The sequence below is a fragment of the Pantherophis guttatus genome, chromosome 10 (genome assembly GCF_059756535.1).
Source record: "Pantherophis guttatus breed Tessera chromosome 10, ASM5975653v1, whole genome shotgun sequence".
NCBI classification, from domain to species: Eukaryota; Metazoa; Chordata; class Lepidosauria; order Squamata; family Colubridae; genus Pantherophis; species Pantherophis guttatus.
The window spans coordinates 16,524,802-16,596,890 of NC_142072.1; the positions used below are offsets into that span (position 1 = coordinate 16,524,802).

At 41.5% G+C, this 72,089-nt stretch overlaps 1 protein-coding gene across 1 annotated transcript; it reads left to right on the forward strand.

Annotated features, from left to right (window-relative positions):
* The first annotated feature begins 37,793 nt into the window (after positions 1–37,793).
* Positions 37,794–54,563, forward strand: TENT5B (terminal nucleotidyltransferase 5B). The gene is made up of 2 exons (XM_034413587.3): positions 37,794–38,366; positions 49,711–54,563. The coding sequence occupies exons 1-2, from the start codon at positions 38,157–38,159 to the stop codon at positions 50,728–50,730; spliced, it is 1,230 nt and encodes a 409-aa protein (XP_034269478.1). The 5' UTR covers positions 37,794–38,156; the 3' UTR covers positions 50,731–54,563.
* Positions 54,564–72,089: the final 17,526 nt, after the last annotated feature.

The following is a 72,089-nucleotide window of genomic DNA, read 5'->3' on the forward strand; positions in this document are numbered from 1 at the left end:
CTGATGGTGTCCTTTGCATTGTTTGTATTTTTGTACGTCTCCATACAAATCATGCTTTCACGCAGGCAGTAAAGCTGAAAGCCTAGTTAAGGAATCCAGAGTGATTTGGTCTGGAAATTATGAAATCTGGTACCCCCGCTTGAAAACACCATCTTTCAAACCATCTGGTTTTGACTTCCACCCAATCTCCGATCTTGTCTTTCTGGAGAAAACATTTAATGGAATGGCTGAATTTCCGCTACAGAGGATTTAAAGTCAGAGCTCAAACACAGGCACAGATGCTGGATTGCATTGGGCACGTGCCAGGATCTGGATGGAGAGATGTTGTTCACTTTTTTTGGCAGCATGTAATGCTTTCAATCATGGCATTCCGGCTGTCTGAGAGGTTTGGAGCAGAGGTGGGATTCGTATAACTTACCTACCGGTTCACCCAGCACCGAAAATGTGAGAGCATGTGCCAGGGGTTGGTTTTACTTACCTTTACTACCCATTCGCAACGGGATCGCGCTGCACATGCCCAGAAGCTTCTGTGCATTAGCAGATCGCCGATGACGATATCCAGGGCGGTAGGCGGAGCCTCCCGCTGGTTTTACTACCGGTTCTTGCGAACCGGTCCGAACAGGGGGCAACGCACCACTGGTGTGTGCATGCGCCCAGCCTTCTGTGCATGTGCTTTGCTTGCACACACCCCTTCCGCGCATGCACTTGGCCTCAAAAACATGCCTAAATAGGACAGCATAGAGCCGGGGCAGGGGGGCAGGGGGGCAGGGGGGCAGGCGGGTGAAACCCACCACTGATTTGGTGGTCATTCTGCTTGATTTTTATAAAAGCCTAGAATGATTAAGTCTGACAGACTTATGGGCTGCCATTTTTTTTTTTCAGGATTTTCACCCTGATTATGTTTTTATGTTAAAGATCTGATGGGATGTAGCGGTGAAGGTGCTGGAGTTGGAGGAGAGAGACCCAGTTTCTAATCCTCTCTTAGGCATGGAAACTGGCTGGGTGGTTTGGGGCCGGTCGGTCCCCCTCCTTTCAGCCCAAATCAGCATCTGTCTCTGAGACAAGCTGACTGAAAACCAAACACCCTTTTCTCACTTTGGTACGTGAACTGCAGCGAATGCAATTTGAAATAAGCAATCCTTGTAACTAAGCAGAACAAATGCTGGGAACAACAACATGTGTTTTTAAGTTAATGGGATTTTTGTGGATTGGGGTGTGTGTGAAGAATGTTTAGATGTTTATGCTTGTTGCATTTCATTGTCATCAACTCCCTTGAGTCTCTGTGATTGGGTGGTATTCAAAAGCTTGGTAGTATTATTTCTTCTTCTTCTTCTTCTTCTTCTTCTTCTTCTTCTTCTTCTTCTTCTTCTTCTTCTTCTTCTTCTTCTTCTCCTCCTCCTCCTCCTCCTCCTCCTCCTCCTCCTCTTCTTCTTCTCCTCCTCTTCTTCTTTTCTCCTTCTGCTTCTCCTCCTCTTCCTTCTTCTTCTCCTCCTCCTCCTCCTCCTCCTCTTTTTTTCTCCTCCTCCTCCTCCCCCTCTTCTTTTCTTCTTCTTCTCCTTCTCCTCCTCCTCCTCTTCTTCTTCTTTTCTTCTTCTTCTCCTTCTCCTCCTCCTCCTCCTCCTGCTCCTCCTCCTCCTCCTCCTCCCTGACATGGATTTTTTTAAAACAAGAAATCCATTACTGTACCCTTATTGCCTTTATAAGAATACTAATATTCTTATAATTTTTTGCTACTAATACAGCCATTGTTACTATTATAGCCATCAGGCGATCTCCAATTTGTAGTTGGAAGTGATAAAAAATATCCTTTACTACTCTACCATCGGCCATGGAGCGCTTTTACCAACCAGCAGTCCTTTTTAAAAAAAATACATTTTATTAATTTTCTATTAATTACATCCCTTAGTGCTTAATAAACACCGTGTGTTGTCTGGGTATTTAATTTGCTTAACAATACAAATGCCATTCTTACTCTCCCCCCTTTTTTCCCCAACCACTGGTAAAATAAATTCCAAGTTTGATAATAATCTGTGTCTTCCTTCTGTTCTATTTTCGATGTAAGTCTATCCATTTCTAATGGATACCAGTTTAATATCTTCTTAATTATCACTTCATCTTGAGGTGTTTCTTCCTCTTTCCAATATTGTGCGAAGATAATCCTCACTGCTGTTAAAACATGTAATGCTGAAAACATACTTCTCTTATCAATTTTTTTCTGATATCATACCTAATAAAAACAGTTCAGGTTTAAAATCTACACGTTTCCCTATTACATAGATCAGGAGTGGGTTCTACTTACCTTTACTACCGGTTTGCAACAGGGCCGTGAGCACATGCTTGCTTCGCTCACGCACACGTGCGCTCTTCTGTGCATGCGCAGACGCTTTTTGATGATGTCAGGATGGGTGGGTGGAGCCTCCCTCTGGTTTTACTACCAGTTCTACAGAACCAGTCCGAACCGGGGGCAACCCACCACTGACATAGATGGCCAGCAGTCTTAAACTTTTTATCCTTTTGCAGATGGATATTAGAGTGTCAGTGTCCTCACCATTGCCTTCATATGCACAATCCTGAGAATAGTTTAAATATAACCCACTGTAGCCCTGCTTCCCAACCTTGGCAACCATGCCTGCTGGGGAATATTGGGAGATGAAGTCCACATTGCCAAGGTTGAGAAATACTGCACTACGATGTCCTCCATTTATTCAAACCTTTATCAATTCAATTCAAACCTTTATTGTCAGAGTATATGATGTGTACAGTGAGATTGGCGGAGCTTCCCTTTGTACACTGCCCCCCAACCCAATACAACTCACAGTGAAAGACAGTAAAAGAAAAAAAATCCCTAACCCGGTGAATTCTACTAACAAACACACAATCCAGAGGTGGGTTTCATCAGGTTCTGACCAGTTCTGGAGAACCGGTAGCAAAAATTTTGAGTAGTTCAGAGAACCGGTAGTAAAAATTCTGACTGGCCTCATGCCATCTATTCTCTGCCTCCCAAGTCCCAGCTGATCAGGAGGAAATGGGGATTTTGCAGTAACCTTCCCCTGGAGTGGGGTGGGAATGGAGATTTTATAGTATCCTTCCCCTGCCACGCTCACCAAGCCACGCCCACCAAGCCATGCCACACCCACCAAGCCACGCCCACAGAACCAGTATTAAAAAATTTTGAAACCCACCACTGACACAATCCTTAATCTTTGTCGAAGACAGTAATCTTTGGGTTACTGGAGGGCTTATTTCATATTTTTTTTGTTGAGTGAGGGTTTAGAGTATGTACTATATCTGAAGCACTGATGGACGGAGGCACCGATGGAGTGAACAATGTGTTCATATCATTTACATGTCCTTTGTATCAATGGAACCCAGATTTGGGGATATTCTACCTCTGGTTTAGAGAATTCTTTCATTTAAAATATTTGCATCCTGCTTTTCTACTTAACAACAGAGCAGATTTTAAAGTGCAGTATTCAAAGCAACACATAAGCCTTTCTTTGACTTATACTACTGTTTTTACAGCTTCCAGATCTGATGATAGAGTTAAAAGGATCCAGTTTGGGAGCTTACAAGAAAAATAATAAAATATTGTTTTAAGAAGTATAACTCTTCTACTACATAATAGTAGATATATACAATATAGATCTGTGAAGTATACTTGAAATTTTCATACCCAGGAGCAGTTATTTAGATTTACCTTACTACATGTAAATAATATTTGACTTAGCAGTAAGAAGATGAAGAATTAGCTTATTTTGGGTTTGCTGGTCCAATTCAGCATTACAGGATAATTGTAAGCTAAGTGATATTTTTCTGTCCCACCTTCCTCCCCGAATGTCTGGAAATTCACTCCCATGCAGGGGTGAAATCCAGCAGCTTCTGACAGGTTCTGGAGAACCGGTAGCGGAAATTTTGAGTACTTCGGAGAACCGACAAATGCCACCTCTGGCTGGCCCCAGAATGGGGTGGGAATGAAGATTTTGCAGTATCCTTCCCCTGCCACGCCCACCAAATCACGCCCACAGAACCGGTAGTAAAAAAAATTGGATTTCACCACTGCTCCCATGCATTGGTTAAACAATACAAGGCAATCTGCAGGAGAATCAAAAAAGTTAGGATAGTCATCCCAACCTGAAGATCAAACTCCCATCCACTTTAAGGTGTGTCCCATGTAAGAATAGGCAGGGCTTTGATAGCATCTTGACCCACAAATGCTCCTGCTGAAGTATGTGGAAAACCTACACGTCTCCAAACAGATGTGAGATTACCTTCCATTCTGAAACCAAGCCGGTTCCTATTGTACATTTCTCTATGTGGGACACATTCTCCCCATCTAGTTCTGCCTTATACAGTGATGCAACTCCAAATCTTTCTAGTCCAGAGGTTAGCAACCCGTGGCTCTGGAGCCGCATGTGGCTCTTTCATCCCTCTGCTGCAGCTCCCTGTGGCTGGTCAGCTCCACAATTGATAAGGCTTTCGGTTAGGCCAGGAAGAGGAAAAAGGATGCAGCGCTAGGAGGAGACTCTATGGTGGGGGAACCGGACTTCTGGTTGGCTCCAGAATTGAACGGGGGCTTCCGGTTAGGACCTTTGTGGCTCTTTGAGTGTTTAAGGTTGCCAACCCTGCTCTAGTCCATCCTCAGATCTCACCAGCAGACTTGCTCTGTGAGTCAACTCATGTGCCTTATCATGTCCAGAATCCCACCTATTCCCCATTTTTTGTCCAAGAGCCAACCTGTCCAGACAGTGCTGAGAATACCATTCTGCCTGGACCAGATGATCAGGAAGCTTCCCATTTATGGTTTATGAGATATCTCCCCACACTTTCAAGACTGACTGTACATTATTGGTGTCTTTATCTCTTCTGTGTGGAGATGAGGAGAGGGGGTGGGCAGAAAAGGCATACAGCTGTTCTTAGCTCTGATTGCTTAAACAGAATAAATAAATAACAGTCATAGAGTTGGAAGGGACCTTAGAGGTCTTCTAGTCCAACCCCCTGCTCAGGCAGGAGACCCCATACCATTTCAGACATTTCTGGCCACTAAGGAGATGCTATCTGGATCCAGCCAGTATGTTTGGAGACCAACTGGATTTCTTTGCTATTTGTCAGTGAATAGACTCTTATCTTGGTTTGGTAACTGTGAGGTCGCCTCCCTCACAGAAAGAGACAGGGAAGTCCAAGTGGAAGATGAATCGGAGAGGGTAAAGCTTTGCATGGAAATTTACCATGCAAAGGGTACAATCTGGGGTACAATTTACCCCATGGAATTGAGGAATGGAGGCCTGAAGAATCTGCTGACTCAGCTCTTCTTGTCCTGGGTTTTCTTTTGCTTGCATTTCATAGGTCTGTCTGCTGGTGGAGCCTTTAAGAAAAAGTGGCAGTCCCCTTATTCAGCTAGCCCATATACAACAGGTTGGGAACCCATTAGTGCAGGTGTCTCCAATCTTGGCCACTTTAAGACTTGTGGACTTCAACTCCCACAATTCCTCAGCCAGCAAAGTTGAAGTCCACAAGTCTTAAAGTGGCCAAGATTGGAGACACCTGCATTAGTGGATTCGCCGTGCCTTAAAAGTCCCACTTTACAAGTTGGACCCCAGCCTCTGTGAAAAAAAGAAATCTCTGTTTTCGTTTGGAAAAAAATGAAGTTCAGAAATTGTTCCAACCCGAAGCAAGGCAAATGCGTACGAACGAACGCTTCCATTCCCACCCCACCCTTTGCCATGATCTTTTCATTCTTCTTTGTTTCATTCTAGGGTGGAGGCCGGCTGACAGACTCATTCCCAGCAGGTGTCACTGTGGGTTGTGTTAAACAGCTCACACCGAGGCATTCAGTGTTGTTCTACCAGGTTATATCATTTGCCTACATTTCTTAATGACAGCCTGCCCGGCTCCAGCCCCTTTCATCTTGGGATTGTAAAGCATGTTACAAGGTCTCATTAAGTCTCACTACACCCCGTGTGAGGTAGGTGTTAAGTATTATTAATTGCATTGTACAGCAGAGCAAAACTGAAGCATGAAGCCGTCAGACAACTTGCCTCTAGTTACAGAGGAAGTCTGTGACAAAGCCATTCCAAGAATCCAAGCAATGGCTCACCACTCCTTTTTAGCTTTTACCATTCCAATAACTACCGGCACATCAAAGCAACTATCTAGTTATCTTTGGTGATGCATTGTTGTTTGCTTAAGCCTCTTCTTCTTCTGTCTAATGTAGGGACATGCTACACCAGCTTAGCTCGCCATCCAACTTTCTACAGCAGAATTTGGCATTTGATATAAGCCTAGAGCAGGGTTTCTCAACCTTAACAACTTTAAGATATTTGTTTGTTTGTTTGTTTGTTTGTTTATCAACAGGTACAAGGAAACAAGTAACAGTATAGGCATAGACATGGACACATGAAAAAACTTGGCACAAATAAAAGGATGTAAATAGGCAAAACATAGCCATAAACACAGAATGATTACATATCAATGGGGACAGTAGGACAGGGACGGTAGGCACGCTGGTGCGCTTATGCACGCCCCCTTAGGGACCTCTTAAGAAACATGAAAGGTCCACGGTAGACAGTTTAAGGTAAAAGGTATGGGGATTAGGAAGACTAACAACAAGATCAGGTAGAGTGTTCCAGACATTTATTGCAGAAGTCATATTTCCTACAATCAAGATTAGAGCGAATTACATTGAGTTTGAATCTATTGATAGGCCTTGTGTTATTACGGTTGAAATTAAAGTATTCATTTACAGGTAGGACTTTTTGGTAAATAATCTTATGAACTAAACATTAGCATATATGTGGACTTCAACTCCCAGAATTCTCTAGCTAGCCATTCTAGGAACAGAAGTCCAGATATCATTAAAGCTCCTAAGTTATTTATTTATTAGTCCAATTTATATGCCGCCCTTCTCTGTAGACTCAGGGCGGCTTACAATGCATTATAGCAATAGCCTGCATACTTTTTTGTGTATACCAGCTTATTAGGGCTTTCGCCCCCGCCCCCCCCAAGCGGTGTTGTTTTATACAAAGTTGGCTTATTGCCCCCACAATCCGGGTTGTTGGAGAAACATTGGCCTAGAGTTTAGATGTTCTGCTTCTAAGGTGTTCTTTTTAGGATGCAATCAATGCATCTGGAATTCTAGCCTAGTTGAAGGGTTCAAATTTAGTGGCTAGCTTTCTGATGAACAAAATGTTTAAGCAGAATCAGAGGCTTAATATCACACATGACATTAAGTCAAAATGGGGTTCGCTTATTTGTGGCTCAGTGTGGCATATGGCTGAGGAAAACTACTTACGCAAGTTAGTTAAACAAGTGAGGACAATGTGTGACTCAAACTTTGATTTGACACATTGCTGAACCAGGATTTTAATCCCTGGTTTGTTGAATAATCCATCATGGTCTGGCTTGAATATACGAGGAAGCTGTAATTGGATGTGCTCGTGCTAACCCCAAATCACACAGATCAGGTTATGGTTCAGCATAATGTTTGAATCCAATTACTCAAATCAGATCTTTATTATGGTCATAGTAGACCAGCATAAGGAGAATGGGGGAACAGTCAATACATCCAATTGTTGGTTGCATTGGTTTTTCATTACAAGCACTGGCTTGTCTCCTCTTCTGGTGTTGACATGTCACACTTCCATGTTTGCTTTCAACGAACCAGTTTCAGTTAAATGCTATCTTTGAAACTTGAAACTCTCATTAATTTTAACCACAGGTAATAGAAACAATATCCTTTTGTAAGCCACAGAAAGGTGTTGCTTTGCTTCATTAACATTATATAGCTAAACTGTCACATCTTTGGTGAGGTGATTAAAACAAAAAACGGTGGACATTTCCAATCTCTTTTTTGTGGCCATGTTAAAAGACAAAATGGAAGGAAAAAATGGGCTGCATCAGGAAATGATTCTGTGTCATGCAGCATTTTTGGTCTCACCCTTCTGAGAAGCTAAGAAAAGAAGATTAACCTGCACAAATTTGCCAAGATACCTGGCATTCAGAAGGAGACGGCTACAAAAGCTGTTAGCCTTAGACCACCATTGCAATTATTAAGCACAAAGAGCCATGTTTTTTCCCAAATGATGCCTTTAAGCATTTCTCTTTGCCAACAATCCCTACATCTTCTCTAGTAAGTTTCACGATTTAGGTAAGCACTGTGTTATTCTATCCTATTCAATAGAATAAATCTGAAAAGAAATTGAAAGAAAGTATATACTATTAGAATACAGGAGTTGTTAACAAGGAGAATATTCCACAGCAAAGAAGATAGAAAGGAGAGAGGAGTAGCGGGTAGGAAGAGGAGAGAGAGGGAGAGGAATGGAAGAAAGGGAAAAGGAGAGGAAGGAAGGGTAGGGGATAGGAGTAGGAGAGAAGGTGAGTAGGGGGAAAGAAGAGAGGAGCGGGGGAAAGAAAGGGGAAGTAGGATGAGGTAGGAGAGGAGGGAAGAGAAAGGAGAGGAGAGGAGGGAGGGAAGGGAAGGAAAAGAGGAGAAGAAGAAGAGTTGTTGCGAAATGAGGGAAGAAAGGATAGAAGAGCAACTCCGAATGTAATTAAAATGCCTTATTTTAATGCTTTCTTTAAGGAAAACATGTATATGTAGGATTAATTATGTATAAGAAAATGCACATTTTATATTATCTGTATAAGAAATAAAACTGAAAAACTTTTCAAAAAAAAAGCACTGTGTGAATAAATACTTCTTGTTGCCTCTTGATGCAGTCAGAATCCTGGGATAACTGGTTATAGTATTTTAAAAAGAGGGCGAAGAGAAAAGAAATCCATTTTTTTGGTCATTTTTTCCACAGAATGTATTGTTTTGTTTTGTTTTATGTTTTGTGTTTTGTTTTGTCTTATTTTATTATTTCATTTTATATTTTATATTTTATATTTTATATTTTATATTTTATATTTTATATTTTATATTTTATATTTTATATTTTATATTTTATATTTATTTTATATTTTATATTATTTTATATTATTTTATATTTTATATTTTATTTATTTTTTACTTTTATTTTATTATTTTATTTTATTTATTTGCCACCCATCTTGCTGTGGAGCTACTCTGGGTGGCTCACAACAATAAAATGAGGAAAATGATAATGTAAAAATGACAACAGTAAAGGCATCATATAATAAAAATAAAAAGGGAAACTTTTATTTCACTTAGTGTCATCTTTTACATCACAGGCATGATTGGATGTAACGGAGGCTTTTTTATGTATTAAAAAGTCTAGTTTATTGTTCCATTCAAATTTAGTCATTAGATAAATGTCTAATTGCTAACAATTAGCCAAATTGTTGATTGCCTCAATCGATTTAAAGATACTTACAATTCCATTCTGTTTCAGTGACAACAGAGCCTCCAATATCTTCATTTGAACTTAAAACACAGTTACCAATGTTAAATTGCAAATGGCACTTATTTATTTACTGAATGGTGGACAAATTTTCTGTGGTAATCAGCTCCATGGGAGTTTACAGTGACTAGAAAACAAACATTACCCACAATATGAAAGAACACAAAAGAAAACCAACAAAGGTGTCAGAAACAAAATAAAACAATTGCTGGGGGAAAAAAATATTAAGAAAGAGCCTCAAATTCCCTGGAAGCCAGAAACAATTTTATCTGGTGTCTAAATATAACAAAGACATCATCAGGCGAATGCATCTTGGGAGAAAGTTCCAGAATTTGGACAACAAAATAAAGAGAAGCTTCTATTTCAGATTTGACCTTTTTTTCCTTTTATGTAAATATTAAGAGCTTAGTTTTGGCATCTGATCCAAACTACAGTGACATGGCATATTTGACATGGGAATTATGTCAGATATAATTCCCACCCACCCCCATATGATTGTCTATAATCATAGGGGGTGTATGTCACAATGATATTACATGTTTCATAACTTCGTTGTCCAGATGGCACCAATTATGGAATTGGTGTCAGTTGCATGACTGACCTCATGACTAGATGTTAATTCTTCCTTTCCATGAAGAGACCCATGGAATATTTCAACTCTGTCAATTAATTCTACTGCTGTTCACAACCATGTTCGACCACCCTTGTGTTTGAAAGAACATAGAACACAGAATCATGGTGCTGGAAGGGCCCTTGGAGATCTTCTAGTCCAACCCTCAGCTCAAGGGAGGAGACCTTATACTGTCCCGATCAAATGGCTTTCCAGTCTAATTTTGAAAACCTCCAGTGAGGGAGAACCCACAACCCTGGGAGGCAAGCAGTTCCATTGATCAGTTGTTCTTACTGTCAGGAATTTTTTCCTTAGTTCTAGGTTAGAGCTCTCTTTAACAAGCTTCCATCCATCACTTCTTGTCTTGCCCTCTGGTGCTTTGGAGAATAAGTCAATCTCCTCTTCTCTGGGACAGCCCTTCAAATACCGGAACACAGTTTTGATCATTTTGATTAATTCAAATCAGTGCTTTTGAAGGGAGAAAAACACCTTGGTTTCAAAAATTTGCTCAATTCACTTGCCAACATATAGCTCCTCACAACAGCTGAAGGCAGAATAGCAGTCTTTATCGGCTCATTAAGCCACCATCGTGCAACCTTCTAGATAAGGTTAAAATGGAGAGGATGGTTGGTTGGTCAATGTATTGTGAGATATGAAGCCACTGTTTTTGTATGTATTTGAATCAGACCATTATCCTATGCCCTTTCATGGATCACTGCCTTGTCGTGGCGAAGGGACTTGCACAGTGCAATGAAGCTATGAGCTATGCCGTGCAGGGCCACCCAAGATGGACAGTTCATAACAGAGAGCTCTGACTAAACGTGATCCACTGGAGAAGGAAATGGCAACCCACTCCAGTATCTTTGCCATGAAAAGACTTGGGGACTGCAGCCAAGAAATTAAATGATGCTTGCTCCTGGGGAGGAAAGCTATGGCAAATCTAGACAGCGTACTAAAAAGCAGAGACATCACCCTGCCAACAAAAGTGTGTCTAGTCAAGGCTATGGTTTTCCCAGTTGCAATGTATGGCTGTGAAAGTTGGACCATAAGGAAGGCTAAGCGCCAAAGAATTGAGGCCTTTGAACTATGTTGCTGGAGGAGACTCCTGCGAGTCCCTTGGACTGCAAGGCGATCAAATTAGTCAGTCCTAGAGGAGATCAACCCTGACTGCTCTTTAGAAGGCCAGATCCTGAAGATGAAACTCAAATACTTTGACCACCTAATGAGAAGGGAGGACTCACTGGAGAAGAGCCTAATGCTGGGAAAGACTGAGGGCAAAAGAAGAAGGGGACGGCAGAGAACGAGGTGGCTGAATGGAGTCACTGAAGCAGTCGGCGTGAGCTTAAATGGTCTCCGGGGGATGATAGAGGACAGGAAGGCCTGGAGGAAAGTTGTCCATGGGGTTGCAATGGGTCGGACATGACTTCACAACTAACAACAATTATCCTATGACCGTGATGGTGAACCTATGGTACATGTGCCAGAGGTGGCACACAGCGCCCTTTCTGTGGGCATGCGAGCCCTAGTTCAGCTCTGCCACGCATGCCTGCACACCTCTCACCGGCCAGCTGGTCTTCAGGTCTCTGCCATGCATGCACAGGGGGGGGCACTGCGGGGGGGAGCGCACATGCATGCATGGGGGCAGGACGCGTTCAGGGGGCAGGGGGCACATGGGGGCACGTGTGCATGCACAGGAGGTGGGCACATGCAAGGGCCATATGCGCATGCACAGGGACAGGGTGCATGCACATGGCCTGCACACGAATTGTATTTTGGGGAATCAGGTGCACACGCATGCACGCACTTCATGCACTCGGTCCAGAAAAGGTTAGCCATCACTGTCCTATGCCATAATATGATTTATTTGTTGGAGAACTAAAGTGTCATGTGAATTCAACCACTATATTTTGTTAACAGGGCTGGGTTTTGCATGCCATGAGAACACCCTGCTTTCAATCAATCCATAAAATACTATTTGAACACGTTTAATTGCAGTTCCAGGAAGCATATATGCTGCCCAGATCAGGCAATTCCAAAGATCAGCTTTGCAAAAGCTGGAATCTGGTTCATTTTAAACCCTAGTAAATGGTCCTTGATCACAGTTTAGCAAGATATTTTAGGCCCTGGTGGGAGCTACATTTTCAGCACTGCTGGACACGACATTCCTTAAGAGTTCATTGTCCAAAATTAGAAACGGGATTTCAAATAGGTTCTCTGAGGACAGGATGACCTTAGATAGAATGGCAGGTGGTATTTCCTAGCTCCACAGTCTGTTCCCAGCTTTGCCTTTTTGTAGTTCTTGTCCTGTTCACTCAGCAAAGTTTCCAATCTGATCTCGGATATAAATGCTAACTTCTCTCCCCTGGTGCCAGAAAATACAGGCAGCAGAATTACATTGCAGGATAAGATGCTATTATTTTATTGTGCCAATAATGAACACTATAGAGAGCGTGGACACCATTTTTGGTCATCCACATTTTAAAATCCCTGTAAGAGGAGAAGTAGATTACCGGGAATAACAATGTCTTTTCTTAAAGTTTTTTTTTAAAAAAAATATGTTCAGGTATTTAACTGTGTATTTACACACTGGTTCCATAGAACAGGATTAGCTCTGCTCATTTCTTGGCACCTCCTGTTAAGAGCAGGAAGCAGGATCCTCAGCTTCATTCCTAGAGAGTTGCCACTGAACAAAATGAATGATTCGCAGATGGAAGGACAGGGATGCAGATCAAGCCAATGTCAAAATGACCACCAAATGTTGTCAGAATGGCCATCAGCATTGGGTGATGCTACTATTCTGACACAAAAAAAAAAGACATGGAAGCAATAATATAAACCCTAGAAATAGGCATCAAATGTCTATGGAAATAAATAATCACTCCCTACTTTCTCACAGGGAATCAATGTATCTCCATGCACAAAATGCCCTTGCCCTCTCTGAAGTAGCGCTGTCTGGATTGTGCCCTCTTTGCACCAATTCAGAAATATTCAGTGCAGCCCTAGCCTGAGAGAGAAAGAGAGATGGAGAGAGAGGGGGGGGGAGGGAGGGAGGGAGAGATATGAAGAGACAGATGGAGAAAGATGAAGAGAGAGGGGGGGGGAGAGAGAGATGAAGAGACAGATGGAGAGAGAGATGGAGAGAGATGGAGAGAGATGAGAGAGAGAGGTGAAGAGAGAGAAATGGGGAGAGAGAGAGGGAGGGAGAGAGAGATGGAGAGAGATGGAGAGAGAGAGAGAGAGATGCCAAAAGTTTCGCTATCACTGGCCTAGGTCTAGTACCAGTAGCTATATATATGGATTGTGGTGATTAACTATTTGTACAGGTAATCCTTGACTTACACTCATTCATTCAGTGATCATTCGAAGTTACAAAGATGCTGAAAAAAGTAAGTTACAACCGGTCCTCGCACTTATGATTCTCGCAGCATCTCCGTGGTTATATGATCGAAATTCTGGCACTTGGCAACTGGGATGTATTTATGATGGTTGGACTGTTTCAGGATCATGTGATGACCATTTGGGACTTTCCTAGTCAATGGGGAAAGCCAGATTTGCTTAACAACTGTGTGATTCAGTTAATAACCACAGCAAAAAAAAAAAGTCATAAAATTGGGCATGAATTACTGAACAATCGCCTCGCTTAGTGACAGGACGTTCGGTTCCAATTGGGATCATAAGCTGAGGACTACCTATATTTGACCACATAGAAAGTGGTCAAATCAGTTAGGGGAAATGTAAGCATGTAAGCAAGAGAGCTTCCATGCCATTGTGGGAAAGGCTTGGAATGAACCATACAGGTAGATCTTGACATACAACCATTCATTTAGTGACCACTCAAAGTTAAAGGCACTGAAAAAAAATGACTTATGACTGTTTTTCACCTTCTGACAAGCAGTCAATGGGAAGCCAGATTCACTTGATGACCATGTTACTAACTTAATAACTGCAGTGATTCACTTAACAACTGTGGCTAGAAAGGTTGTAAAATGGGACAAAATTCACTTAACAATTGTCTTGCTTAGTAATATTGGGCTACATTGTGGTTGTAAGTCAAGGACTGCCTATACATATATGATCAAAGCAGGCAATGTTCTCATGCATAGTGGACAAGATTTTCAGGAATTTATCAGGTAATTCAGGATACACTTGTATTGAATGATTAGACAATCATACAAGATGAAAGTTTAGCAAGGAGTGCAGAATTATTAAGTATCAAGGAAGTTCCTTCCTTCCTTCCTTCCTTGGAAGTATTGGTGAAATACAGTACTAGCCTAAATGTCTGATATCCATGAGAAGAAGTAATCAGAAATTTATAGCACGTCTTTAACAGCTTAAAGTAGCTAGGAAAAAAAGTTATTCAAGATGAAGCAAAGATTTGACATATTTTATTCAACTGCATACTTCAGTATTTATTGTCACTTACAAAATTTCACTTACAAAAATGTTATTCTGCCTTTATCTTCACCCTCTTACCTGATAGGAATATATATACATACATACATATATATTTAACTTTTGCAGAATGAACGAAAGTAAGTTATATCCATTCTTATATCCATATGTATATATTATACGGATATATCCATCCATCCATCCATCCATCCATCCATCCATCCATCTATCTATCGCAGGGGTGTCAAACTCGATTTCATTGAGGGCCGCATCAGGGTTGTGTTTGACTTCGGGGCGGGGGGGGCATGGCCAGCTCGACGTCACTCATGTCGGGGATGCCTGTGGTGGCCCAAGTGCTCTGCCGGTGAAAATAGGCTCCCATGGTCCGTTTTCTGCTGTGAAGGCCTCCTACAACCCTCTGCCGGCGAAAGTTCTAGGAGGCCAGAGGCCATCACAGCAGAAAACGGAGCTTGGGAGCCCATTTTCGGTGGCAGAGGCACCGCAAGCCAGTTCTTCACTGTTTCCAGGGTGGCCTCATGGGCCAGATTGAAGTACCCTGCAGGCCGGATCTTGCCCCAGGGCCTCAAGTTTGACACCCCTGATCTAATGGTATACACACACACACACACACACACACACACACACACACACCAAACATACGAATACAAGAATGGATATATTCATATAATATACAGTATATATGGATAGAAGAATGGATATCATATAACTTATTTTAGTTCATCCCGTAAACATTTCAGCAAGTTATAATCATTCTTTATATGCATGATTGATGTTGAGGCTGGACCACATTCTTTGCATTATGAATAGCAAATAACTTTTTTTTTAAAAAAAGTTTTCGACCTTCATCGTGAAGACGTTTGCACTGATCTGATTCTTTCTCTGCCACTTTCTCTCTCTTTTTTTACACCCTCACTGCCCTTGGCTGTTTCTGCTCTCACTGTCACTTAATCCAATCATCTGTGGTGACTTATGCAATTTTTGATGGTGAGGTGACAGATGCCCATTAACCAAATCACGTGGGCTGCCACAGTCCATCGCATGAAGGGCAAAGTAACCAACTGAGGTTGGAACAGGAAAAGCAGAATAAAATGTAGGAACCCGAGGGAAACTGTCAGGATTAGATTCATAAATACTTTAGGAGCTGCATCACTTTAGATTCAGTCTCAAAGCACCATATTTTTCGGAGTATAAGACGGACTTTTCTCCCTCCTAAAAGAGGCTGAAAATTTGGGTGCGTCTTATACTCTATTGTAACGCTCTCTACATGGGGCTCCCCTTGAGGTGCACTCGGAGGCTCCAACTGGCGCAGAGTGCGGCCGCGCGGGTAGTTATGGGAGCGACGTGGAGTTCCCATGTAACACCTCTCCTGCGCGAGCTGCACTGGCTCCCGGTGGTCTTCCGGGTGCGCTTCAAGGTTTTGGTTATCACCTTTAAAGAGCTCCATGGTTTAGGACCTGGTTATCTACGGGACCGCCTGCTACCACCAATAGCCTCCCACCGGCCAGTACGCTCCCATAGAGAGGGGCTTCTCCAGGTGCCGTTGGCCAAACAATGTCGACTGGTGGCCCCTAGGATCTGGAATGAGCTCCCCCCAGAGATACGGAGGATCCCGGATCTGCGCACCTTCTGTCGCGCGCTCAAGACTTTCTTATTTCATCAAGCTGGCCTGGCCTAAACCTTCTCCCCTTTTAAATGTAAATTTTAATTTGTTTTTAAATTATTGGATATTTTAAATTTGTCTCAGCCAAATTATTTAATTTGTTTTTATTCTATTTTAAATTTTGTATCTATGTGTTTTATTCTGTGGCTGTTCACCGCCCTGAGTCCTTCGGGAGTAGGGCGGTATAGAAATCCAATAAAATAAAATAAATAAAATAAATACTCCGAATGTAGCTTTTTCTAAGCTTTTTTTCAGCCCTAACGAGGCCCTAGCGAGTGAAGTGATCTCCATGGTTTGCCTGCTTTTCTCATTGCTTCTCTCTCAAAAGATCAATTGTGCTTTAGAAGCTGGTTTTTTATCTCCAAGCAGGGGATAAAAACCAGCAAACTAATGTGCTGAAGCTCACCAGTCTAAGGACGCTAGCCAGATGAATACCTGGTAGGCAGATTCCCCCCCCCCCCATTTTCCTCCCCAAAAACTAAGCTGCGTCTTATACTCCATTGCATCCTATACTCCGAAAAATGTGGTATTTCAGAGACCATGGAAGCTTGAATAAAGCATTGGTATGACACTCTTTAAAGCAGAGCCGAAGGGCACAATCTCTGGAAAAGGCACAAGCTTAAAGGCAGGAGTCTCCAAGCTTGGCAACTTGAAGACTTATGGACTTCAACAAATTGAATCAAAGCTGGCTGAAGAATTCTGAAAGTTGAAGTCCACAAGTCTTCAAGTTGCCAAGATTGAAGACCCCTGCATTAAGGAGTTATAAACAAGTAAATGTACTCCTTGACTTACAACCACAATTGAGCCCCAAATTTCTGTCGCTAAGCGAGACAATTGTTAAGTGACTTTTATTTTATGACCTTTCTGGCCAGTGTTGTTAAGTGAATCACTGCAGTTGTTAAGTTAGCAACATGGTTTTAAGAGTGAACCTGGCTACCCCACTGACTTTGCTTTTCAGAAGGTCACAAAAGGTGATCGATCACATGACCTGGGGACACTGCAACCATCCTAAATACATACGTCCATATTTCGATCAAATGACCATGGGCATGTTGCAAAGGTCGTAAGAGTGAAAAAGGGTCATAATTTTTTTTTCAATGCTGTTGTAGCTTCAGTCACTAAATGAATGGTTGTAAGTTGAGGTCTACCCGTACTACCTTTACTCTCAGAAGTATCTTCTGGACACCATCCTAAACTGTTGCATCGTTGTGATCCTAAACTTAATTGCAACAACCTGAATTCTTGACAATGTATAAATAGTGAGTTTCTTCTGAATTGCGGACAGATGCAATTAATTTAAATTTCGGTTTCATTCTTTAAACACTGTTAATATTTGAATGAATTAAATATATTAATTCAGAATATATAATCTAGACCTAATTAAAAGTCAGTTTGTTGAAAGCCTTAACCAAGGGTGAAAGGCTCCCGGTTTGGACCGGATCGCCTGATCTGGTAACGATGACAGTGGTTGGTTCGGAGAACCGGTAGCAAAAATCCCTGCCCACCCCCCATGCCCAGCTGGGCCACACGATCATCAGAGGCTTTTTTTTTTTTACTTTTAAAAGCATTTTTTCTTCGGCCGAAGAAAAAAATGCTTTTAAAAGTAAAAAAAAAAAGTTGGCCACACCCACCCAATCACATTAACCCCCCCCCCACCAAGCCACACCCACAAACCGGTAGTAACAAATTTTACATTTCACCACTGGCCTAAACTCTATTTCTCCCAGTTCAACATGACTTGCCTTGTGCTAAAAAAACCAATAAACTATAAAGCTGAGCATTACATATGGTTATCCAGAAGTGTCCCACTGTATTCAGCTTTAGTTGCTTTTGAATAAACATGCACAGAGTGGCTAGATTTACATATTATATTGGTACCATTTCTCACAATGAGAGGTTACTGAATAAGGCATAATGGCTTCTTTACATATTCTGCTTAAATCAAAATCAAACAATCAATTGGGGCAGAGGTGGGTTCTTACTTACTTTTACTACCGGTTCGCAACGGGAGCGCGCACGAATGCGCAGATCACCCATGATGACGTCGTGGCTGGTGGGCGGAGCCTCCCGCCGGTTTTACTACCGGTTCTATCATTGGCATCCTTCAGTCTCAAGGATGAAGAGAGACTATGGTATCGTGCTCTGGAAAGAGGTCCTAAAACAGCATCTAGTGTGACTAAAAAGGCCAATTCGAGAGTGGCCATCCCTTCCACACTGAGGGCAGATACATTCGGTCCCCTGCCCAACCCCCAGACTTCCCTGGTTCCAGGACTGCCTCTTTGCCTCAGCCTGCCGAACAACTGTCTCTTCGAATTGGAGAAGGCCATGCTTTAGCCTCCAAGCTGAACGATCGGAGGTCAAGGTTTCCCAGTTGTTAATGTCCATTCCCAGGGCCTTTAGGTCCCTCTTGCAGATATCCTTATATCGTAGCTGTGGTCTCCCTCTGAGGCGCTTTCCCTGCACTAATTCTCCATACAGGAGATCTTTCGGAATCCGACCATCAGCCATTCTCACGACATGCCCCAGTCAGTGTAGACGTCGCTGTTTCAATAGTGTATACATGCTAGAAATTCCAGCACTCCAAGACTGCGCTATTTGGAACTTTGGAACCGGTTCTATAGAACCAGACCAAACTGGGAGCAACCCACCACTGAATTGGAGTCAATTGGCTGGAAGCATATCACAGTAGCAGTGATATGAGCCCATCATATTTCTCAACCTTGGCCATTTTACATTTTTAGCATGCTGGCTGGGGAAATCGGGGAACTAAAGTCCATATGACATAAAACGTCCCAGGTTGAGAATATGATGGGCTCAAGGTCACCCAGCCGCTTTCCGTACCGAAGGCAGGACTAGAACTCACAGTCTCCTGGTTTCTAGGCTAGTCTCTTAACCATTGCACCAAACTGTCTGACTCCCTTGCAATTAGTAATTGTGATGAATCGATGTTGGCGTGTCCTGATGCTGCTGCTATCATTGATACATTTAAATAATGACCTTCAATAAATATTAATCACTGGCTTGGTTTCTATAGAACAAGCTTTCTTCCTGAAGCTGGTAACAACCTATATCTTATGCAAGACCCAAACATTTCCCAAGGAATTTGTTGTAAACCTTATTTCTCCATTCAATTTACTGTCCTTGCTCCTGGGTGCCTCTAGTCTAAGGGTCTCCAACCTTGGCAACTTTAAGACTTGTGGACTTCAACTCCCTTGTGCAACTTCAGCTTGTGATCAAACTACAGGCTGCCTTTGCATCACAAGCTGATGTTAGTTACTTTTAACAGGTTTTCTTCATGCCTTAATGTGATCTGTGATTCCCATTCAGGTTATGTAGGGTCCTATCTTATTTTGATCACATCATGGGATCCAATTCCTTCAAAACATCTATTCTGCTAGGAATGGCTGGGGGTTGAAGCTGCCAAAGGGCACACGGGACTGATGCCATCAAGAAAGAGAAGCGTTTTAAACCCGAAAGCATTCAGTGATGCAGTGAAACCCTTGGAAAGAATGAAGAGAGCTAATCTACGAAGGGGCTGAAAGTCAGCTGTGACTAGACAAGACTAAAGCAGGGGTCTCCAACCTCGGCAACTTTAAGACTTGTGGACTTCAACTCCCAGAATTCCTCAGCCAGCCATGCTTCTTGGCCTCTTGGTTGGCCATTTATTCAGAAACTGGTCTGAGGCAAACCAATAGTTTCTCATTGATACTTGAGGAGCTGCCACAGAGAGGAGGAGATCAAGCTATTTTCCAAGGCACCTGAAGGCCAGACAGGGAATAATGGATGGAAACTGACCAAGGAGAGATTCAACCTAGAAATAAGGAGAACATTTCTGACAGTGAGAGCAATCAACCAATGGAACAGAAGTTGCCTTCGGAAGTTGTGGGAGCTTCATCACTGGAGGCTTTCAAGAAGAGATTGGACTGCCTTCTGTCAGAAATGGTGTAGGGTCTCCTGCTTGGGCAGGGAGTTGGACTAGATGATATACAAGATCCATTCCCACTCTGTTAATCTGTTAATATGGTTCACCCAAAAGCTTAAGCCACAAACCAGGTTCATATCTCACATTGACCCCAAATAAGATTCGCTACTTTCTGGCTTAGTTTATGGTATGTACCTATGTGACTGAGACCCTATACAAACCAGTAGTGGGTTCCACTGACCTTCGCTACTGGTTTGGAATTGTGAGCGCACACGTGTGCGCTTCTGCGCATGCACAGAGCGTCCATGTTGACATCCGGGCATATGGGTGGAGCCTCCCACCACTGCCACTACCGGTTCGCCCGAACCGGGATGAACCGGTAGAAACCCACCGACACAAACCCAGCCAGTGGGATTTATTCAAATGATGGCTTCTTTGTTTTGTGTGAAGCCAGTCATAACATGCTTTATTTAGCTCAGCTTAGTCAGTGATATGAATCACGTCACTGTGGTTCTACAGATCAGAGCACCCAGCCCTTCTGACTCAATGAATAAAAAAGGCCTGGATTGGATATGAGATATGATTTCAGAGTCATATAAATAGATGGGGTTTGCCCATTGCATTACGTTATAATATTTCTTTGGTTTGGGCCTTCACAGGTTCTATGAACTCAGACATTGTAAACCATGGCTTAAAATGTAGGAGCTCTGCCAACTGTGGTTTTCCTAATAAACCATACAACCCTACCCCTCTCCTCCCACTGACCTTCTCATCTCCAGGCTACATTTAATCTAGTCCAGGGGTCTGCCAGCTTAAACACTCAAAGAGCCATTTGGACCCGTTTCCCACAGAAAACACCGGGAGCCACAAAACCTCAGTGGGCATGGCCAACTCGACGTCACTCACTTTCACCAGTCACATGAGCCCCCCCTAGCCACGCCTACCCAGCTGGTCATTAGGGCAGAGAACTGGTTGTTAAAAAACAACGGGAACCAGAAAACCCTTTTGACATCTCTTTCTCTCTCCCTCTCTCCCCCGTCCCTCTCTTTCCCCCTCTCTGCCTCTGCCCCGGCCACTTCTCCATCCCCCGCCATCACCCTTACCTTCTCAGGCCAGGTGAGGAGTGACTGGGAGGGGAGGGCAAGGAGTGGGGCCAGCCAGTGGTGGGATCATCCAACAGGGAGCCACAGCAGAGGGTGCAAAGAACCGCATGTGGCTCCGGAGCCGCAGGTTGCAGACACCTGATCTAGTCCAAATATTCGTCAAAGGGTCCCATTCACAGGACCTTTAGGTCTTCTGTTTCAAGCCCCTTTTAGGACAGTGAACCTGGGAGCCAAATGTTTACTTCAGTTCTCGAAATGATTTGTTTTCTTTTATTGTTTCCTATCTTTTGAAATAAATGCCTCAGGAAGTGGGAGTTTTCTAGAGAAACCCAAAAGTTCTGAAAAAGCGTTTTAAGATTTCCCTGTAATTAATGAGGTTAACTATCAATCCTTGTGATTGTTTAAATTGCTAAACTCTCCTTTGGATGGGGATTCCTTGGGTGTACGAAGCAAACACAACTATTCCCATTGCCCAAATCTACCACTAGATATGCGCCAGTTTGTTCACACTTTTTAAAAAATATTTGCACAATGCACTAATCTAGAGATAGCAATATCTGTGAGGTTGGGAATCCACAACTCAACCTCCCAACCACCTGGAGAACTGTAGGAGACCATCTATTGAGGGTTTGATATCAGAAGAAGGGATACAATAATTATTTTCAAATCAGTGGGAAAGGGAACAATAGTCCTCCCAACCCCAACCTTAATAGCAATAGCACTTAGATTTATATACCGCTTTACAATGCTTTACAATCTTCTCTAAGTGGTTTTACAGAGTCAGCCTATTGCCCTCAACAATCTGGCTCCTCATTTTACCGACCTTGGAAGGATGGAAGGCTGAGGAGTCAACCTTAATCTTGTTCCCCAAGCAGCCTGAAATCGTGTTGTCATACTCAGCTTTTTTGTTGCTGAATTTTGGTAGTATAATCCAATCACATTGTCCCGGAGTGGAACAGTGACCAATAAAGTCTTACCGTTTCATATAGCTTTAGTACAGATACCGGTACTCCATGACTTATAACCATTCATTTAGTGAGCGTTCAAAGTTGCAACAGCAATGAAAACTTATGACTCTGTTTTTTTACACTCATCACCATTGAAGCATCCCCAAGGTCACATGATCAAAATTCAATGCTTGGAACTGGTATGTATTTATGACAGTTGCAGAGTCCCGGGATCATGTGATCACCGCTTTGTAACCTTCCCCAGCTGGCTTCTGACAAACAAAGTCAACGGGGAAATATTTGAATAGGATGATTTAGAGTTAAGGTTAACTATTAGAAAAATGATTGATTTTAAATTTAAGGGTTTTAACTTGGAGAAGGTAAGGGAAAACTTAAATTTGATTAAGATTAGGGCGAATGGTAGTATTGGTTATTAGAAGAAACAAGGAAAAGAAAATAAAAATTAGAGAGAAAGATTATCATGGCAAAAAGTGAAATATATAAAGTGTGTTGGAGATGGCTAAAAATTGTATAAATTTGTGACTCGGCCAATACTCTGTTCAGAAACAATGCATTATTTGTTTGTGTAAAAAATAAAAAATAAACTTTTACAAAAAGAAAAAGAAACAAAGTCAATGGCAGAAACCAGATTGGCTTCATGATCGCACGATCCACTTAACTGCAGTGATTCGCTTAACAACTGTCGCAAAAAAAAGGTCATAAAAGGAAACGCAACTCACATAACTAATGTCTTGCTTAGCAACAGAAATTTTGGGCTCCATTGTGGTCGTAAATCAAGGGCTACCTGTACCTATCACTTGTACAACTCAGCACTTGCTTACTTCAGCTTTCTAAGAACCGAAGTTGTGCTACACCCCAAAGACCTATTCCTTAACGTGGATGAAACTGCAGCACGTACACATCTGGGAATTTTTGACTGCATACTCTACAAGGCTGGAAGCGTGACTTCTTTGTCTTGCCACACGAACAAATTTTATTGCAGAAGGCAACGAGTAGCTGGGTATTGTTGTAGTCTGCTTTCAAATACCGATTGTATAAATGGCGTGTGTTTCTGGATGAAGCTAATTAAGGGTTCTGTGTAGCAAGAAGCTCCTTGTGCAAGTCTGATGTTGACTGTCAGGTTTTGATGCTATCTCAAAATAAATGAACTTCCAAATTGCCAATCTTTAAGGAAATTTTCTCTTTATTCGAGCACAGCAACCAGATCCTGGCTCTTCACGGTCAATACTGACCTTTGCCCCCCAATCCCTCCCTTTCCGATCCCCAATTCTCTGCTTCTCATTGGCTATCTTCCAAGTCACTCTCCTGATTCCTTTTCCCGTCAGTTCACAGGAATGTTCCCCCCCCATCTCCAAAGAGACCGAATCTTCAAAGGGATTTAGCAGGCAAAAGTTCAGGCTTCATCCTCCCTTTTCTATGTCAGCGCTCTCGACATTGGTAGGATCAGTGCATCCTGCTCATCCTTCTCTCAAATGAAGAGAAGATGTGGGTTTTATGAGGAGATCCACTGAACCAGTGAAAGATCACCGAGCCAGTGGAAGCACCGCAATGTTTAGAGTAGGACAGGGGTCAGCAACCTGCGGCTCTGGAGCCGCATGTGGCTCTTTCACCCCTCTGCTGTGGCTCCCTGTCACTCAAAATATGCGTCACAACCACCAATATGCAACACCCACTGGCATACGATTTATTGAGCTTTTCAACCCCCGGTAGGCCAACCATAGATAAACCCAAGAAAAGAAAAGTTTCAGAAGAAAACGGAACGTTTAATTCAACTACATATGCCAGTTTTGTGGCCGCTCAAGAAATAGTCAGGCACGGGAAGGTTTTTGTGGCTCCTGGTGTTTTCTTTTCTGTGGGAAATGGGTCCAAATGGCTCTTTGAGTGTTTAAGGTTGCAGACCCCTGGAGTAGGAACAAAATCTGGGGACCTCTTCATACTTGAGACTTTAACTCCCAGCATGAAACTGACAAAGAATTGTCCAAAATATCTGGAGGTTGCCAGGTTCAATATAGTTGGATTAGTATGTGGGGACTGGATTGGAAAGGTAAGGATTATAAATCACGCATAGTCACAAAGCTTATTGAAAAGCTGAAAACCAACAATGTTCTCCTCGCGTAATCACCCTCAGATGGCTGTGGTGAGGATAATATGGTTGGGAGCAGAATTAATAACATATTGCATGTTGGGTGTAGTTGGTGTGTACAAATGCAATAAGAGAAATTCAAGAGTGTGACTTCCCTGTTCACACAATACACAAAAGCACCAATTTGCCTAACCCTGGTTTATTAAATAAAACAAAATTGGGTGGATTTTGCGCTAAATGGCTTAAACCAAGCATTCTGTTTTTCAAACCATAATGGCATTTTGGCTTAATGTGTTATGTGAAGCTACCTTATGCCTTATTATTTTGTTTTAAACCAAAAAAGGTTAAGTCTTTGGCAGCTGCACTACCTGCAACATTCATTACTGCTAAGGAGCACCTTATGTAAGTTGATGAGGCTGGATTTTTCCATTTTATTCAGAGTGTGTGCATTTTGTAGGGAATTTTCACCCCCACCCCCCTTTTGTTCCTAACTCTATAGCTTTCATGGTTTCCAGTCTCAAAATGGCAGGAAACTGTACCATCCAGTATTAAGAATCACCTTGCCAAAGTCAACAGCAAAGTTGAACTCAACATTAAAAGTAGAGGTAAAGGTAAAGGTAAAGGTTCCCCTCGCACATATGTGCTAGTCGTTCCCGACTCTAGGGGCCGGTGCTCATCTCCCTTTCAAAGCCGAAGAGCCAGAGCTGTCCAAAGACATCTCCGTGGTCATGTGGCCGGCATGACTCAACGCCAAAGGTGCATGGAACACTGTTATCTTCCCACCAAAGATGGTCCCTATTTTTCTACTTGCATTTTTTACGTGCTTTCGAACTGCTAGGTTGGCAGAATCTGGGACAAGTCATGGGAGCTCACCCTGTTACGCGGCACTAGGAATTTGAACCACTGAACTGCCAACCTTTCGATCGACCTTTCGATCGACAAGCTCAGCATCTTAGCCACTGAGCCACCACGTCCCTACTGAACTCAACATTAGACCTCTCAATAAAAGAATGAAGATCTGGATAGGATCTTCAAGTTACAAGTTGTTACAAGTTGTTGTAAGGCTACAAGTCGTTCATCCCTATTTCATGCTAAGATTTTTCAACATGAGTAAACAAAGTATTACAGAATACAAAATAACAAGAGTTGGAAGGGACCTTGGAGGTCTTCTATTCCAACCCCTTGCCCAAGGAGGAGATCCTAAACCATTCTGGACAAATGGCTAACCAATCTCTTCATAAAATCCTCCAGTGATGGAGCACCCACAACTTCTCAAGGAAAGCCGTTCCACAGATTAATTGTTCTCAGTGTCAGGATGAATGTCTGTATTGGCTGGGGATGATGGGCATTGTCTTAGAATGTGGGAATATAAAAGAGAGCATTCCTTGGTTATCCAGAATGTGTCACTGACAAGATTGAGATGGGCTCAGAAGTGGGTTTCAGCAGGTTCTGACCAGTTCTGGAGAACCGGTAGCGGAAATTTTGAGTAGTTCGGAGAACCGGTAAATACCACCTCTGACTGGCTCTGCCCCCATCTATTCTCTGCCTCCCGAGTCCCAGCTGATCGGGAGGAAATGGGGATTTTGCAGTAACCTTCCTCTGGAGTGGGTAGGGAATGGAGATTTTACAATATCCTTCCCCTGCCACGCCCACCAAGCCATGCCATGCCCACCCACAGAACCAGTAGTAAAAAATTTTGAATCCCACCAAGATGGGCTGCTTAAGGCGACTGGCACTTTTTCTCCGGAACATCTCCTGCTTTGTGGCGTCTACCTTATTCTGATCTTCCCTTTTTCAGTTAATTATAGTATGTGATTAGGGTGTCTCTTAATTGGCTTCTCTTTGAGTAGCCTCATAGCTGGAAATCCTACTGTATGCTTCCAGATGTCACATGTCCCCAGAAGCTTTCTTTGATGTCACCAGATTTCTAGTGATTTAAACAGCCATATGAGTTCAAGCTAATCATACACATGTGTCATAATCTCCATTCTCCTTATGCTGTTGGATCCTGCTTATAGCTCCCACTTTGAGAGAGGAGAGCACTATTGCAAGCACAATGGAGGAATAACGAATCCTGCTGTGACTTGCCCCAAGAGCTGTGGTGACGCAGTGGTTAGAATGCAGTATTGCAGGCTAATTCAGCTCACTGCCAGGAGTTCGATCCTCACAGGCTCAAGGTTGACTCAGCCTTCCATCCTTCCAAGGTCGGTAAAATGAGAAGCCAGATTGTTGGGGGCAAGAGGCTGACTCGGTTACCTGCTTAGAGTGTGCTGTAAAGGGACTATGAAGCAGTATATAAGTCTAAGTCAGTGTTTCTCAACCTTGGTAGCTGGGGGATTCTGGGAGTTGAAGTCCACCCATCTTCAAGCTTCCAAGGTTGAGAAACACTGGTCTAAATGCTATTGCTATTGCTTTTGCTATCTATCAGGCATAAGGAATCAGGACCATTCATTAGACTGCAGCATAGAAGATTTATTCAAGTCTATACACAAAAATCTACTCATCTAAAGTTCAACACCGAATTGGCATCAGAGAAGGCTCAGCGGAATTCAGGAGGGGTTGAGCTTGAACTGTTTGTAGGAACGTAATGATTCTGAGCTGATGACATGCTTAACTCTGCCCTCCCAACCTCTGCCTCTCTTCTCCTACAACATTGTTGCTATGCTGTGGAAATGACTGCTGAGGTTATGCTCCAGAAGCCAAAAGCTGAAGAGAAGGAATAGATCACTGCAACTGATTATCCTCATGCATTTTGTAAAAGACAAAAGGAGCAAAGAGGGTACATACGGATATGTATGTACCCTCAACTTAATTGATAGGCCAAGCAATCTATCAAAGAGCATTGTAGAAACAGCATATGTAAATCAGCGGTCCCCAGCCTTTCTGGCCTGGTGGCCCAGCAGGGGTGGAGATGGGATTGTGAGTGATAGGTGGCGTGCGCACGAGCATACACAGCTCCATTTGTGTGAGTGGGGGGTGCATGAATGCGCTGCTCACGCAAAGAGAGCTTCGTACGTGAGCAAAAGCCACTGCTGGTTACGCGAGGGAAGCTTCACACGCAAGATGGCCACCACTTGAGCAAGGGGAGCTTTCCACGTGAGGGCAAGCGGCTGCCATTTTTGCGAGGGAAGTTTCACGTGCAAGCGCAAGACAGTAGCCACTCGCATGAGGGGAGTTTCACGCACATTTTAATCCACCACCTGCACGGCCTGGCTCCAAACTGGTTGTGGCCTGATAGTAGGCTGCAGTCCAGGGGTTGTGGACCCCTAATGTAAATGGTTTCAACATACTTGTCTGTTTGTTCATTTTTCTTTTCTGTTTGCTCAGTCCACTCTTAAATAGAGAAGCAGCTCAGGAGGAAATGAAAGATCAGAAGATAATCAGAATAGTTCCTGAATGGCTTGGTAGTACGAGCCTTGGTAGTACAGTGGTCTAAGGCACCCTGTTATTAAGCTGGTTATTAAGACCAGCTGCCTGCAATTACTGCAGGGTTCGAATCTCGCCAAGGCTCAAGGTTGACTCAGCCTTCCATCCTTTCTAAGGTGGGTAAATTGAGGACCCAGTTTGTGGGGCAATAAGCTGACTTTGTATAAATATACAAAAGGATGAAGGCTATTGCTGAGCACATTGTAAGCCGCCCTGAGTCTTCGGAGAAGGGCGGCATATAAATCAAATTTAAAAAAAAAATGGCTAAACCTTTCACAGGCTAAACTCATCTGACACTTTTTGATTCGGTGTGTTCTATAAACCTAGCCATTTTGCCCAGTATACACTGACCTATAATATTATCAAATTGCAGGGGTGGGCTGCTGGGGGTTGGCAGGGGTTCTGGAGAACCTCTAGCTAAGATTCTGTGCAGTTCGGAGAACCCCCCAAATCCCACTCCTGGTTGGCCCTGCCCACCCCTGCCCACCCCTCCCAGCAGTGGTGGGATTCAGCCAGTTCGCACCACTTCGGGGGAACCGGTTGTTAACTTTCTGAACAGTTTGGCAAACTGGTTGTTGGAAGAAATCATTAGGGCAGAGAACCAGTTGTTAAATTACTTGAATCCCGCCACTGCCTCCCAGGAGTCCCCACGCAGCCTGTTTTGGATGCAGGTAAGTGCAGGGCACACGTGGAGGCTCGGGGAGGGTGAAAAACGGGCCTATCTCCCGGAGGCTCGAGGAAAGCCTCTGGAGCCCAGGGAGGGCAAAAACGCCCCTGTCCCCCACCGTGGTTCAGGAGGCCAACTAGGCCACCGGGTAGAGAACCCTTTGCTAAAAAATTTTTTTGTTTTCATGTTTCGTATCATTTGTATAACACCCAGAATCGTTGTAAGCATATAAATTTAACAAATAATAATAATCCCTTAGTGATACACTACCTTGACTAACCCCTGCCAAATTGCCTGGATCCATTCCACTACCTGCCAAGTCACAAAACCAACCCCACAAAGATTAAAACTAACCAAGTTTAGCATGTAGAGCAAATGCACTTGTAAAATGTGTAACTCATGTAGTTAAGGAACATTGAATAAACAGAACTATCGTAGATTTCAGAGTATAAGACGCACCTTTTTCCCCTTTAGCCTCTTTTAGAGGCTAAAAATTTGGGTGCATCTTATACTCCGAATGTAGCTTTTTCAAAGCTTTTTTTCAGCCCTAATGAGACACTAACCAGGCACTAGCGAGTGAAGCAATCTTCCCAGCTTTGCCTGCTCCCTGGATTCCCCGCTGTGCTTTAACGCGGCGCTAGAGAGTGAAGCGATCGCCATACTTTGCTCTGACTCTCAGCTATTCTTTAGAAGCTTTTTTTCAGCCCTAACTAGGTGCTAGCCGAGTGAAGCTATCCCCCCCTGCTTTGGCTGCTTTTCTCATTGCTGCTTCCTCTCAGCTGTGCCTTAAAGCTGTTTTTTATCCCCAAGCAGGGGATAAAAAACCAGCAAACTAATGTGCTGAAGCTGACCAGACTAAGGCTAGCCATATAAATATCTGGTAATTTTTTTTTCCTATTTTCCTCCCCAAAGACTAAGCTGCGTCTTATACTCCAGTGCATCTTATACTCCAAAAAATACGGTATTTATACAAATAAGAAAGTTGTGATCACATTTAAAATAAAATAGATTGCCACTAGATCATTGTTTGTTTAATCTTGGTTTAGTAGACAAAATGTGGTTATAGAAAGCAAATTTAGTTAAAATAAATGCAAACGTACTACTAACCCAGGTTGAACTAAGAGTACCATATGATGTAAATGGACTATTAGATTTGTAAACTCACCTGATAAGGTATATTATGTGAACTCAAGTCCAGGAATGGATGTTTTTATGGTAGGCAGATTTTGAATGAAGGATGCAAGTTGGTTGAAGCTTAGAATTCAGCTGTTAACTCTGGGAGATCTAACCCACGATTTGTAGGTGCACTTGAGTTGACGAAAGCTGCTTTCCAAAATGTTTTGCTTGTATATTTAATTATAAAGCCAGAGTAGCAAAGGCACAATCAGTCCAAATTAGCCTCACATCTCAAAGAAATATTGCTTTGTAATTTTGCCTTTCCTTTTCCATTTGGGAGAAATGAGGAACATATTACAGAAAAGTTTGGGTTTGTACTAAGCCATGGGTGTTTCTGCCCTAGTTTGCTAGATAAAACTTAAAACGTGCTAAAACCTACCATAAAGGCAAGGTTCACAAAACACATGAAACCAAAACCAAATTACAATATGGCTTAACTCTGTCTAAACCCCAGGAGCTCCTCTCAAATCAAGGGAAGTTTTTATCTTTACCATATTCTGCGCCATTTTCTGCCCCAACTCAGAAAGCTCAAACTGCCCAAGGAGCTGCTGATCCAGTTCTACAAAGGAATTATTGAGTCTGTCATCTGCATCTCTATAACTGTCTGGTTTGGACAAGAAAGACACAGACTTCAGAGGATAATTAGAACTGCAGAAAAAAACAATTACTACCAACCTGCCTTCTATTGAGGACCTGTATACTACACGAGTCAAAAAGAGGGCTGTGAAAATATTTACAGACCCCTCGCATCCTGGACATAAACTGTTTCAACTCCTACCCTCAAAACGATGCTATAGAGCACTGCACATCAGGACAACTAGACACAAGGACAGTTTTTCCCCGAACGCCATAACTCTGCTAAACAAATAATTCCCTCAACACTGTCAAACTATTTCCTAAGTCTGCACTACTATTAATATTCTCATCGTTCCTATCACTCATCTCCTCCCACTTGTGACTGTATGACTGTAATCTTGTTGCTGGTATCCTTACGATTTATATTGATATTGTTTCCTGGTTGCTTATTTGTAACCAATGACTATCATTAAGTGTTGTACCCAGTGGTGGGATTCAGCCGGTTCGCACCACTTCGGGAGAACCGGTTGTTAACTTTCTGAGCAGTTTGGCAAACTGGTTGTTGGAAGAAGTCATTAGGGCAGAGAACCGGTTGTTAAATTACTTGAATCCCACCACTGGTTATACCTTATGATTCTTGATGAACGTATGTTTTCTTTTATGTACACTGAGAGTGTATGCACCAAGACAAATTCCTTGTGTGTCCAATCACACTTTGCGAATAAAATTCTATTCTATTCAATATTGTTTTTATTGTGCAATTATTGTGTATGAATACCGATAAAGCTAGACAATCAGATAGAGTTGACTACTCTAGCCAGAAAAGAGAATATAGGTACAGGTAGTCCTCAACTTACAAGAGTTTGCTTAGTGACTGTTCAAAGTTACTTACAACAGCAATGAAAAAAGTGACTTATGACCGTTTTTCACCCTTACAACCATTGCAGCATTCCCATGGTCACATGATTTACATTCAGATACTTGACAACTGACTCACATTTATGACAATTGCTTTATCCCAGGGTCATACGATCAAGCAAAGTCAATGGGAAAACCAGATTCACTTAACAACCATGTCACTAATTTAACAACTGCAGTAGTTCACTTAACAAATGTGGCACAAAAAGTTGTAAAATAGGGCAAAACTCACTTAACAAATTTCTCATTTAGCAACATTTAGCAGAAATGTTGGGCTCAATTGTGGTCGGAAGTTGAGGCATACCTGTAGTCCTCGACTTACAATTATTTATTTAGTGATTATTCAATTGGGAAAAAGTGACTTATGACCAGTTTTCACACTTTGATCATTGTAGCATCCCCACGATCACATGATCAATATTCAGGCACTTGGCAACTGGCATGTACCTATGACAGTTGCACTGTCCCAGGGTCATGTGATCACCATTTGTAACCGTTTCCCAGCTGGCTTCCGATAAGCAAAGTCAATGTGGGAAATCAGATTTGCCTAACAACCACATGATTCACTTAACAGCTGCAGCGATTCGCTTAACCACTGTGGCAAAAAGGTCATAAAATGGGGTGCAACTCACTTAACAACTGTCTTGCTTAGCAACACAAAGGTTGGGCTTAATTGTGGTCATATGTCGGGGACTATCTATGTGCATAAAAGGTAAAGGTTCCCCTCGCACATATATGCTAATCGTTCCTGACTCTAGGGGGCGGTGCTCATCTCCATTTCAAAGCCGAAGAGCCAGCGCTGTCCGAAGACGTCTCCGTGGTCATGTGGTGGGCATGACTAAATGGTGAAGGCGCACAGAGCACTGTTACCTTCCCACCAAAGGTGGTCCTTATTTTTCTACTTGCATTTTTTACGTGCTTTCGAACTGCTAGGTTGGCAGAAGCTGGGACAAGTAACGGGAGCTCACCCTGTTATGCGGCACTAGGGATTTGAACCGCTGAACTGCCAACCTTTCGATTGACAAGCTCAGCATCTTAGCCACTGAGCCACCGCGTCCTGTACCTATGTGCATATTAGGGGGCAAAGAAGAGGATAAAAGGAGGAAGAGATCAGGGTAAAATTGGTGGCTGGTAATTTATACAGACAGATCCAGATTTAAAATTAGAAAGATGCTCTCACCTTAATGGGGAAAGCTGTGCCAGGAAAGCTGTGGAACTACGTTGCCTATCATCCAGGTATTCATTGTGAGCACTCACTACCAAAGGCAGTGCTGTTCTCCCCGAGGGATATTTTTCTTTAACAGGGACACGGACTGGACAGTTTTTCAAAGACAGAGCTGTTCTTTGCGAAGTAAGACATGCAGCTATCCTAAAATAGGAAGAAATATACAGAGAGAAATGTAAACCATTGTGAAGTACTTCGACATTACGCAGCAAGCAGCTGTGGTAAACAGCCAGCACAATGTATTTAAATCACTCCACAAAAATGCAACATATCATTATGACATCCCTGGAAGCCACAGGTTTAAAAAAAGGAACTTCCTGGGTTGCTAGCTATTTACAGTCAAGGAACAAACGATCAAGGTTTTGCTATGTTCTTCTACAAACACATCACTATAAAAACCTGCCTACACAAGTTTTTCTGCAGAATTAGCAAACCTCTCCACACCATATCCTATTCACACCCCTCCAATGCTAAGTAATTAACTACGGCGGACATTTCTTTGTTCTTCTCTTTTTGTTCCATTATTCTCAAGCCTAGGTTAGTCTGGTTTTTTTCTCACACTGCGGTTAAGTGAGTCTGGAATCTCACACTTGGGCTGCAACTTCATCGGTACACCTAGGAAGTGCACATTCCTAGATTACACCTAGCAATCTGCACAAAAAAGTTTAATAAAACTAACGCAGCGTCGTCAGATCAGCTAAAACGCATCCACATGTCTCCCGCTATCTTCAATATATAGTAAAATCAAGAGGCATTTTATATCAAAGATGGGGCATACAAAGAATGTTCTGAGATCATGATGTCATCATCACTGGCTGTTTTAACTGAAGCTTTAGGGCAGAGGTATCAAACTCAAGGCCTGGGGGGGGGCGGATCTGGCCCACGGGGTGCTTAGATCTGGCACATGGGGCCACCCTGGAAACAGTGAAGGACCGGCCCATGGTGCCACTGCCAGCGAAAACAGAGCTCAGGAGGGCTGCGTGCAGGAGGCAGGAGGCCATCACAGCCAAAACACGGAACTCGGAAGCCCGTATGCCCAGGCCACTACAAGCGCCCCCAACACGAGTAATGTCAAGCTGGCCACACCCACGCTACCGCCCCCCCTCCCCCAAGGTCAAACACAACTATGATGCGGCCCCAATGAAATCGAGTTTGCTCATCCCTGCTTTAGGGAGTTAGATTTCCTAATCACTGTTATAAGTCAACAGTTAATTAGTCCAATTGTGCTACCTATTCTCTGAAGATTCCACTCCATCTCCACTTTCACAACAAAAAGGTGTAGTCTCTTACTTCCATTCACCAAACTTCAGTCAACGTGGAAAATCCAAGGTAGGAATTGCGTTCATTATCTTCCATTAATTACACTAGTAGACATGAGTGATCTGATGGGCTGTGCCTCAGAAGGACTGGTTCACACAGCATACTAAACCAGGGATCTCCGATCTTGGCAACTTTAAAACTTGTGGACTTCAACTCCCAGCGTTCCTCAAAGCAAAGCTAGCTGAGGAACGCTGGGAGTTGAAGTCCACAAGTCTTAAAGTTGCCAAGGTTGGAGACCCCTGTACTAAACTATATGATGGGCTGGTAGAAGAAAGCAAATATCATTCCCCCCCCCCAAGGGCTACTGTGGCCTGATGCGAAAAGCTTATAGAGGGGAGTAATGTTTTCAGACACTTCTTGGCTTTTCAGACCTTTACAGATTGTAATGCTTGTACTTTGTGTTTTTGGAGGGATCTAAAACCAGGAAAAATCATACAAAGGAAAATTGGCAGTTTTCTCACCAAATCTTGGCAGTCTAGTGTGAGAATGCTCTAGAAACTTTACAAATGAGGCTATGACTGCATGTTGTTTAGCTTTTGAGTATTTTTCTGAAACATGGACTTGGAGCTTTCAGGTTGTCGAGACCCACTAACTGGGGAATTACAAGCACTTAATGTTGACAGTTCAGCAAACAACAACAGTTCAACAGGAGTTCAACAACTCTGTTCAGAGCAGCAGGTTGATTGCCACAATACCACTGAATCCAAGAAAAACGAAGTAGAGCTCAACAATAAGACGTATAAAGAGTCTTGGCAAACACATAACAAAAATAGAAGCAGCAGAAGCAAGGAAGTCAAAGGATAGGGGAGAAATGCACCATGCCCGTGATGGCGAACCAATGGCACATGTCACACGTGCCAGAGGTGGCACGCAGAGCGCTCTCTGCTGGCATGAGCACCGTCGCCCCAGGTCAGATCTCCTTGGTGTTTCTCTCATGAGCTTCTGTTTCCCTGCAAACAACGAAACAGAAGCTCACGAAAGAGAAAGATCTTACCTCTTACCGTGCTGCCGGTGTTGGGATGCCCCACCTCCTGCCAGCCAACTGGTCTTTGGGTCTCTGCTGTGCATGCGCGCATGTCTGCACATGTCTGTGTGCATGTCCACGCATATGCAGATTCACGCATGTCTGTGCATGCGCATGCCTACGCATGTTCGCAAGTGCATACATTCGCGCACAAGCACACAACTTTCAGTTTGGGCATGCACGCATGCATTTAGGGCATTCGGTGTCTAAAAGGATCACCATCACTGCACCATGCCATTGCCAATTAAGTTGAGTTCATGTCAACGTAGCACATTCAACTATAATTCTTAAAGAATGGACATGAACAGATATGAAAGAGCAATGGCTCTTCTCAGAAAAGTCAGATATAAACACATATTTTTATGCATTACCCAAAATTTACAATGTTGTTTGGTTTGACATAGCGTGCTGTATGAAACCAGTCCTTGTGGAGTTACTAACCACTACTCGTGGCTTTGAATGTTGTGTGAATTCTACCGTACCAGTTGTGATTTATTTGATAATGACCAAACAACCCATACCTTAGTGTTATATGTTGTACAGCACTCCCAATCAATGAATGATTCAAAAGCTTTAAATTGTATGTACAATGGCAATTGTATCGGCACAATTGAATTCATCGTTTCAATGGTCTCATAGTATTTACTCATTGAGTACTTGGTTTCAATAATTTTTTAAAAAATCATTTAGTTTCATACTTGAGAATTTTAGTAGGCCCTCCTACTCATAATTTATATCTCTTAGCAGCATGTATCAATAAACATCAAGAACACTCCAAATTGAACAAAAAAATTAAAAAGCTAATAGGTAAAGGTTCCCCTCAATCAGTAACAGTAACAGAGTTGGAGGGGACCTTGGAGGTCATAATTCTAGTCCAACCCCCTGCTCATGCAGGAGACCTGTACTAGGGATTCGAACCACTGAACTGCTGACCTTTCTGATCGACAAGCTCAGTGTCTTAGCCACTGAGCCACCTACTCGTACATACGTGCTAGTCGTTCCTGACTCTAGGGGGCAGTGCTCAACTCCGTTTCAAAGCCGAAGAGCCAGCGCTGTCCGAAGACATCTCCATGGCCATGTGACTGGTATGATTAAACACCAAAGGCGCACAGCTGTTACCTTCCCACCAAAGGTGGTCCCTATTTTTCTACTTGCATTTTTTACATGCTTTCGAACTGCTAGGTTGGCAGAAACTGGGACAAGTAACAGGAGCTCATCCCGTTTCGCGGCACTAGGGATTCAAACTGCGGAACTGCCGACCTTTCGATCAATAATCTCAATGTCTTAGCTACTGAGCCACCACGTCCCTCTTAAAAAAAAAAAAAAAAAACTAATGTAACAGGCTAAAGTTATATCCTGTAAGGTACACATAGCCAATCCTGGGCATAACAAGCTCTTATTTTCCCAACAGAATGGGCACAATTATTGTCCTGGCCCAGTGCCTGGAAGAAAAGCCAGGTTTTCATGATTCCACGAAAGCCTAATAGGGTCAGGGCCACCCAAACCTCCAGTGGGGTGGAGGACTTGTTCTAAAGTACAGGTGCAACAACTTCTTTCAAAGGCACATTGAGGTCTCATTAGATAATGCTGCTTGGGGGACTGAGCATGCTCACTCTGTACAATCTAATGGAATGGACTGAAATAACCAGAGATAGGCAGTCTCCCAAATAACGCCCTGAGTCCTTCGGGAGTAGGGCGGTATACAAATTCAATAAATAAATAAATAAATGCAGGTCTGTGCCATGCAAGCATTATAAGTGATAAATACTTTTTTTTTTAATTTGATTTATATGCCACCCTTCTCCAGAGGCTCAGGGTGGCTTACAATGCCTTCATACTTTTGTATATTTATACAAAGTCAGCTTATTGCCCCCACAAACTGGGTCCTCAATTTACCTACCTTAGAAAGGATGGAAGGCTGAGTCAACCTTGAGCCTGGTGAGATTTGAACTTACAGTAATTGCAGACAGCTGGTGTTAATCACAATGCTATCAGTCTGCTGAGCCACCAGGCCCCACCAGGCCCCACTTTCAAGCCACTTTGACTTGCATCTGGAAGTCTATACGGAGCCAGTAAGAGCTTATGGAATAGTGGTGTTACATAGATGTACTGATGTTTGCCCGTTACTGCTCAATGTGACTGAACCAGTTGCAGCATCTGGATCATCTTCAAGGGCACTTCCATGTACAGCATACTACAGAATCAAAATGAAAGCTAACCAAGATGTGAGTGATGATGAGCAGGACCTCTTCATCCAGAAAGAGATGCAAGATGGAGCCTTGTACTGCCTCCCAATCAAGTAAGCTCAGGTGGACCTCCATATTATCTGCAGCTCTGAATGGGCGAGTGAGTTTTTAAATACAGTAAATCTTCAGATGTGGCCCAGCTGCTTGGTCTTCCTAGGATTAGGCATTAAATCTACTGAAATTAACCAGCTCAACTAGGTTTACCTTTAGCTCAGATTATGTCTGGTAAGTACAAGAAAAAGATACAGAATTATTAATATAGTTTCAATTCATCAGAATTGATTTAAGAAATCACGATTATATTGTATGGTTTCTCTTACAGATTCACCAGCACAATACTAGCTGTAACAAGGAGCTGCAGCATTCCCTCACATTTCATATTGCATCTGCAGTATATCCATACATCTTTAATTTACACAATTAGTGGGGTGGGGTTCCCCCCCCTGTTTACAATAAGCTGCATAAAATTTCAGGAAAAGTATCCATGTCTCAGCAATTATCTCATCCAATCTGCCCAAAAGACCAATCTGATTTAAAATCATGGCTTGTTTCCCATATTACATTTTCAATACTTGATTGAATTCTGAAAAAAAAAAATTAAGACAAGAGTTCCTTTAAACGTATGTCCAGTATTGTCCCATGCTTTGATCCACTCCCATCTTTTTACATATAAATAAAGCATTACACAAAGATAATATATATATATTACAAGGCCATCTCACGCCTCATCACTCTAGCACAGCGGAGAAGAATCAATCAAAATCGCCTTGCCTTTTAGGCAAGGCTGCCTTTCGCAGGCTCCAAATCCCTGCTAGCCAATCGCGGCCAGGATTCCCTTTGACGTCTGAGCTGCCAAACGCCTTCTCCCGTCACCTCCCCTTCATTCCAACCCCAACTCCTCCTCTTCCCCGCCCATCCCCAGTCTAATAATCCAAGGGGGCGGGTCGCCGTCCCGAACTCCGCGCCGCGCCCTCCTCTCGCACCCAATGGCGACCACCCCGAACTTCTAAAGCTCGTCAAAGATTGGTCGTCCGACCCGAGCCAATCGCGCCGCGTCGCCGCCGTAGTATATAAATCAATGCTGGGGCTGAGCTCCCCGCAGTGCTCAAGCGTTGCGGGCGCGGAGTGAGGAGGGGACGGGTGGAAGGAAGGGAACTTGGCTCTTGCACGCGCCGAGGTTACGCCTTCCCTTTCCCCGCCCCCTCCGGTTCCCTCAGACCGATTTCTTTCCACGGGTGGTTTTGGTTTTTTTTTTTTTCTTTTTCCCGCCCTTTCTTCTCCTTCTGGAATTTTCCTCTGTTTTTGAGGGGGTGAAGCGGTTTCCTCAGCCGCTCGAGCCGTCTGGGTTTTTATCTCGGTTTGTGTAACCGCCTTTCTCCGGCGCTTCTCTGCTTCCCCACACCCACCCACCCACCCTTTCTTGTCTCCCTCGGGAAAGAGCCCCACCACTCCTCCTCACGATGCGCGCCACGGGGACCGGGACGGCTGGCACGGCCGCCGCGAGCTCGGGGAAAGCGCCGCCGACCACGCCGGCTGACGGGGATGAGCGCTTCAGCGTCCTGAGCTGGGAGCAGGTGCAGCGGCTGGACCACATCCTGGAGGAAGCCGTCCCCATCCACGGCCGCGGCAACTTCCCCACCTTGTCGGTGCGGCCCCGCAGAATCGTGCAGGTGCGTGAGGGAACCCCGAGGCCGACGCGGAGGACCCGCCCCGCAGCAGCCCGCTTTGGGGATCCCGGGTGGGGAGGAGGAGGAGGAAGATTTACCTCAGGAATGCAGCCTGCTTTTTCGGGGGTGACTGACTGACACGGGGTGGGACGGGACGCTTTCCGTGTGGAGGAAGGTGTCCCTCTGTCCTTCGGGGCCGGGGATGTGGGATCGTTGGGTGGGTGGATGGATGGCGGGGAGGGCCAAGCTGGCGGAAAAACGTGTCATTCGTTCGGAATGCGCATACATACCAGGGCTTCCTAAAATTAATAGTCGGTTCTCGGGCTTCCTCGGGAATTAAAGGGCCGCCTGCTGCCCGGCAGGATCTGCAGCTGGATCAGTCACTGCACGTATTTTAGCGGAGGAGCCGCCACCTTTTATTGAGAGGATGCTTAAGGTCAGGGTGGTAATTGCTCAAAGCTTTCTGCCTATTGTGTGGGTTAAAAGCACCGAAGCTTCCCTCTTGCCTATGGGGGCGGGGGAAGAGAAGCATGGAGAGTCAAATCGAATAGGACCCTGTTAAATTGATTTTTTTTTAAAAAAAGGGGGAGAATAGAATAGAATAGAATAGAATAGAATAGAATAGAATTCTTAATTGGCCAAGTGTGATTGGACACACAAGGAATTTGTCTTTGGGGCATATGTGCTCTTGGTGTTCATAAAAAGACAAAAGACAAGATACGTTTGTCAAGAATCATAAGGTACAACACTTAATGATAGTCATAGGGAACCAATGAGCAATCAAATCCTATTAGGAAACATTATAAGGAGAGGAGGGGATTGCATCTCCCTGGAAGCTTCCCCAGAGCTGCAGTCTCATCAGCGGAATACATATTTGTCCCTGAGTTTATTTGGAATTATTGAGCTATTTTAGGATATCCTAAACCCAGGTAGACTCCAGAGTTATATAGTGTCAAGAGGAGAGATGTAGGTTAATTGTTCTCACAATTTTTGGGGGGGGGCGGTTTTTTTTTTCCTTTAAAAAAATGTTTTCCACTCTGCCAGCTTCTTTTATTATTTTAATAGTATTTTTTAAAAAGTTATTAAGTGCCAGATTATTTTATTTTAATAGTATTTTTAAAATTTTATTCAGATAACTGTAGTGAAAGTTTAAAAATATAGTAAAGAAGCCACCAGGGTAGCTACAGGGCACTTAAAGCAACATTTTGGCCACTATCTACCCTATTCCACCCCCCATAGAATTTGACATAGTGTACATTCTTAGAAGGTCAGTCTTTTTTTTTAATGGTCTTGATAAAGCTTCCTATAATGCTCTATTAATTAAGTTAGCATTAATTCTACGCCCTCATTCCTATGAACTTTAATCATCTGTGGGTAAATTTAGGTGCACTTTTTGCTGAACGAATAGCTCAGTTGTAGCTTAACTAGATTATCTGTAGATGGCAGACTATAGTTTAATGCTCAGTAACTCTTCATATGCATATCTAGGTCAGAGATTACTTATTTCTGGCTAATAAATTTTGTGCATCCAAACTCTTGGATTAATTTTTGGTTTATTATACTGTGGAAATGCAGAAAATGGTAACCATAATGACTATGTTGTGTTTAGCAATAATATGAGGTGATCCAATAACAGACTTTCAATTATGTTACAGCAGTGTGATACTTTTTTTTTTCTGAACTGCAGTTTTCAAGTTCTTGAGATGCAGCTAAAAGTTAAACTATTCATTAGTTTAAGCATTATTTTGTCTAGGAAGGGGTAAAGCTGTATGAAATATTAGTATAAAAATAAACTGCCCACTGGATGGCTGCTGTAATGGCTGCATTATGAAGTGAAAAAGGTTGTAATCCCAAGAAAAATAGGATTTGGAGGAAGGTATCTTTGAGATTTATTCTGGGGTGCAGTGGGGTAATCACTTAGGTCTTCTGTGTCAAAAGAAAGTTTTATGTTATTTTCTTAGATCATTTTGTGAAGTTGCCTGTAGTTCAGGACAGTTTATGCTATAATATTTGTTGGCTTTTAAGATGCCACAAGGCTTTTCAATGCATTGGTTTATAACAATGACATTAAGAGAAATTAGTTTCCAGGTAATGTTTTCACACATAAGATTACTAGGCCATCAGACCTTTGGAGCAGAGTGGTGTGTTGATTTGTGAGGAATGTAATGAAGCAGTAGGACTGCAACTCCTGATAATCAAAGATCCTTAAGAAGAAAGATATATGACTGCAATTAGTTTGGGAGGAGGGCAAAAAGTAATTTCTATTATGCAGTATAGGTATTCATAGAAATGATTTAATACACAGTTTCCATTCACTTTGAGGGGTAGAAATAACTAGTATCTTTATGTGCCCTATTTAGAAGACAGTCCTGACCTAAACAGAGCTGTACAGCATTTAAAATGGGTGGAGTTAAATATATGCAGGTTCCAATAATTGGTGTCCAGATGCAATGAGAATTCTTAGATGAAGCCTTGGGCTTGTGAACTTTGGTATAAATAGGTTATACATGAAGGACTGAACATTTTGGAGAATGGACCCTTTAGTTCCTTGGTTCCAAGCCTTTCATAAGTGGCTAGAGTTAACTTAGGTATACAGACAATTCCTGGATTAAAAACTTCTGACCCATACTTACGAATAGGTTCCCTATTACTAAAAATGGCAGATGGTATTCTCTTTCCTTAAGCTGACAAACCACTGAAGCTGCCTGTTTTTAATATACAAGCTCTTTTCAGCGGTTCATAAAAACACAGCACATCTTCAGCAGTTTATCATCTCTAGGAAGGAGAAAGCTGTCCACCATTTTTTGTAATAGGCAGCCCATTTGTAAGTATGAGTTCTGATTTACATACAAATTCATGTTAAAGACAGGTGAAACTTGTTCTTAACGTTGTTGACAATCTAAGGCTACACATGCTTTGAAGTTTCATAGTTTCTTGACATTAACTGTATTGGTGAGAGTTTACACTCAGAACATTTTGAAGATGTAGGTTGCTAACCTTTGCTCCAACTCTATTAGTGCCTAGGAATTTTCAGTCTCAGAATTGAATTTGGGGAAATGCTACAAGGGAAGCATATGATGCTAAGCAAATCAGTGTATCCCTTTGCTATGACTATGTCTGCTGGAATCTGTGGTTGGTAGGTCACAGCTTCCCCCACTGGTTATATGCCGATTCTAAACTACATACAACTTTTGGGTCAATGATAACTAACAGAATGTCAAAGATATGGAACTAAGAGGCATACTACATCTTGGACAGAGCTGTGCCTTAATAATGATTACTGGTTGGTCTTTACTGGGAGGAATCTAGATGGTGTAAGTTTTTAATCTCAACCAAGGGTGTCTCTCTTTTAGAAAAATACTTGTTTCCATAAAGGAATATTCATGTTGAAGCCTGTGAGTGGCTGAGTTTGTACACAATTCTAAATCATAATCCAGAGTTAACGAACCAAAGTTGCTATGTTCACATATGTTGTACCAAATAGATCGATTGGATGGATTATGTGCTGTCAAATTGGTGATGACTGTTAACAATCATATAGATTTTCTCCAAGAAAGGCATGTTTTATTATGGCCTAATTTGGTATTCTGATTCAAGCTGCATTAAAGCATTATATGCTTTTATTTTTATCATAGCTAGTCTTGTTGTAAACACTGTTTTAGTTTTGTGTAAAGAGTTGTGTAGTACATTTTTTAATGTATTGGTGTTTTGAAATAATGAGTGTTGCCTTTTACACTGCTGGAGTTCATAGGCATGCTAATTCATGACTAACAAGCAACAGTGCCTAAACCAAAATCAAACCATATCTCGGCATATTTTGTAAGCCTTGCCATTTTATTAAGCTGCATTATGTGATTTCTTTTGGTTTATATTGTACAACTACTGCTTGTTAACTATGATTTATTTTTTTGAATGTGTGAATGAAGCCACTCTGTAGCATGCCTGAGCCATTGTTTTCCAACAGTCAGCTAGACATAGGTGAGGATTGTACTAGATTCCCCACTACAATTCTACAGAGCTTTTCCCTCCCTTTCAGCAAAAGTGAAAGGGAACAGTGTGTTCTCACATTTGCCTGCAACAATCCCGAGTTAAAAAAAAAAAGTTGCAGTCTGTTTATGCTGTGTTGGCAAACTCTTTACTCATGGAAAAAAGAATGAAAAAGAGGCAAATGCCTGCTCTTGAAAGTAGTACAGAGTTTTCTTGTGGATTATATAAAAGCAGGAATGCAGTCAATAAAAGTTAAATTCCTGCCCATCAATTGTGCCCATAGAAAGGGTGGCCTAAGCTTTTCTAAGTTGTCACTACAGATCAGCTGTTCAGAAGCTTCTAACCTTTTTGGAGGGGCTTCACAGACCTTGGGGAGAAGTGTGCCTTGCTTTTCTTGTAGTCAGCTATTTTCAGGTCACCTTTCCATTCCAAAGAGCTCAGTACTGTGCTAATTCATGTGTGAAGGCTAGTGCTGCAGATGTATTGGAAGTTGGAAATCCCTACCAGCTGTGTTTTCAAAGGGAGAGAAAATGCTGAAAGGCAAATATTTGGATTTTTGTGGGACCTGAGTAAAACAAGTCTCTAACAATGAGAACATGTTGACCCTTTTGCAACATGCTGTAAGGGATATAACCAATTACAAGAATCAATTCTCAAAATATTAACAACATTCTTCCTCTTCCATACTGCTCTTACTCATCTTTCTCCTTTTCCTCATAGGTAGATCTATGCTATAGCTTTCCATCTTAATTTGTAAGAAAGCTCACTTGAGACCTCAGTGCATTTTTTTTTTTGCACCGAAAAAGATTGTGAGGCTATTAAAGCTTTTGGGCAGGGAGGCACAAATGTAAAATACTATGGAAAACAAATTAGCTCATTCTTGGGAGTTCATAATTAATACATTTGATGAAGCTATTTTAAGTTTTATGTTTCATTCTGATCTGACTAACTTGCATGGTGGTTGGCCTCTCACTTGGTATTCTGCAATCTGCTTATTTAGATCTTGGAATCTGCTAGCAGAAAATAAATCTGCTGATGAAGGTGGTGTCTGGTCTTTTGACCTTGGCTGAATGCCATGCAAAAGTTAGTCTGTTTTAGTATAAAATAAAAATGAAAAGAAATAGTCAAAGCTTCTCTGGTCATTAATGACTGGCATATATGATTACACACTGTCTTTAGGTAAATTTTATATAGGGAATTTCTTTCTAAATGTTGGTTCTTTAGTAGGGAGACTTTGGCCAGTAAACTTGTGATGCCTGTAAAACCGAAAAAGAATGTCTAGAATTAGGAAGTAAGAAAAACCTGGATAATGGTACACATCCAGATATATTAATGGAAGATAAGAAAATATGCTGTAGCAGCCTTCCCCAGTCTGAGCATCCTGCAAATGTGCAGACTTCCATTCAAAATTTTAACAATTCCTAGTAGGGAAAGACTAATCTACTGAACCTACTGTATAGTCCACTTTGATGGACTATTATAGTACTGTACAGGTAATCCTTGATTTACAACCATTTGAAGTTACAACAGCACTGAAAAAAAGTGACTTATGAACATTTTTCACACAACTATTGCTGCATCCCTGTAGTCACATGATCAAAATTCAGGTGCTTGGCAACCAGCATGTATTTCTGATTGTTGCAGCTTCCTAGGGTCATGTGATTATTATTTGCCACCTTCCCAGCTAGCTTCCTGACAAGCAAGGTCAATGGGGAAAGCCAGATTTGCTTAATGATCAGGTGATTCACTTAACTGCAGATTCACTGAATAACCATGGCAAAAAGATTGTAAAATGGGCACAATTCATTTAACAACTGTCTTGCTTAGCATCAAAAATTTTGGGCTCAATTGTATCGTAAGTCAAAGAATAAATGTAATCATGTCAGATAATTTAGCCTAGGTTAATGCTTATTTTCCAAAAACTGAATATCATAGGTTTATATATCAGTTACATATTTCTGTGGGCTGCTTAACTTGCAGATGAGAAAATATTATAAAAGAACCCTAAAGATGGGAACAGCATAAAGCTGGTTTGGGAGATTGATGAGGTAGTACTCGTCTTGGACCTGAATTTCCATTGTTAAGATGATTGTTAAGTGAGTTGCTCCTGAATTTATGACTTTTTCACCACAGTTATTAATGTATCATTGCAGTTAAGTGAATCACATGGTCAGTAAGTGAATCTGACTTCTCCCATTGACTGATTGCCAGAAGCCAGCTGAGAAAGTGGCAAATGACAATCATACGACCCCAGGATGCTGCAGCTGTAGAAAATGCATGCAGGTTGGCAAGCACTCAGTTTTTGTTCACTTGACTGGGGGTGCTGCAGCAGTTGTAAGTGTGAGGACTATTTTTAAAGCAATTTTTTTCAGTTCCATTGTAACTTCAAATGGTTACTAAACAAATGGTTGTAAATCGAAGACTACCTTTAATGAAGGCATTGTTCACATTTATATTGATCTAACTTTGTCAATATAAAAAGGAAATAACATGACAGCCACTTCACATCAGTTGATGTCATCTTTTTAACATCTCTAGCATATGTCAGCTTCTTTTTGTTCCTTTTCAGTCACTCCTGGGTTAATGAAAAATGTTACAGGCATAAAAGTTCAAAGCAATGTGCTCTCCATTTCATTCACCAGCTTGGACTTTTCTGGAAAGGTAAAATTGTAAATGTCATTGCTGACGATAGGATGGATTTTAATGTGCTTATTAGAACTGGGAATATACAGTGTACTCTGAGATGAGAACAGCCTGGAGCAGATTGTTTGCTTGATCACAGTTCAGTTGAACTTTTACATTGACTTTAGAATTACCCAACCATTTATAGCTTTAGTATTTGCTTTAAGTGTATCCTGTCTTGGCAGGAAGTGAGCCTCAGCACACTTGGATCACTGAATGAGGATTGTGCTTTGCTTTGGCTTGATAGATATATAATTTGGACATCACTTTAATGCCTGTCATTTCATATATATAGCTGGTCTAAATTTTATTTAACAAGTTTTGTGGTTGCATGATTTGAAGATTCTTTGATTTTATTCCAGCAGTGTAACCATTACACCACATGGTCTTGCAGATGATATTTCTTTACCTAGAGATTACATAACTTTGTGACATAATATAAATCCATGTTCATTAACATATACATTACTTTGGAATACTCTTTCTATACTTCATTGGAAGTAGACCTCCATGGGTGCACACATTTATACTTGATGCTTGTAATTTCTGCCCAGTGAGAAGCTGGACCAACTGCTTCCAGTACAGTCCATTTGCCCTTAAATAGCCTGCTCGGCTCAGTGTGTCATCACTGCCACAAATTACTAAGGATTTGTTTGTCTATAAAGTAGCAACACTGTGCTTAGTAGGCACTAATGTTGTGCCAAAAAGCTGCTTGCATATTCATTTTATATGGGAGGTGGCTTCATTCCTCTGCAATGACTCAGATGTAACAAGGCACATTGGGTTCTATTTTTTTAAAGCATTGAACAAAACTTGCTGCCTTTCACTACAGTAATTGCCAGGAGCTAAAGTGTTTCCATGGGAAGTGCATGTTTGTACTCACATAATGCATTATATGAAAATTACACATTCTGTACTAATTGTATTGCAGAACTCTAAATTAGGGCAGTTCTTTCATACAGAGTTTTTCTGGTTCTATCTTTTGAACCACATACTCCAACTGTAAAATGTGTGCATGAAAAAATATATCTAGATTTAAATCCATCCTTACACATGGGAAGTTATTAGCTGATATTAAGAGTAGTCACTGTATCTTAGTCTAGTCTATCCTACTTAATTGTAGTTTTGGGGAAAATTGCACAAGGAAGAGCTATGTGCGTTGCCTTGAGCTTCTAGAGAGAAAATGAGTTAGGAATGCAATACATAAAGACATGTAAATGTTTTTGTGCTAGTTTGATACTTGCTTCAATCATTAATTAGACATCTTTTATTGTAAACCGCCCAGTCACTTAGGTGAGATGGGCAGTGTGGAAATCTGATGAATAAATAAATAGGCACTGCAGAACTTGAAATTCTGAAAAGGAGAGTCACGATGGCTGCCAGGCAATTCTAGTATACCTATCGCTTTACTCTCTGAACACAGAAGCCAAGCTAATAAGAGATGTCAATCTAGAGACAGAAACTTCTTGATACCACCAAAGCAGGCTGAATCCCTTTTAATATGGCATTCTGTCCAGGAGGAGGTTTGACATGGTATGGAAGAAAAAAGAACATTCCATATTTTTTAGAATACAGCATTCTGTTTCTAGGTTTTTAATTTTCAGCTTCCTTACAGATTACTTAAATTCATATTGTGGTAATTTCCAAAATGTGCAGCCATAAAATTTCTTAAAGCAAAAATTAATAAGACTGGCATATTCTTGCACACATTTAGTCCTGTATTTGACTACCTAAATAGAGTAGTCAATCTTACTCAAGCACTGGATGGTGTCCCATCTCTACCATTCCATGTTAAATTACCTGGTGAACTATCTTTGGATTATGGAGCAATGTTTTTGATGGGTAAAGGCTAGCTACCAGCACCTGATATTTTGAATTATATCATTGGCAGTGAATTATGACGAATATAGAAGTGCATACAGGGCTCAAGTAGTTGAATATAGCTATGACTATAGGGTGGGTGTGATATGGAACATGTAACAGCCAGTATAAAAGGCTTGGCTGGCAAAGCATGGAAAAATGCTGATTTGGCATGAAGGTATTTCAGAGGACAAGCAGTAGCATGTGGGATATGGGTTTGGCTGGTGATTAATTGAATTTTGTAGGGTGTAGGACAGCAGTTGGAGATAGCATTGATGCTGATGAAGAGGTTTTAGAAGGTAAGATGTTGAACAGTGACAGATTGGACTGAGATTTTCAGCTGATAGATTCTAATTTTCTCTCTCAAGCATAAACAGCACTGTCCAAATAAACTATGGTGCAGTCTTTGTATATATGCTGGTTAGGAGTTTTGCCATTTTAAATGGTGATGCCTTGAAAAGAATATACACTGGTACAGTATGTAAAGTTATAGCTTTGACAACAAATGACTATAGCAACAATGGTACTCAAAGTGTCAAAGTAGCTTTTTAAAACCAATACAAAAAGGAAGGATATAATTCACTTTTCCCCCTCCTTCAGTCCCTGGATGCAAATATGAAGAATTCTGTGCCCTTCTGACATTTTTACATGACCTACTTGGTCACCCTGAAATAAATTCTGCAATGCAGTTCAAAAAGTTTTCTTGATCAGATAACTTTTGGAAGTATCCCCATTAACCAGTGACATTGAAATATTCTAATAGAAAAGCACATTCTTCTTATTTCAGTGAGTTGTTTAACAAAGTAATATAAGTAAAAGTAATAGATTGTTTTTACAAAAACATATAGACTTGGTTTAATTCTGTTTTAGTTATTCAATTATACTACACAAAGACACTGACAAATTAGCCAGGATCTGCATTCTGATTTAGCTAGAGTAATTCAACTCACAATATTTATGCACACATAAACTTGATCACTTCAGCAATATTAGAAATATTAAATATTGATAAGAATCTCCCAATGCATCCCATAATATCTGTCCAATTAATTGAATGAAATATATCTTGCTTCAAGTTCTCTTACAAGAAACCCCACAACTTTGCAGAACAATGCTGTTGTAACATGCAAAAGGACAAGTGTTCTTAAAGGGAAATGAGGGCTAGTCTTTGTATACCTCTAAAACCATAACATTACTAAATGGCACATAGCAGTTCATTGTACTGTAAACAGAAATGATTGACTCTGACCAGAAAATATTAGCCAGTGCTAAATACAGAGTTCACCAGTCTTGAGCATGTAACCTAAAAAGGCAGTTACTGTTCTAATGCCTGATGTGTCTTGTCTCTAAACCAAAAGAGGTAAGGAATATTTAATATGCCTATTCTGCCAGATGGCTAATGATACACTGTAGCTATACAAATTGACCAGTATTCTCAGTAAACAGACGTCTTCTGTAAGATTTATTCTTCTGATATTAAATTATCCAGTTTGCAACTGTGTGCTAGTTGTGAAACAGGAAAAAAAACCTCCCAGAGGACATTTAAACTTTTTTTCCCCTTAAATTTGTATAATTGCTGTATAATCTGGGTTTTTTTCAGATTGTACAGGTAGATATATTAAGAGTAGCTTGGTATTTATTCACTTTCTTGAACACCATTAGAACCTCCAACCTTACCAGAAAGCTAATGACTAGCTTTATTTTGGTAGAATAAAATCCTCATGCTCTGGGTTTTGGTGGTCTGAAATTCTGTATCTTAACATATATTTTCCTAACTGGGTGTAACATATGCTTTCATTATAAGGGTCTCTGTCTGAAGCCTGCTTCCGAGATTGTGGCCTGACTTAGTCCTGATGACTAAGATGACACTTATGTATATCAGTATAGTACAGCCATCTGAATATCTCATATATCTTTTGTGAATGTCTACTGAAGTGATAATAATTGATTTTGGAAGAGAACTAAAAGACTGGGGGGGGGGTGTTAATCTCAACCCTATATAATAATTTTGATTGTAGTTACAGCCTGAGTTGCATTTAAATTTGAACAAATTTGCAGCTGCATGATTGTTGAACTTAAATTTTTCACAAGGTGTTTAAAGCTGTATGGTTGTAGGTCCATAGAGAAGCAGCTTTTCTTTGTCCTTAAACCTTGGCAATCTGGAATATCACTCACCAGTTTTTTAACTAACATCAAACTTATTTCACATTTCAAACTACAACCTCAAATTTATATCATTTGCGCTACAAGAAAGTTGTAGGAGAATTCCTGACTTTGAAAGTAAAGGTGATAAGAGAAGGCCCAAGTATTTATTTTGAACCTGTCAGGGCAGATGCTACCTTAAGACAGAAGAACAACAAAGTATATGGAAGATCTGTTCATCTGTAACTATGCATAATGAAATCAGGATTTCAGCATAATGAAATCCTGATGTCACACCAAACATTCAGTAAAAAAGCGGTCTACAGATTATTGGTAAAGTTAGTTGTTAATCCCTTTCTCCTATACTACTCCTATTTAAAAATTATTCACCTGAGCTGCTGTTTATCCCATAAGACAAGTATGCAAACAGCAATACAACAGTAGATTTGATAATTTCCAGGCATTATATTCAGCTGGGCTCATAGGAATGTCTCACATTTGGCTATTACACTGTTCTTTTTGGCTTGATTTTCTGTATTGTTTCTAAAGATACTAAGGACATTTTCACATATTTCTAATTTCCTAGCCTGTGGTCTGTTACATTTCCCATTGAAACTGCTTTCCACACCATTAGTTACTGTCAACTCGTACCAATTTGCCTCTCCTTGCTTTGCAGGTGGTCCGTAGTCGTCTAGAAAAGCAGGGCATCACTGTCCACAATGTGAGGCTGAATGGCTCAGCAGCTAGCCACGTGTTGCACCAGGACAGCGGTCTGGGGTATAAAGATCTGGATCTCATTTTTGGTGTTGATCTGAAAAGCGAGGATATTTTCCAGCTGGTAAAAGATGTAGTGATGGATTGTCTCCTGGATTTCCTCCCTGAAGGGGTAAACAAAGATAAGATCACTCCCATGACTCTGAAGGAGGCCTATGTGCAGAAGTTGGTGAAAGTGTGCAATGAAACTGACCGCTGGAGCCTTATATCACTGTCAAACAACAGTGGGAAGAATGTGGAACTCAAATTTGTAGACTCTCTCCGGCGGCAGTTTGAGTTCAGCGTTGATTCTTTCCAGATCATATTGGACTCACTATTGCTCTTTGGAGAGTGCTCAGAAAATCCAATGTCTGCAAACTTCCACCCTACTGTCACTGGGGAGAGTATGTATGGGGACTTTGAGGAGGCGATTGATCACCTGAGGAACCGAATTATAGCTACTAGGAATCCAGAGGAAATCAGAGGAGGTGGGCTTCTGAAGTACTGCAACCTCCTCGTGAGGGGATTTCAAGCTAAATCAGAAGTTGACATGAAAGCCTTGCAGAGGTACATGTGTTCGAGGTTTTTTATAGACTTTCCTGACATTGGGGAACAACAACGAAAGCTGGAGTCTTACCTCCAAAGTCACTTTGTAGGGATGGAAAGCAAAAGGTATGATTGCCTGATGACCTTACACAGAGTGGTAAATGAGAGTACGGTGTGCCTGATGGGACATGAAAGACGACAGACGCTGAACCTCATTGCCATGTTGGCCCTCCGGGTCCTGGCTGAGCGGAACATAATTCCAACTGTCACAAATGTGACTTGTTATTATCAGCCAGCACCATACATCAGTGAAATAAACGTCAACTATTACGTAACCCACATGCAACCTCTTCTGCCTTGCAGTCACTCCTACCCAACGTGGCTCCCATGCAGCTGAATGCTGAAAAAAGCTCCAGTCTTTGTCTTCTCAAGGAGCAGAGGCTGTGTGTTCAGAAGAAAAGGAAAAAAAAAATAGGTCTCTTGCTCTGAGTATCTTGCTCTTACATTGGAACTATAAGTCTACTTAATCGTGGGAAATTGTGCAGTGATATGTCTAATTACCAGATATGTTTACAGGAAGAAAATGCTTGAGTTAATGTATAAGGTGGGTGGAAAGGATTAGGTTAAAAGCAGAGCTGCACTACCTTAAATGCAAGCTGATTTTTTTTTCTTAGTGCAAGAAGCATTATGGGCTGTGCAGACTCTATTTTTTTCTGAACATATTTCAAAGTGGTTAATTCCTTTTAAGGGACCAAAGAAATCTTATACAAGTGCCTGCAACCAAAAAAGAAATACTGTAATTTTTTTTGTAGTGGCAAAAATATATATTGACAGCTTAGTTATGGATGTTTGCCAGGAATTTTTGGTTTTAGGATCACACATTCATTTCTGTCAAGGGATCTGAGGTAGGCAGAGGCTTTCCACAGCAGCCACTGTAACAGGTTGCTGTCTGATGGACCAGCAGCACTGATTAACAGCTGGAGCAGAGCTGGGATGGGGAACTAAATGGGGGTTCAATTCATAATGATAAGAGAATTTCTAATGAGATGGATTATGTGCCCTCATTGCAAAGGCTACCAGAGGAAATAGGAACTACCCTGAATTATTATTATTAAGTTGAATTATTATTCAATTTAATGTGCAGTGCCAAAACCCTAACACTTTAATTCCTCTTAAAGGAAAGTCTATAGATCAGTATGTTGCTGTGTGGATCAGTATATCTTTTTCATGCAAGGAGCAGTTGTTCCCAGGCTTTAATGGCCTCTATGACTGTCAATGGTATTAGAGTAAAAATGAGCTGGACCAAAAACATAAAAAGGTACATGCATAGCCTTTGTCCTGGTTAACAAAAAGAACCAGTTAGACCCAGAACTGATCTGAGAAGCCCTCAGCTTTGTGTCTGATAGCCCATTACAGTATCTTGAGAATTGTGCTTCTCTCCCTGTTGGGTGTCTGTGACTACCTACTTGATTCCATGTTAGACTAAGGAAACATTTTAACACTGCTTGTTATGACTGTGCAAAACTTTACAGTCTTAATTTGACAAGGTATCAGTGATGTATTGAATCAAGTCATCAAATTGAAGACTAGGTTTGATGCGTTGAATCAGATGAAGTGATCCAGTTTAGATGACTTTTTGTTTGAATTGAACTTAACAAATTGGATTAACACAGTTCACACTTTTGAACTGACAATTCAAATCTGATTTAGAAAAAATACATTTGGATCAGATCTGATTTGCACAGGTCCATTGCCTTGCTTTTGCTTATAAAATTTCAATGTAGAGAAAATTCCTCATGTGTTGCGCTTGCTACAGTAGAATAAGTAAGAGACGAGAGAGCTGTAGACAACTGTACACAAGAAATTGTTGATGTCTTGTCAAATTAGGTTTTGAAATAATTATATACCCAGCACAATAATTCTTCCTATATATTTTCTTGGATTGCATAGAAATTTTACAACATATCAGTTCAGATTAGTTTATACTTTTTAGGAAGCTGAGGCAGCAGATACTTTGCTGTTGGACATACCTGCTCTGTAAGGGATACACAAAATACTCCATGGTGTATCTTTGAAGGTTGACTTCTTTGCTAATCTGTTTTCTTTGCAATCAAAACTGTACCTTGTTGGAGCAGACTAAAAAAGAAAAGAAAAAAAGAAATAAAATATACTTGGATTTTGTCTAGCTAAACACCCTGCCTCTTCCTGAGAGACAATGAGCTGAGATGGTAAGGCAGTTTTTAACATCTGTTGACCAATACCTACCACAACTTCACCCACTTTGGTATTACTACAAGTTGTACAAGCTAAGAGAAACTTCTCAATTCTGATAAATCCAATGCTGTGTAAATAGAGTTCTTGATTATATAGGTGGCTTGAGATGATCTCTCCTCTATACTGGTGAAGTCTTCCATATTCTGCAATGCCTGATGATTAAGAGGGCTGCCCTAGGTTTCCTCTGCCACTTGAAGGAAGGCTTTGCTTTTCCAAACTGTCTCCTTTGACAACCATTTAATAATTCACATTTACAAGGAGAGAAATGGGTTTGCACTAAAACCGCACAGCTGGCTGCCAGCAATGTTTTTAGCTAAAATGATGGGTGAAAATTTAAAAAGTAAAAATTGCCTCTTTAAAAAAAAAAAACAGATCAATGCTGTGTTTGGGAGAAAAAAAGTTCTCCCATGTAATCAAGGGCTTGCTGGATGCTTTTTTTTTTTAAAGCACTTTTTGCTGTATGGGGATGTGTGGTGAAATATAAGTAGAGGCTGCACCAGATATATCTGCTGTGATACTGCTGTTTTCCTTGTGTGCATGAAAATATCCTGAAGAGTTTGACACTATGAATGGCACTTCTAGACTTGTGTTTGAATGTGTTCTGCAGCTATCAAATCTGTCATGCAATAAGCCTGACATACGAACTTTGGATTCTTTAGAATCTGTCACCATAAATAAATACAATGTATTGAACTCTGTTGGATTTACTTTACTTAATCATACATAATTTCGGACTGAAACAAAATGGATCTAAGTTAGCTTTCCCCAACCTGTACATTTTTGACAAACTGAACTACAAGGAAAGGCTGTTTTAGGCTACCCAAATTAAAAGGCTTCAGGAATAAAGGTGGCTTCCAAACTGCTATCCTTTCTCCTTCTAAGGGCATAATTGGCTTTTGCAGAGTAGGTGGAACGAAGTAGGGAATGCCATACTGAAGTTTCACTGCAGTCTTCAGCCCTCTTTGCTGATTGTATCTTCTACTGATGATTGGAAGATAACTTGTCCCAGTTCATCTATGGTACAATCTGAGGCAGAGAGCTACCACTCTAGGGTGCCAAAAGAAAAAAAAAAGGATAGGGAACATTGCTACACAGAAGTCACATCATTTCTACCAAGATATAAAATGATTCACATCTTCCTAATGCAATAATATTTCAGAATATATTTAAATTACTTTTCAAAACAGTTCTAGATGGAGGGAGCAAAGAAGAGACTCATATAGGTACATGGGATTTATGCATTGCCTTCACAACCAGGCCTCTGTTAGCTGCTTACTATGCTCTTCTTTCTAGAGTAAATGGAAAGTGTTGCATTGAGGTTTGGGACGCTATACTTCCAAGTATCCTATGTATATAGATAATTATATCTTAACATGGCTTGTGAATTGCCAAATTATTAGTGATAATGGATGCTTGCACTGGGGGAATAGCCTGGCTCTGTGTATCTTCCAGATACTTTATACTGCTATTCCAAAAACCATTTGCTATTGACTAGGCAAGTAAATGAAAGTTAATATCTAAAGCTACTGGAAGACATCAGGTGATCTAGTCTGGTTCTGATTTTATCTCTAGCCTCTTTCTGTAGTCTTCATTCTTGGCTTTACTAGCTATGCTCAGAACACTACTCAATACATCCTTCCATTGTGAAATTAATTTGGTCTTTAAATATAATAAGATATAGGTAGGGGGAGGGGTCTTGCCAAGTTTTTACCTCTTATGCCATTCCAATAGCACAAACCCTGGTCCTAATCCTGTCATTGGCGGTTGTCTCTGAAACTGACCAGAGCAGCACAAACCACCTGATGTGGTTGGCTTTTTCTATTGTTGGAGCAGATCACTCCTAAACAAAAGGATGCTTGTAGAAAACACTAGTTGTGATCTGAAAGGGGGCTTTCAATGTTTTGAGTGTTTGATCTCTTAAAAAAAAAAACCTAATAAAAATCTATTTTCTCAAAAGTTGGTCTGTCGTTTTTAATTGAACAGAAAAGCCAATATCAAAATGATGAAGGCTATGGTCAGTAAAAGCCTTACGTCCAGTCTAGTAAGCATCGGATGTATTAAATGTGTATACATGCTCAGCATATTGTTGGGGGAATTTTTAATTTGAGTCTAACAAATTGGAAGAATGCTCTACATAACAGTCCAATACTGGTTTAATAATAACCATAGCAATAAATTAAAAAGCCTTGTCAAAATATAGCAAAGGTGCATTTAGAAGATTGAAGGTGGGACAGCAAACTGAACAAATCTTTCTTAGGGTTTGATACGGCTTTGGGAAATTTGATGAATTGCTTACAATGCTATAGTGCTGGCACGAAGCCTATTTGTCATGGTTATACTTGCCCAGAATATGACCTAGTTTGTACACCAATGAGCCATGATTTATTTAACTACAGTCACAGGATAAATCACAATGGGTGGAGTAGGGTTGCCCAATATACTGAGCCAAAATTGAGCAAAATATATGTTCAGGCAGAGAGGCTTGGTGGCTGAGAGTTTGGATGCTTGCTCCTTCCAACCTTTTGGTTCTATAGCTTAGCTTTCTGAACCAACCCATATTTGTGTTCCATCATGTTTGCAAAATTGTTCTTCACATCCAAGTTACTCCAGTATGGCTTGTTTCCATGCGAGGCATTTAAATTCAAGAATATTTTTTTTAATAAAAAAAACCTCAGAAGAAGTAAGGAACCATGGCTAAATCCTGGGCATGGGCTCATTTGTGATGGGACAGGTTCTTTCTGCCAAAAAATTTTGAACAGAACTTACTATGACGCTATTCAAAACAGCTTCCCTCAGTCCACATGTTGGTGTGAAGCTGTGCTGAATGTTGGATAGCAGTGTTGATTGTCCATGTGCTTGTTAAGTATTGGCTGATAATGTGTAAAAATAAAAACTCTTAATTACTTTGCAAATCGTATATACCTGAAGGAAACCAATTGTCTCAAAAGGAATGTTATCTGAAGGCAAGAACTACATGGCATCATCTGATCTGAAGCCATTTTTTTTCTGCTGAACACAGAGCAGAGAAGGAACAACACGATGAACAGAAATTTATTTTTACCACTAAAGCTGAATTATCTTATTCGCCTGCATCCTATATGCATGTTTTCCTACCTTTGGGAATTCTTAGATAAATAACAACAACAAAAAAAAAAACCCTTGTTCATCAATAATTTTCTCCCCCACCCCTCAAGAGCTTCTGATTAATCATTTATAACCATTTACCTTATTCTCAATGTTATTGGGATGGTATATTTGAGGTTGTGTCATTGTGTTTCGTTCCAAATCTCTTAGGTATTGTAGCCTCACCTAATTTACAAGTCTGGAGGTGCCTTTTAGCTGCCTGCCCCAGGAATGAAAATTGATTGATGGAACACCTTCCCATAAGATAAAAAAGCACACTCAAAAGTTTAACCTAATCGCTTAGTATCTAGTGGCTGCTATCCAGAGTCCAAATTGGACTCCGGTTTCATTCTTTCAAATGGAAATTCCCAGCGTCTGAGCTTGAAAATAGTTAATATCTTAGCTATGGATCTATGTCTCTCCTAAGGGAATCAGGGTTGTATGGAAAGAGTGCTGATGAACTTGTGACAGTGTCTAGCTCTCAGCTAAGCAGGGCAGGACTGTTGAAAGGTTGATGCTTAAAGTTCACCAAACAATATAATAAATTAGAGATCCCTCTCTCACCTCTGAATTTGGACTTGGACCTGGTTGTTTATGCTGCAGTACAAACCTGTAATATGTTTTTAGGATGTGCTTTTTCCTGGAATAATAAAGATGTGTTAATCTGTTTCTTTGCCCTGATCTAGTCTGTTCTCCAAGCCATGCCAATGTCACCGCATGAGCAAACAAACACCATATGGCACTTTCTGGCAACATCATTCTTCCACTTGTCTTTGAAGATAATGTTTACATCCAGTGAATGTTGATATGGATAAGTATCTCCAATTTTACATGGGAACACCTAGTAGGTCCTGGACAATGCCACAGATGGGAGAGTCGTACAGTGCAATTAATATCTGCAGTGCACAAGGTCATTTCCACTGCAGCCACTGTATTGCTGCAAACATGAGGAACAGACCTGAACTGATCTCAACACCAACCCAACGAAAAACAGAGGACCACAATAGGATAATTCCAAGCCTATTTCATGCCTCTCTATTCACGGTTCGTGTGAAAGAAGAGGCTTGGGAGGACAGAGATCTGAAGACTCATTTGGCCAGAAGAAAAGTTGTGTAGCTTTCTGTGTGAAAGAATAGACACCCTCAGTTCTCCGTTCCCATCAGTTCTGATCATGCTCCCCTTTCGTGTGAGTCCCAAGTTATTTCCCACCAATCCTCAGGTTTCTCTGTCCTGTTTAATTAGTCTTCTCTAAACTAACATAGAATATTTCCTGAGTGACATCAGAGTAAGTCAAAGGATCACCATGATTTTTTTCCCCAGCGATGTCAGAGCAGCTGAGCCAATAGTATTAAGTAAGATGGAGGAGTACAGAAGGGAATGGCACTGGAAACAACAAGCTATTTTTATGGGGGATTAGTTGTCTATGGAATAATTAAAAAGTGAACCCGGACAGATTGGACAGATTTCAGGGTGGAGGAATAATTTCTTTTGTTGTCTTCTCTCTCCCCATCTCCCCTTCCCATGGAACCAACATTTTACCAACTAGAACCAGATGTCAAAACACCCTAAGTAAGAATCCATACAGTACTGTACATTCAGGAATGCAGACACTTTGGAAGTTTGGAGCCAAAATTAAATAATATTCTACTAGTTTAACAGTTTAACAGAATGGCAGAGTTGGCGGTACTTTGGGGAGAGAGATGGAGGTTTAGAAGAAAAACTGGACTTGCAGTGGTCCCAGTTATCTCTCCTTTATTTATAGTTCTAAGGATATTGATAAGAATAGTCTTGCATGTTTTTAATCGTTAAAATTAGCTGAAATGAGAACGATAAAAACGGAATGTCTGAAAACAAAGACATTTTTATTGGGAAAAGGGGCCTTTTACCCCATGCTGGTTGGAACCTCTGTTCTTTGACAATGTGGTATGCAAAGTTGGGAACCTAGAGTAAGGGCTTCAAGGAAGATCATCACATAAGAATAAAAAGGAAAAAAAATAAAAAAGAATTATTTGGGGTAATATCTCTCTATCCGACACCATTTCTTGGACAATGCAGAAAAGGAGCTGTTTATCTCTGCTGCCTTTCCATCTATTGAACAAACAGGAGTAGAAAAGGGGGAGTCCAGTGACAAGCAATTCAAATGCACAACTCAACTGTGTTTCCTTGTCATAAAGTGTCGTTCAGCTGCTGGTTCCGATTAGATTTGTTAAAAGCCACACCAAGCTCATTTGGAAAATTTAACATTTGGACAGGATGACAGGTTTCTCTCAGACTTTGTGAGATGCAAATGTGGTTTCTTGTAAAGCAGACAAGTTTTCTAGGTCGTTCCAGCTGAGAAATTAGATAAAAATCTCATTTTTTCCCCACATTCACTGAAAAGGCTTTATTATCATATTAATACTAGCCAATGGTTTGCTTCACAAGAGGAGTTTTAAAGAAAAAGCAAAACTGAAAATGTGATGGGTAGATTTAAGTGCAACAAGATCAAAGAGCCTTGGTAGTACAGTGGTCTAAGACACCCTGTTATTAAGCTGGTTATTAAGACCAGCTGCCTGCAATTACTGCAGGTTTGAATCTTGCCAAGGCTCAAGGTTGACTCAGCCTTCCATCCTTTCTAAGGTAGGTAAATTGAGGACCCAGTTGTGGGGGCAATAAGCTGACTTTGTATAAATATACAAAAGGATGAAGGCTATTGCTGAGCACATTGTAAGCTGCCCTGAGTCTCCGGAGAAGGGCGGCATATAAATCAAATTATAATAATAATAATAATAATAATAATAATAATAATAATAATAATAATAATAATAATAATAATAATAATAATGTTGTACGACTATACAGCCTATGCCTCTGATGTCTTGGATGTGATTCATAATGCTAATAAGACTTTTACTGAATGTTGAAATAACCGTTTTCTGCTAATCAACACATCATTCAAAAGAGTGGCATAGTTTGGATCCAAAAGGGGTGAAATCGGGTGAAATGCTCCCGGTTCGGACCAGATTGCCCGATCTGGTGGCGATGGTGGCAGGTGGTTCAGAGAACCGGTAGCAAAAATCCCTGGGGCCCCCCCATGCCCAGCTGAGCCATGTGATCATCAGAGCCTTTTTTTTTTTACTTGTAAAAGCATTTTTTCTACAACCTCTTCGGCCGAAAAAATGCTTGTAAAAGTTTTTTTTTAAAGCCTCTGATGATCGCACGGCTCAGCTGGGATCGTCAGAGGCTTTTAAAAGCATTTTTTCTACAATCTGGCCGAAGAGGTTGTAGAAAAAAAAATGCCTTTAAAAGCCTCTGATGATCCCAGCTGAGTTGCCTGATCATCAGAGGCTTTTAAAGGCATTTTTTTCTGCAATCTCTTAAGGTTGTAGAAAAAATGCTTTTAAAAGTAAAAGAAAAAAAAAGTTGGTCACGCCCTCCCAGTCACATTAAACCCCCCCACAAGCCACGCCCACAGAACTGGTAGTAACAAATTTTACATTTCACCACTGGGTTAAATGCAAACCCCCAAACACTAAAACACATTAAAATATCTGGAGCAAGAAGGTGACTTAGAAATTCTGCTATTTGAAAAGACAGTTTTTACCAAATTGACCCATGAGAAACATCAGCACAATTTTATGGGATTCATGAAATTTTTAACGGGGGTTGTATGAGGGGGGGGGGAGGAGAAAGAGGTATGAAGCTTTTACGAGATTTAATGCACCACTTTTGCCTCTGAACTTTTCCTCCAAATTAAAAAGCAGTAGAGCAGAACGATTCTGGAAGGCACAAATGGATTTGTGGAGGGCCATCAGTGGTACTATTCAGCTGTTTTGGACCAGTAGTGGCAACCTGCGGGTGGGCCTAGCCACCTGCCCCCGTGCTATGGCATTCTATTTAGTCACATTTTCTAAGCCATGCACATGCATGCAAGCTGCACGTGTGAGCAAAGCAAATGCATGGAATGCTGCGTGCATGCACAGACATTTTTGGTGTGCTCATATTTTTTTGGTGCGTGGCAAATGCACTCACATTTTCAGTGCGCGGCAAACCGGTGGTAAAATTATGTGAAACCCACCTCTGAGGGCCATGGCAGGGGTGTCCAACCTTGGCAACTTTACAGCTTGTGGACTTCAACTCCCAGAATTCCCCAGTCAGTTACATGTCTATGCTCATCTATGATCTATATACAGCAGTGGTGTGTTTCAAAATTTTTTACTACCGGTTCTGTGGGCATGGCTTGGTGGGCGTGGCATGGCTTGGTGGGCATGGCAGGGGAAGGATACTGTAAAATCTCCATTCCCACCCCACTCCAGGGGAAGAATACTGCAAAATCTCCATTTCCTCCCGATCAGCTGGGACTCAGGAGGCAGGAATAGATGGGGGCAGGGCCAATCAGAATTTTTACTACTGGTTCTCCAAACTACTCAAAATTTCCACTACCGGTTCTCCAAAACTGCTCAGAACCTGCTGTAACACACCTCTGATATACGGGATGAGAGTTATTTGATGGAGTCCATAAAACAGAATGGTGTTGAGTAGAGAGACAGGTAGGAAGGAGAGAGGAGAAGGGAGGAAAAGAGGGAGGAAAGAAGACAGTTGAAAAGAATAGAAGAAGGGAGGGAAGGGTAAAAGGGGAGAAGGAGAGGAATGGTTGTTGTGGAAGAAGGGAGATATGGAATGATAGAAGAGCAACTCCAAAGGTATTTTAAAGTTTTAGGATGAAGAATGAACCAATATGGAAACCAAAAAATAATATGTGTGATAAGAGTAGTTAAAGAGATTGTACATTTATATATGTTTTATGAGAAATAAAAATTAAAAACTTTGAAAGGAAAAAAAAAACAGAGTGGTGTTCAGGTCTGCGTCATCTACCAGATATGGCTCAGTGGTGGGTTTCAATTTTTTTTACTACCGGTTCTGTGGGTGTGGCTTGGTGGGCGTGGCATGGCTTGGTGGGCGTGGCTTGGGCGTGGCAAGGGAAGGATACTATAAAATCTCCATTCCCACTCCACGCCAGGGGAAGATTACTGCAAAATCCCCATTTCCTCCCAATCAGCTGGGATTTGGGAGGCAGAGAATAGATGGGGGCGGGGCCAGTCAGAATTTTTACTACCGGTTCTCCGAACTACTCAAAATTTCCGCTATCGGTTCTCCAGAACTGGTCAGAACCTGCTGAAACCCACCTCTGATTATGGCTACCTTTTCTTCCTGCATAAGCCCTTGGCAAGCCATTCGCCAGGAATGCACACACCCCCCCCCATCGATGGTACCTCTGAAATGCTATTGTCCATTTGTCCCCCGTTCCCTTCTCAGCCACTGATCCTTGCCCCCATACTGCCACCAGTACATGTTTACCTTCCTTATCTTCACCACTTATCAAAAGGGAGTTTCAGCTAGAACAGTGTCACCCTGCCTTCAAAGTGAAGGCAAAGCAACTTCGATGCATTCTGCAGGATGTTTACTGCATGCCCTACATCTGGCTTCTTAATGCAAGGGAGGAGTCCTTGGAAGGACACACCTATCTCTTCTTCCCCAAAATACAAGGCCGTGGAGTTAGCAACATCCCATTACTTCCTTTACCGCATCACCCTACAAAGGTGCAATTAGACATTTACTCTGTCAGGCTGAGGTTGAGTCACATAACTACCAGTCTGTTAATGAATGCTAACTAAATTCATTAACAGCCAGACAGAAGGTTAACATGCATTTTACCATCCGCTTCCCAAGTTGATTTTTTTTTTTTTAATCATTGGAAGACAAGCTGAGCCAGTTTTTCCATATCCGCAGCGACCAATGGTTCATGCTGGGGGAAAAAAAAAAATCTCATGAATGACTAGCCTAGAAGTTTGCAAAGGATATAATTACGATTTCTGCAATGAGTTTTGCCTCCTTAGTAACTTTCAAGTACTTTGTTCCTCTGCAGCGACGCCCTGTGTGGTCCCTGCAAAACCGTGTTTGTTTATTCTACATTTCTGCTCCGGACCCCAGAGGGGCTTACAGTAATTAAGCAAAAGAAGATAATCCCTGCTCACAGGCTAACAATCTAAAGTTATGGCAGCTACTCAAATCTTACAACAATGTCATAATCATGTGTCATAGAGCAGAAATGCATATCCCGAGGTCTTCATCTTGATTACATCCTCCAGAGACCTCCAGAAGCGGTTACCAAATTAGTGTTTCTAGCGTGACAATAGAAAAGGAAAAATAGTAAAGACATGACTTAATTTCAATTAAACAAAATTGTTCTGGTCCGATCTACAGGCAGTCCTCGGCTTACGACCGCAACTGAGCGGTCCAAAATTTCTGTGGTTAAGCAAGACATTTATTAAGGGAGTTTTGCCCCATTTTTCAACCTTTTTGCCACGGTTGTTAAGTGAAGCACTAGAGTTGTTCAGTTAGTAACACGGTTGTTAAGTGAATCTGGCTTCCCCATTGACTTTGCTTGTCGGAAGATTGCAAAAGGGGATCCCAGGATCCCAGGACACTGCAACTATCATAAATATGAACCAGTTGGCAAGCATCCAAATTTTGATCATGTGACCATGGGGATGCTGCAAGGGTCATAAATATGAAAAACAGTCATAAGTCACTTTTTCAGTGCCATTGTAACTTTGAATGGTCACTAAATGAACTGTGGTAAATTGAGGACTATCTATAGAGCCGCGGTGGTGGTGCACTGGTTAGAGAGCAGTACTGCAGGCTACTTCTGCTGATTACCGGCTGCCAGCAGTTTGGCAGTTCGAATCTCACCAGGCTCAAGGTTGACTCAGCCTTCCATCCTTCCGAGGTGGGTAAAATGAGGACCCAGACTGTTGGGGGAAATAATCTGACTCTGTAAACCATTTAGAGAGCTCTAAAGCACTGTGAAGTGGTATATAAGTCTAAGTCTAAGTCACGAGCCTGGATAGCTCAACAGACTAAAAGCCTGTTATTAACATTCAGCTGTCTGCAATTATTGCAAGTTCGAATCTCCCCAGGCTCAAGGTTGACTCAGCCTTCCATCCTTTCAAAGGTAGGTAAAATGAGGACCCAGTTTGTGGGGGCAATAAGCTGACTTTGTATAAAATATACAAAAGTATGAAGGCTATTGCTTAACGCATTGTAAGCCGCTCTGAGTCTCCGGAGAAGGGCGGCATATAAATCTAATTTTCTTTAAAAAAGTCTAAGTGCTATTGCTATTTCTCCCTTCCTTTCCTTGGCCCTGGTGGTGCAGTGGTTAGAATGCAGTATTGCAGGCTGACTCTGCTCACTGCCAACAGTTCAATTCTCACAGGCTCAAAGTTTACTCAGTCTTCCATCCTTCCGAGGTGGGTAAAATGAGGAGCCAAATTGTTGGGGGCAATAGGCTGACTCTGTAAACCGCTTAGAGAGGGCTGTAAAGCACTGTGAAGCGGTATATAAGTCTAAATGCTATTGCTATTGCTATATTAATTTTTGGAGCAGAACTCATGGCACTTCACTCCAGAACTATGTGTGATCAACTCAGAAGATGCTTATAGTCCCAGAATGCTCTGGTGTTGCTTCCTAAAGGAGTAGTACTTGGACATATACTTCATTTGTTCATTAAAAAAAAATCATAAGCAGTAGTGGTGGGTTTCAAATATCAACTTTAGAAAAGAAAAGCTGAATTCACCCTTCTACAGTTGGGTGCGCAGGTAGAACAAGCCGATGTTTTTTTTTAAAGCTGCACATTAATGATGTGAAAATTCTGAAATTTTCAAGAATGTGAATTTCATTTTCTCTGATAAATACAGGTAATCCTCGATTTATGACCACAATTGAGCCCAAAATGTATGTTGCTAAGTGAGAAGTTTGTTAAGCGAGCTTTGCCCCATTTTACAACTTTTCTTGCCACATCTGTTAAGTGAATCACTGCAGTTGTTAAAATAGTAATGCGATTGTTAAGTGAATCTGGTTTCCCCATTGACTCTGCTAGTCAAAAGATCACAAAAGGGGGTCACATGACCCCCGGGACACTGGAAGCGTCATAAATGTGAGTCAGTTGTCAAGCATCTGAATGTAAATCACGTGACCACGGAGATGCGCAAGGGTCATAAGTGTGAAAAATGGTCATAAGTCACTTTTTTCAGTGCCATTGTAACTTCGGTCACTAAGCGAACTTTGGTAAGTCAAGGACTACCTGTACTTCTCTGTTTTGGTGAGATTAAACTATATTTGTTTCAAAAACAAAAATGAATAGAAATCATCTTTAGATCTTCAAGTGGTTTCAAAGCATAATATGCTGAAATCTAAGGGCCAAACGTCTTGTTAACAATTGCCATTTGCCACATTTAAAGATTAAACTGACCTAATTATGAAGAATGAAGGATGTGCATCTGGTTTTATGTGCGTCTGGTTTTATCTGCCCGAGAGTAGTTATTTTGGTGAACCAAACAATATTGATTAGGTCAAGCTTCAACAAAGTTTAAAGAGACCTGTAGTAGCATATGGCTCTTTGAACAGCTGATTGGAGTTTTAAAACTTTGGAAAAACCTCTCTTGACACCTTGTTCTGGATCCCTCTAAAAATATTGGAGCCATCATTTTAATTTCCCATTGCTTTTGAAATGATGCTTCATGTTTAAACTTGTTGTGACCCAGGCCCAAGTAGGTATTATCAGAGGCAATCAGTTCCAAAACAAACAGACTTTATTACAACAGCTGAGAATTAACTCATTCTCAGCGTAGTCCAAACTAATTCGAAACAAATTCTTCATAACACAATTCTTCAGCCTTATCACCAACCTTGGTCTAATTAGGCAACCTGCCAAAGGCTTTTCTCGGCAAAAGTTCAGAAACAGAAGACGCCGACAAGAAATAAATGCAGCAAGACAAGAAACAAATCTATCAACGTTTTCCTACAAAGAGCCCAAGAGCCATTACTGGTCTTTTAAGCTTTATGGGAGGGGCCAATCATCTCTTGGCCTTACTCCCGAGTCGTCCTTTTTGCTTGAGCTGCTCTTGCCTTCTGGCAGCTCTTCTCATGCGTGCATTAGGAACAGGCTCCTCCTGTTCCTCTGCCTCTCTGCTGTCAGCCTCTGGAGGCTCCGGAGTCCGCACATCACTCCCCGATGGCCCTGGCCCCATCTCTGCCTCTGACGCAGAGCCCTCATCCGGGCCTTCCCCAGCCTCCAGGACTGGCCCATGTTCTTCCTCAGCCTCCTCATTCCGCTGCCAGCTCCGCAGGCTGCTGGCGGACCACAACAAAACTGTTATGTCCTATTGTTAGCCAAATTGTTTCTTTATGATCTAAAATGAGTGGTTGACATTTTTTCCAATTTTGGGTAGAAAATACAGTAGTGACCAAAATTGTGGAAACCTTTTGGGAAAAGTGTATTTTCTAAAACTAGCTAATAACACCACTTTTTTTGGAGTAGTACCATAAAATTATATGTCAATGGAAAGATAATTTCTCCTACGCGAGCTGCACTGGCTCCCGGTGGTCTTCCGGGTGCGATTCAAGGTGTTAGTTATCACCTTTAAAGCGCTCCATGGCTTAGGACCTGGGTACCTACGAGACCGTCTTTTGCCACCAATAGCCTCCCACCGACCAGTTCGTTCTCACAGGGAGGGACTACTCAGGGTACCGTCAGTCAAATTATGTCGACTGGCGACTCCCAGGGGGAGGGCCTTCTCTGTGGGGGCTCCAACCCTTTGGAATGAACTGCCCCCGGAGATACAGAATATCCCTGATCTCCGTGCTTTCCGCCGTGCCCTCAAGACCCTGATGTTCCAACAGGCGGGGCTAAACATACAAACATGCGAATGATTTTTTAAATGTTATCTAATTCTGGGTTTTATTTAATTGACCAAACTAAGTAACAATTTTAATTAGCAATTTTATGATGTTTGTGTGTCTATATTTTTCTTAACTGTACACCGCCTTGAGTCCTACGGGAGAAAGGCGGTATAGAAATATAATAAATAAATAAATAAATAAAATAATTTAATCAAGAATGTAATGCAATAACTTTTATGAAGGATTTGCTATTAGAATAGCAGTTACAGTGTAAAGAAGAAAACTGAAACAGGTAGAAAAAATGAGATATACAAAAATGATCACATAGAAAAAACGAGATATACAAAAATGATCAACATGTCAATTAATACTTAGTTGGGTAACCTTTAGCATGAAGTATGGCCTTACAACGTCTTCCCATGGAGTGAACCAAGTCTTTTAATTCTGCAGCTGTTATCATGTGAAACCAAGATTGAATGATTGCTTCTATTAACTGGGTTTTATTGCTGGGTCACTTCTGACTAACAAGTTTCTTTAGTCAGCTCCATAGATTTTCAACAGGGTTAAGGTCTGGGCTATTCCCAGGCCATTCCAGCAGTGGAATAGGATTATCTTGAAACTCCAAAAAAAAGTGGTGTTATTAGCCATCAAACCTCAAAAATACACTTTTTCCCAAAAGGTTTCCACAATTTTGGCCACTGCTGTAACTATATATCTCAGCTGATATTTGAATTAAAAGCAATTTCAGAAGCTGTGGGGAAAAGGAATTTCCCCTTTAGGCCATTAAAGAAGGGTGATAGTATAGTTTATTTTGAAAGGTGATCTGAAATAAGATACCAGTTCTGAAGCCATGAGGAACATTTATATGTTTGCCTTACCTAGGTTGTACCTTAACTGTATCTGATTTGAACTTTACCAACTTAAGGCAAAGTGATTGTACATGCTTAAAAGAATTTCAGCTACTAACTGAACTGGGCTACACTGCCCAAAATTATATGCAGATCAGAGTAGATCTTTCAGAAGTTGGACTTCTCTGAATCTGATAAAACAGGGATCAACTAAAAAAAAAGTATTTCAAATCCTTATTTTGTGATGAAATATATTTAGTCATGTATTTTCTGATTAAATCTGCTGAGAAATACATATTTATAGGTGTATTCAATCATGTTGAGGGGTAGGGTTTTAAGATTGTAAACCGCCCAGTTACAGTGATTCATTTAACAACTGTGGCAAGAAAGGTCATAAAATGAGGCAAAAACTCACTTAACAACTGCCTTGCTTAGCAACAGAAATGTTGGGCTTAATTGTGGTCACAAGTCGAGGACTACCCGTATTTAGTGGAATGTTACCTTAGTACCTGTAAATTGTGTAACATGCCCTTGAAAATAGTGTCTCTATGCAACGATAACTTGATGGACAAGTTTAATTCCCTTTCCTGTTTAAGACTCATTGCTTGACATTTAGTGTAAAAAAATAATAATAATAAACAGCCTGGATCTATCAATCTGACAAGTTCCCTGCAGCATTTTCTGCTGGATAAAGAAAGAAAGGAAAGAGGGAGTCAAAAGAGGTTATCTGGAGGATGACATTTAAGACTGGTGTACAGCATGCCCTTTAAACCAACTAACTAATCCATCCTCTTACTAACTATAAAATTATACGCATTTCTAAGACTGCTATGAATCTCGAATTAATTCGTCATCAGGTCACGCTTGGTTGGCAAATTCTGGGAACTTGAAGTCCACAGGTCTTCAAATTCCCAAGGTTGGATGCTCTGATTTACAGCAGGTAACTGAATCTCCTAAAACATGAGAAATCATGCTATGCTGGGGAAATGTTAGATCTCTTAGATAAATGATTCGTGATAGGAGACATCATCATTCCAAATAGCTCATGTTTAGGACTCTGGTTTCTTCTCTAAATCTCCCAGCAAGCAAATCTATGAATTGGGAACCAGGAAAGAAAAGTTTCATCTTCACGCTTCAGTTACAAACTTAGGCCTTACGGTATCGCTGAGTTTCTTCCTTGCTTGTTGCCAAAAATGAGAAATGGGCGGTGGCCAACAGTTAAAAGTTTGCGTAGTCAGCGGCCAGCTAACTGCCAGGCTGATAGGGTGACAGTTGCTCAACACCACTCATTGTAAAGTTAGAGAGGTCATTCTGTAATCTTTCCGAAGAAATCCACTGTGGATTCAACTCCCAACTCACCTTTCCTCAAATGGAGTCAGAAAATCAGAATTTGCAACGAATGTTGGGAGACAGTAACAGGCTTAGTTGCCTTTAGTTGTCGATGTTAAGCCCTGATGCTTGATTTAGAATTTGCAGGACAGATATGAAGACACTAAGAGAGACACCAGGGTGGTAATAAATCTTGAAAAAGATTTATTAAGAAATTTGCCTTAAACAGCATCAGAAAGATACGACCCCCCAAACTTTAACTGGGGGGAGCCCAAATGGCAGGGAAGATTTCTACAACATAATAATAAGGGATTGGACCAGAGGTGAAATGCTACTGGCTCTGGCCGGTTCGCCTGAACCGGTAGTAAAAAATGCTACCGGTTCATGGAGCCGGTAGTTAAAAATGCTTTAAAAAGTAAAAAAAAAAAAAGTTCCGACGATCGCGCGGCACACCTGATTGTCACACAACTGATCTTCAGAACTTTTTAAAAACTTTTTAAGCATTTTTTTACTAAAATGCTAAGACTAATGGAAGACTAAATCTCTGGTCTCGGCAATTGATTCAGATTGGATCCTGCAATACATTTATTTATAGAAAACTATCAGGTAACTCAGGCTCTTTCCAAAGTTGCAACAGTGGAATGAATACCTGAGCCTGCTTAAAGGCAGTCAAATATAGTAAGAGGAAGAAGTCCTGTCTCCTACTCAGCTCTTGTGCTGACATGATTAAACCTTTTGGGTTTATTTGGTGAACTGGATCCAGGAGAGGTCAGCTGTAATTTCTTCTTGTTCTTTTCTGACAAGAACATTGGACACCCATCTCTTTAGGGCAGGAGTCTGCAACCTTAAATACTCAAAGAGCCATTTGGACCCGTTTCCCACAGAAAAAAAAACACTGGGAGCCACAAAACCTGGGTGGGCATGGCCAACTCGATGTCACTCACTTCCACTAGTCACATGACCGCCCCCCTAGCCACGCCTACCCAGCCGGTCATTAGGGCAGAGAACCAGTTGTTAAAAAACACCAGGAACCACAAAATCCTTTTGACATCTCTCTCTCTCCCCTCCCTCCCTCTCTCCCCCTCTCTCTGTATTTCTCTGTCTCTGCCCTGGCCACGTCTCCATCCCCCACCGTTGCCCTTACCTTCTCAGGCCAGGCGAGGAGTGACTGGGAGGGGAGGGCGAGGGATGGGGTCAGCCAGTGGTGGGATCTCTTGACAGGGAGCCACAGCAGAGGTCCCAAAAAGCCGCAGGTTGCTGATCCCTGCTTTAGGGTAACAAGCCTCAAGAGGAGGGTCATGCACAGTGTAAAATAACGCATAATGAGATGCCCTCTGAGATACTCCTCCTGTTAGGGGTTTTTTTTTTTTTTTGGTAAACATCTTGTTTGCTTTCAGAAATCATTGCCAATTTGCCTGGTTTAATATTTCACAATTACAGCTCTTAGTTACCGCATGATAAATTCCTAGAACAGAAGAAATATCACTTGGCTCCAGGCGCAACCCAGTGCCAAAAAAAAACCAGGCAAAGCGTTGCAACCTGTGAGTATGGAAACCACATGTCCACCACTGCAAGTCAGCGTTGACTGCATCCTTCTCGTGGCTTGCTAAGAAGAAGGGCTCATTGGTTTCTCACCCAACTTAGCCACTTGACACCTGAGAGGAAGTGGTGAGTTGACAAATAATCAAGATCTGTTCTTAAAAAGATGAAGGCTGGTTTTAGCATGAGAAATCATGCTAATTAGTAGCTTGTAGCCCGAATTCCTGGAGAACAGTAAGTCTATCATGGGCGAATACGGGCATATCATGAGAGGACTTGTAGTCCTTGAAGATATTGCTCATGTTTGCTTGTCAGTCAACTGTATGGCCTTGTAAGGCGTAGATATTTAACATCCTGTATGAAAGAACAGCCCACTAGGATCTGATTTGCAGATTTCTCCTGAGCTACCTACTTTATGAGCAGAACTGCTAAGTTTATAGCTCAGCTCAGTGGTGAAATCCAAATTTTTTTACTACCGGTTCTGTGGGCATGGCTTAGTGGGCATGGTGTGGCTTGGTGGGCGTGGCAGGGGAAGGATACTGCAAAATCTCCATTCCCACCCCACTCCAGGGGAAGGATACTGCAAAATCCCCATTCCTTCCCCACTCCAAGGGAAGGATACTGCAAAATTTCCACTCCCACTCCACTCCAAGGGAAGGATACTGCAAAATCCCCATTCCCTCCCCACTCCTGGGGGAAGTATATTGCAAAAACTCCATTCCAACCCCACTCTGAGGCCAGCCAGAGGTGATATTTTCTGGTACTCCGAATTACTCAAAATTTCTGCTACCGGTTCTCCAAAACCTGCTGAATTTCACCGCTGATTAGGGGATTGGAAGCTAAAACATATGATGAACGGTTGCAGGAACTGGGCACGGCTAGTCTAGTGAAGAGAAGGACCAGGGGAGACATGATAGCAGAGTTCCAATATTTGAGGGGCTGCCTCAGAGAAGAAGGGATCAAGCTATTTTCCAAAGCACCTGAAGGCCAGACAAGAAATTAAATCCAGGGTAAAATGTATTTTATTAATATATTTTTGTTTTATTTTTTGGGTGTGGTCCTAAGACTAATCAATGAATAAACAAATAAGTCAATCCATCCATCAGCCAGGTGGGAAAAGATCTTCTGTGTCTTTCTTAGTCTTCCCTCATCATTAGCTGCGAGTTTTATTTTGTTCTTACCTTAACTTTTCTGGGTTGGTTGACTTACCCGGAATTTTGAAATAACAGTAAGGGCAGACTTTTTTTTCCAAGGAGTGTAATTTTTTTTGAAAATTACAATTACAACAGTAAAAAATAATACAGACATTATGTATAATTATAATGTGTTATTATACTATAGTGATATAATAATGTAGATTAAAAAAAAGAAAGAAAGAAAATGGAAAGGATTTTCTCCACAGTAATCTATCCCTAATCTATCCTTAATAGGGTACTCATCGCCTTTGTGACCGAGTTTATCCTTTTTGCTATTCATTATCCCCTTCTTGTCTTTTTTTCCACCTTTCTCTGCATTAATTTCCCGGAAAGTGTGGGGTCTTTGCATAATATGTCCTGATAAATGTTTCAAGAAAAGACAGAAGGAGGTTTTGAATTTCACTTCTTCTTCTTCTTCTTCTTCTTCTTCTTCTTCTTCTTCTTCTTCTTCTTCTTCTTCTTCTTCTTCTTCTTCTTCTTCTTCTTCTTCTTCTTCTTCTTCTTCTTCTTCTTCTTCTTCTTCTTCTTCTCCTCCTCCTCCTCCTCCTCCTCCTCCTCCTCCTCCTCCTCCTCCTCGTCTTTTCCTCCTCTTCTTCCTGTTCCTCTTCCTCTTCTTCCTCTTCTGTTTAGAGGTCAATAGTCTGGAGATATAACAAGGGTCAGGTGTGTATGAGAGCTACGACTGAACGATTCAACCCTTAATTGTTTACAAAATCTCTCACCTTTGCTATTTGCATAAAATACACAGATTTGATGGGTAGACACACCTGGCTGATTCGTATTGTTTAGTTTGCAATTCTAGGTGACTTCAGAGCTGGCTTTGAGGAGCTGCTTGAAGAGATAGTCACCATTTAACTGACATCTCCATTTAAATATCATGGGATCCAGAGGTGCACACATCCTCGTTGACAAAAATGTTTATTTGGTGAGAGGAAAACTATCTGCTCTTTGACAAGCAACAAGAGCGAAGAAGACAAAATTCAAAGGTATGCCAAATGAGGTGGCCCCATGACAACTTCTTGAAGGGTGAGCTCTGATGAAGTGTGAAGGAATGGAAAACCCCAGGACTTCATGGCTTGATTAAACAGATGCCAAAGCTATTTCTCATGTTGCTTTAAAGCTAGAGTGCTTCGCATAGTATCCTGCTTCAACATTCCTTTCCTAGTGAAACACACACACACACACACACACACACACACACACACACACACACGTAGGTCTTACTACAAGATGAAGACGGATATTGTATGCTTTGGTCAAAAGAGGTGTGTTGTTTCTGCAGGTGGGGTGGTTATGGGAGCAATGATCTCAGCAGGAATGCTGTAGGGCAGGGGTGTCAAACTCGATTTCATTGAGGGCCGCCTCAGGGTTGTGTTTGACCTTGGGGGAATAGGGTGGGTGTGGCCAGGGTGGGCGTGGCCAGCTCGAAGTCACTTGTGTCGGAGGCGCCTGTGCACTCTGCCAGCGAAAACAGGGTCCCGAGCTCCGTTTTCAGCTGAGACGGCCTCCTGCAACCCTCTGCCAGCGAAAACAGAGCTCGGTGCAGCCCTCCCGAGCTCCGTTTTCTCTGGCAGAGGCACTGCAGGCCGGTCCTTTGCTGTTTCTTTCTTTCTTTTTTTTTTTTTTTGAAAAAAGTTTTTTATTTTTATTTTTCATCAACATGTTTAAATGTACAGTCTTTTATCCATCCTTATATATTGTTCGTTCATCTTCTTCTTTAACTTCCA

Excerpts from the sequence above, each read along its gene's own strand:
- TENT5B (XM_034413587.3), top strand. The coding sequence starts at position 38,157 with ATGCGCGCCACGGGGACCGGGACGGCTGGCACGGCCGCCGCGAGCTCG. Across the intron at positions 38,367-49,710 it reads GGCCCCGCAGAATCGTGCAG|GTGGTCCGTAGTCGTCTAGA; the intron begins GTGCGTGAGGGA and ends CTTGCTTTGCAG.